Here is a 58,708-nt window from a genome sequence, read left to right as displayed (position 1 = left end):
TTCGATCAAATATACATTATTTCAAACAAGTGGACCCCTTCCCTTATCCACTTCAGTCCCCTTACCAGGGGCCAAAAAATTAAGCGTACCTCCACATGTCATAATTTTAGTTATCTTCCATACACAGAATTGCATTTAATTAGGTCAACGATTACAAACATAATATACATGTAAGTAGCTGATAGAAGGCGCTGTGGTATAGAGAAGGCGCTGTAGTGGTTATTGACCTTGGTTGCTGCACAGGCAACTGAGGTTCGATTTCCACTCCTAGTGGTTCACTTGGCAAGTGAATGAACCTTCGCCCGGGTCAACCCATGCCATGTGAGGGGGATTGGGTAGTCAGTCCAAGGTGCTGACGGGCCGCTAATTGAAAGCGTCTATAGTTGCGAAAATGGACCTTAAAGCCTCCTGTGACTCAACCAAATAGAAATAGAAAAAAGAAATACAGCTTGCAAATCCGTAATTTTTTCTAGGTGCATACTTTTTTTATCGAGTAGAGAACCTCTCGTCACTAGTTGAGAATATAGATACTGCTCAGAATATATAATGGTTGACTATGCTACATGTCAAATTAAATTATCATCAACGTAACTTTTAAGATATAAATAAAATGTTAAAAAGCTAATGGTTGTGAGTTGGTTTAGTGTGTGAAGTAGCTGATCTAAGAGTTAATAGAATGTTCATACCGGGTGTCCCATAAAAAAATTACCCTTCTCGAAAAAGTCGAAAAAGGTGAAAAGTCGGGGTATTAATTAAATTTATTGTAAGACAAAGACGCAAATATTTTTTATTCATCAGGAATTTTTTAGGACTTGAAAAGCTATCATGTCCCTTGATAATACCCATGATGGAGCTCGTCAAAGAAACCTTAAGGAAAAATTGAAAAAATTTCATCGTTGATAAATTGATAAAAGAATTGCTTTCTTTATGACGATTTAACACCCTCGTGATTGGTGTAAGTAATGTTTTTGCATTTACATTTAGGCTATAACTTTTGATCTAGTTGACCAAATTTGACAAATAACTTCTCAAGATTTAAGTTTATTCTTCCTCATTCCAATGCAAAAAGATTGATTCTTTTACAGTTCATAGAACTCATGAAATTTCACTTCAAAGAGAGGGACTTTTTTCTAGGACACCTGATAGATGGGTAAATTTAGGTAAAAGCAGACTCAAGATGTATTTAAACAAAAAGGAAACAAAGTGAGTAGAAATCTGTCTCTGTTTGTCACAATTTTGACAACGGGAAAGCGGGTTTTGGATGAAGGTGATGTGGGAAATTGGAAGGAAACTAGTTGGATTAATTTTGATGGACTCGTCTAAATTAAAAACAACCTAGTTTTCTTTTTAGATTTTAATCCCAATATCATGGTTGAACTAATATAATAAACTAATTATTGCACAACACTTACAATGAAGGAAATTGAATTGGAAATTAAGTCACAATCTTCCAGTTAGCTTTGAATAACCTACGTTGTTCTTTTGCCCTTTTCGGCAGATTTAAGATTGATAGTGTAAAGTTGAGCGACATTTACTACAATGACATGACTACAGAGTCGTGGTCTCAATTTGAACATATTGTACATTCCTGCAGGATTGCTTCAAACTTAAAAGCAGGCACATCAATGTTACATTTTTACATCAACGGAAGATGTAGCCACTGAAAATAAAAGACCACTCTCATTCTAGTCGTGTTTCGACAAAGAAACCGTTCTCCGTTTTGATTATTTCCATTACATCAAGGAAGTTTATAACGTCATGTTTGTTTTAGTGTTTCTATGGAAACATGAGTGAAAATATCGAAAGAAGAGTCTGTTATAATAATTCTATCTTTCATCGTCGAGCAAAAATAAACCAAAACATTGTGTTTAAGGAAGATTTGGTTGAATCTTATTTTGCTCTACATCAATAGCTTTATTTGTTATAAGAGTTTATAACCCTTCTAAAAACACCGGCCATAGACCAAATACCATGACTGAAACATTTGCGTCGAAAGTTCCCAACAAACCTCATGTTGAAATAGAAACACTTTGCAAAGAGTATTTGTTTCTACACATTGTAACTGCTGGTATTATAGCTTTTTTTGATCACGCAATCTAAATCAATTATCATTTGGCATCTAATTGTATCAAATACTCATAGAGAAGAGCTAACCATGTATTGCAAGATGGTTGTTTTTGAAGAAACTCACAGGGTAATAGTTACAATTGAGAATGCTTGCATAGTAAAATATTGAGCATGATTCTCGTGAAACCTTTAGAATTAAACTGATTAATCCTAAATCAGTGGTTTAATCGAGATTCCAAAATAAGATTCATCAACCCCAAATCCATTTCACTGATCAATGGTTGGAGCAACATTGTAACTGCTGGTATTTTTTTATTGTTTCTCTCTAATCATCAAAAAAAAATGGTATGATAAAAATAACTTACTGGTCATTGGGTTCATTGAAAAGCCCTTTTTACAATCCTTAATTTTAGTGTGCTGCTTTTATTGAATTTGTCTTTTAATGTGTATGTCGGATGGAAATGGTTATTATTATTAGTTTTGGGTTCAGTTGTTAAACTTTTTGGCCTTCATTAACAGCTCTGTATTGCTTTCTTCATGTTTAATTCAGATGTTGTGGTAGACAAAGAATTGATAAAACATCCTGAGCGTTTACATATTTTTTAGTAATCCAAAGGCAAATATGGCAAAGTACTGAACGATTTAATTGGCCATATTCAAAGTTGGTTAAAAAGTTTTGAAAGGGGGACGTCTAGACGATAAAGTTAATAATCTTTGACATATTTGATAGTTGGAAGACTACAATTTTCTAAAAACTATAATTGGTGTTTGATTTGATCCCATAATGAAATGATTGTTGGGAAATTTGTATTTTTATCTGGATAAAAGAAGACCGTCTGTCATTCACTAAAATTCATTTGATGAGATACAATTAAAATTCGTGCCTAATCACCAAACACATTGAATGGTTAATTGATGTATTGAATTGAACTTTCTTCCTGGATTATACTTGTTTTTATAAGAACATCCAAAATTTTTGAAACCTTCGGATGTTCTTAACTTTTTGAGTTTTAAGCCTAAAAATGTTCTTATTTTCGCCATTTTTTGAGTATTATCTGTCCATTTTCCTAAGAAATTCGGTGTTTTTTAGTCCGTAAAGCCTTAAAATGTTTTTAACTTGTTCTTAACATTTTGGCCATCGAAGCCTTATGTTTTATATAGTTTGTTCTTAAAAAAAATCGTGTAGGTTAGAATACTTTTCTGAAGGTTTCCGATGCTCGAAAAAAAAAGCATTACGCTGCTGAAAAATGCAAAATGATGACATAATACTGTGAGAATATTAGAATTGTTTTACTGTTAGTATTCACGGTGACTTGCAAGTCATTAATTGATTATAAGACCTCAGTACTTCGGTGTTGGTGACCCTTGAACTAAAAATGCACCGGCATAGCATTCTTGAAGTGTTACTCCAATGCACTAAATAACAAAGGAAGAAATGGCGACGACATATAACGGAATATGCAGGAAAAACTAATCATAAAATGGAAAAAAACTAATTTATGTTCATGTCAAAATAAAATCGGACGAAAATAGGAGAATGGAGACGACACATTGGCGCCCCATGTAGACCAATAACTTATAATGAATTTGACAAATTAATGATTTAAATTAATAGTTTTTTGGATGGATTTTTCATGAATGGGCAATCTGTTCATTTTTACAGAAGCAACCGCCCAATTTTTATTTGTTTTTCATATAATTAAGTAAGAGTGACTAGCAATTTTCTTTTGATTGATTCGACTGATTACTAACGATGTAAAGTAAAGTAGACTTTTAGAAAAATACTACATAGAAAAACAAGTTTATTTAGTTAGCAGCCATCAGCATAATCAAGCCTTAGGCTTTTTGTATCTTACCCTTTTTCTATGACATGTTTACCTGCTCAGGCTGCTCCCTTGCAAATTGATCTATTTAAGGTTTCTAAAACGTTTTGCAATTTTTCCCAGACTGGATTAATATATACAGAAACACGTTGTCCATCATAAATAGCCTTGGAGCTGCTTTAGAATATAGTAAGAAGAAAGAATCGAGACAGGGTATATGGTATCTGAAAGCTAGATGTAATGTGTGACAGACTAACAATTAGCCTTGTAATAAAGCCTTCAATTGAAAGTAGATCCAATATTCTTGATTCGAGTCCAGATTATCAAAAAGTCACCTGAAGATTATCTGATCATGTGCTTTAGATTTGACATCGAGTTTTGCAGCTTTAGAATATAATAGAAAATTAGAAAGTAAGACAGTTTAAAATGGAAGTATACAGGTCAAACAACTGAATAAATGGTTAAAAATTTGTTTTCAGAAATCTAATAGTGATATTAAACTGCAGCCTTTTAATGGCAACAACAACCTTTATTTCAGAAAACAAAACTCACTTCCAGAAGAATAAGTGACTGCACCTGCGTGAGGGCGCGTACACGTCATTAAACACAAGAATGAAAAGTTTGTTTTTAGAAAAAATACATTTAAAGGCGGGTCCGGTAAACTATTGCTTGCTATCAAAAAAAAAATTGCATTCATAGCCTCTTCCCGGATACCCAAGCATACAATAAGTCTAGCCGGAAGACGTTAACGATCAGAGACAGGCTACAGTCATTGAACTAACTATCCGGAAGCTATTTTTCAATCCAGTGATATATAGAAAAATAATAATTAAAGGGATTTTCATTAAAAAATATCACTATTGAATGCCCAGTGCCTTGTATCTGTTTAACTATAATTAACAGTGTTGCTTTTAATTGATTGTTTTTCTCTTTAAAACGTCGCGTCTCTGATATTTTGTCATTGTGTCCATAAGTGATTAATAATGGCTGGCTGCTGTTTGATTAGATGTCTTTCTACCGCAGTGGAGTAAGGTCGCGGTTTATATCACTGCAGTCAGTATTACGACTGTAACACATATTGGTTAGATTAGTTGGATGGTTAGCTTGTATAACAGTTTTCGTACCCAAATTATATGAGTGCAAACTGTCGATTCGAAGATTTCAAAGAGCAAGGGATATTTGGATCATTTGACTCGGTGGAGCTGGATGGTTATTGAGAATTGTTTGTGTTTAAAGCTCATAGAGATCTCATCAAGTACCCAAATCGATTACCGTTTATCAGAACGAGGCATTGATTGATCAATCTGTCAATTGGAGCCGAGAGACACTGTATCAAACTTGCATCTCAATACATAAACGGTTGTCAAAAAGATAAGATTACGTTTGGTTCATTTGGATTACATTTGAATCAGTTTTGGACGTAGCAGGTTTCCAATTATTGAGTGCTCATTACTCTTCTGATGCAAGTGAAGTGAGCCGAACTATCGCAAAATTGATACTTGAAAGTTATTTTTATAGAATTCAAAGATTTTTATAAAACACACTCACGTGACCTCCTTGAACGAACTTGATTGGACAATTTGTGTATTATATAAATCTAGATGAGAGTTGTTTAAAAACGAAGTAAAAGAATTGATCACGAACATTTTAAAAAGGTTGGCAATCGTGATGGAGTACCATGAAAATACTTTGATAGTATTCCTACTGATTACTATTTTAAGTTTTCATTTGGGAGAACCAAAGATTTATGAGACTGTTAAGCGCACAACGCAGAAGGGAAAATGTCGGACGATGAAGTATGAATATACTATACGAATAGAAGGATGTATACCTAAGACGATTAAGATGAAGATGTGTGGTGGAGCGTGCGAATCACGCGTGACTGGACAATCGACGTCATGTTCACGTTGTTATCCGAACTCTATGCGTGAAGCTGAAACGTGGCTAACTTGTGAGAACGGTAAAAAGCAGAAAGTAAAATATTTGAAATTGAAAAATTGTCATTGTCAGAAAATGGAGTGTAAACGATGGAAACCTGAGGACCGGTTGGGATTCACTCGGATTAAGTTTTATACGTAGGAATATTTAACACCAAATTTAACAATGGAAGAAGAGAGACAATCAATCATCTAGAAGACCGATTGGATCGAATTCATAATCTGCAAGTTTTCCGAAGATCTTCTGAAGGATGAATTATTCATCATTCAACAATCAACAATGCTGGACTGCAGTCGAGATAACGGGTTCGAAGTTCTGACGCAACGTCGTTGATGCTAATGGTGTAAGCACAACCTAAGTAACGTAAAACAGCCAATGTTTCCGTATTACACCTGTTAATAACACCAAGTAATATCGCAAGCAATGGTTTTCACGTACTACCTTTTAACTATGACTGAAGTTACAGAAACAGTATCAGGAAATTATACAAAATACAAGAAATGGAAGAATGTCCATCTGATAGAAGAAGTAGTGGCGGAAAACACAATATTTACATGCTCAAATTTGGCAAATTGTCAAACCAAATTTTTCCTCGACGTTACAACTCATTTGTAAATATATTTTAACATGAATTAATACTAGAATTGTAAAAAAATATTAGAGTTTTATAAATTATCTTGAAAATTGTGAATAGTATTTTTAGCAAATTTTAAATTATGAAAAATTATGGAAATCATAAAAAGAAGACAGAACTTCAAAATAAATCAAATCAAATCAACCTGACATAAATTTACTTCCATTTGATAGTTTAAAGACACAATGACAAATGTTAGGGTGGGAAACTAGCCTGTAACTTTGCGAATCAAATTATTCCCATGGCTATTGAGGGTACAGTTTTTAATCTACCTAAGAGTGAGAACCTCATTTAACTACAAAATTTCCGGCTTTCCGGACAAAAACTAATTTCACTGCCTTTTTGATGGGTTAATTGCTTCTTTTTATAATGATATAGTACAAGAAATGGAAAATTAATGTTTTTTGATATCAAAACCACACGTACGCAACAATTAATCTTGGGTGGGTCTAATGGAAAAAATGCGTAAATTTTTTTGTTTCTTTTTCAAACAAGGGTTTTGGTATACAACCTTTTTTAAATAATGGAAAAAAATTTTGCTCTGCCTGGGATATTTTTTCGATTTACGGTTGATTTTTACTCGTTAATCAGCGACTCCAAATCGTTTTATAAAAATACTTGTCAAGACGAATTGGAAAAAAGTCCATTGCCACCCAATGTTAATTCTTTCTTGTTGTGGTTGATATACAAAGAAAAAAGTTGCGGTGATTTCACCTGTTTGGGCAATCTAGCTGTCATGGCGAATGTCATGCCAGTTTTCCTTTAACAAATTCAGGAGGCGCCTTAAATGACATTGCTTTCTGGAAGAATGAAACACAAAATGAAAATCTCAAATGCTTCGAAAAAAAAATTCTCTCGTAACTTGGCAACGAAGGATGAAGAAAAGGGTTTGTAAATTGAAAAACATCACATTCTATAGGGTGACTAAAGGAAAAAATTCTGTTGGTTTATAATGTCTTGATCTAGACTTTTTCAAGTTTTGAAATTGAGAAAAAAATATATTTCATGTTTCTTTCGCCACTCAATAATTACTTTTTTGTTAAGTATTTTTTACAAGTGAATTTTGACTCAAATTTTAAGTTATCTTTTGAGGATATCTCTAAAGAAATTAGTTGTGGAGAGGTTTAAGCTACATAGATTTCAACAAATTTTTCATGGGTCGACCCGTAAACTACGTATGAAACGGATGTCGTCCGCAAGGGTGCATGTAACAAGATAAGAATGTCCGTTACTTCTTCATTTAATCAAATCTGAACAATTTTAGGCACTTCCAGGGTTCAAGAGAAAAAAGAACAAAACAAAACAAAATATTCGATTTTGATTGACGGTTTTATTGCCTGACAACCCCCATCGTAAGCGAGTCTGCCATGTACAAAAAAGGTCATTTCAATCAAAGCTATTAGTAGTCAGGACAAAGGCATGTCAACGATAGTCACGTTCTGCTAGTTTAACAATTTTTGAGCGAGACAGTTTGAAAAAAATTATCTAACCAGTTGAGAAAAAAATTTGTTCTGTAGGAAAATTGTATAAATAACACTTCAGCGGGTTGGGTTTTTAATACATCAATAAAAAATTATCAAAATGGTTTAATCAGTGTTTTATGATCAAAATTCATTGTTATATCATGGTACAAAAAAACTGGCAAATTATCTCAAGAAATTTTCTTATCTTTTTCTTACCCTTTCCAAGTATGTTTAAGAGAGGAACGAATTTTTGACACTAATTGAGTAGAAATAGCCGAAATTCGCCGTAAAGGTTTCTTCATGTAAAGATTTGCATGTTTACAGTAGATAAAAAAAAAAGCTAGAAAGTAAAAAATTCAAAATCAAATTTATATTTTCGAGAAAATGACATTAAAACATAGCGCAGTGACACGGAGATGAAAAAAAAACAAGATCATCATACCTTGGTTAATGACTTTTCAGTCTAGCCTTGATTGACCAGCCAAAGGTACTGTAAAATGGAGCTGATGGATGGTCGAAGTTTTCATTTCTTTTTCTGTACATTATTATTTTAGTTTTAAGATCTGAGAAAGAAATAAAAAATCAAACAAACACATATTATGAACGACAGAAAATTAGATTCCCTTTAAATTAAGTAGATTCGAATTTTTTAATTTTATTGCTCTTAAGTTCCTTTTGAAAAAGAGGACCGATCACTGGAGTTCTTCAGAAATCAAAAAAGTGGAAACTTCAGTTAATGTTGCAATGGCAGGAAAAAATTACGCCTCTTCAAAAATTTCAAGTCGATAATTTCGCAATAGCGATTATTGCAAAACCTGAATACAAAAGGATCACTGTACTATGGAATAACGAGGTAATTACCAGGTAGAATAGTATATTTCTTTCCTTTTCAAAAAGTATTCCTATATATACACAATGTTATCGGTTTAACACAGGAAAACTAAAAAATCACCACATTTACGATGTTATTACGAACTGAAACTATGCTTAGATGTGTTGATATCTAAAGCATTCTTCGCTGAGCTGGGTCCTCATTTACAATGTCAAGAAAGCATAACATTGGCCAAAATTTGCCTTTGAAAGGCAAACAAAAAGCGAGTAATAATTACTGAATAATTAGAAAAATTTATAACAAAAAATAAACCCATACACAAAAAGAAACGACATGATTAAAAAAAAAGAATTAAATAAAAATTTTAATTTAGAGGATCGGTTAAAAAAAGTTGACCTGTCAAATAAAGGGTCGAAAAGTAAACCCTCTTTACATCAAACCAATATATGAGATAAAAAAAAAAGTAAATACACCACAATGATTTATAAACATATAGCCTAATGACCCAAAAAAGTACTAAGCAGAAAATGTTCAAGTTGAATGTCAGAAAAGATAACTCCAAGTTCGGTCAGTTAAAAGACGACTAGTGCACTATTATTTAGATAACCTAGGTTTGAGTTAGAGGGTCTACTTTCCCGAACGATTATTCCAGTGTAGTAATCATGTGCAACTGTTTCAGAACTTTAGCTTGACTCGTCTCCCTGATTTCACCAGCTAAAAACATCTCATCCACCACTGAGTAGACCTGCAAATAAAATAGAAAGACATAGATAAAATAAACAGAGTTCTAGGTTAACGGTTTAGGTGCGACTTTCTCTGTATGCTAGGGACTCTTGATTTGAACCTCACATTAGTAAGGTCATAGCTCGTGAGATATCGATTTTTTTATATTAAGACATTTTATTCTGGACTTCCTGAAGAAAAGTGATACAGCACTAAGTCGTAGGAAAAGATCTCATATGAAAGTAGAATTTTTTTCAAGATCAGAAATCATGCGCTTGTTAGGAGGCCGATGTTTCGTATTATCCAGACAGAACTAATTTGTATATTTTTAGTTTTGTGGTGAAACTAGAATCGCTTTAATGTGGTTTATGTATCGTAAAGGATGACTCAATCGTGAAAATTTAGGTCCGCAATTAAAGCACCGGTATTTCTGAATTACTCCAATTAAAAGAAATACCCACACAACTGAATGTCATACGCAACCGACGTTTTCTTTGAAGAGGAGTCGATCAAATATTTGAATTGAAAGTGAAACCGAAAGAATGTTTATCTCTTTGCTTTCATTATGCAATAGAGAAGTTGCAAAACAACAAATTGAATATTTCATCAAATTCGAGAGCTTCAAGATGGGCTTCGCGTGGGCTATTGGTCGGTCTACTATACAGTTTTGTAGTTTTGTGGCTTTAGAAACATTCAGGCGCCAGTCTTTATGCGATATTAAACTCACAACCGTTAATAAGGCGCATCAACTAACTAATTAAAAGTAATTTCTCTATAATGACACTATTACTTAAAATTTAGCAATTGGAATGTATTTTGGACGCTAATATAAGAAATAAAATGGCAAAGTGAGCGAATTACGCAAACTCAATGGTGTGAGATCACACGAAGTTTCTCTTTAAAAACGAACTTGATCCTCTAGCTAAATAACTAAAGCTCCGTGTCGAGAATCATGAAAATAAATTGTTGATACGCGTACTAGCTGAAGTACAATATGCTCTAACAGGTGAGGGAGTGCACGTATCTTATATTGTACTTTATTTGTTGTAGAGAAGCAAACAAAACAAGACGCTACAGCATGTTGACAATATCCTGATTCGTTTGGGGTACTTAAGGTTTTATTTTTACATAAGCGACCCCATTTCATATCAGACACATATTTCATATCAGGACAGTGTCCACCTATTGTTATATTATGCTGATATAAACAAAAAAATGTTTTTCTTTTCCTTTTTTCTGACCAATCTTGCTCCACATCCATGTCAATCCAATGTGCAAAAGCTTGTGAATTAAAAGTGACGAGTAAGCAAACGATATCACTCTTATTTAAGTATGAAACAAGTACATACCTTATAAAAATTAAACACCAAATCTAATTCGCATACGTTGTGGAAGTATTCATTTAATACCTAAAGAAGCAGAAAGACTCGAATTATCAATCTCGATAAAAATAATGAAATTATGCTGTATGCAGTATGCATTCTGAAGATCAATGAAATCCTTCTGACAACCTAATTTGAATGTTTAGTGATAAGTTCAGGTTATAATTTACTGTGTGAAAAAGAAAGAATTTTAAGCAATCGAAATGAAGTAAAAGGGATGGATCATGTTTTAAAACATTCCTGATGCAAAAGTAAATTTTCAGAGAAGAATCTTTATTTACTGCTCTTTGTAAATTATCTTTACATCATCCTTGTAGTAGGGAAATTTAACCAGATTTAACAAAACTTGAAAAAAAGAAAAAGTAAGAAAACGAAGCAGATTCTGTCATACCTCTACGAAATTGTGGATAGCTTCTAAGTACATCAAGTTGTTATCAGCTACGTCGACACAGAAGCAGAAATATAAACCAGCATATCGTCTGTAAACAATCTTGAAACTACGGAACTACAAAAGAAAGGGAAGGAGCCTTATGGTTATACTAAATGATATTTTATGGATGAAAGTTGAGCCCTTTTAACTCTTACAGCAGAGAAAAGTTTTGCTACAACAGACAGACACAAATATCTTTAACGGTTTTTCCCTGACTGAAAAATTACTTTTTATAAAAAAATCCTTTTAGATAAATTTTGATATGCAAGCTAGGCTTGAAAGTCAAAATAAGAGCTTTTGGTTGCTCAATCACAACAACATTAAAATTATTCGCATCCCATTTTAAAACAGACCTCGACAAAATTTGTATGTTTAGCATCTCGCACGGTGACTGTAGCGTGAACTTCCTCGATTAACTTCTGCTTTTCATCATCATCTAAAGGAATATACCATTTGGCTAATCGAGTTTTACCAGCTCTGTTTTGAATCAAGATGAAACGAATCTGGAAGAAGAACAACAAGAGGAAATTTTGAATTTATTTCGACAGATGATCAATGAACACAGTTACAAAAGGTTTTATATCAATACAATAATTAAACTTTGTTCATATCATTGAAGCAATTGAGACGGATCATTTCTAAATTGTTAAAAAATTGAAAAAGCAAATGAAACAAAAGGATGCTTCTTCCAACTCCTTTTTCTCGAAGCATTGGAAAATTCTTACCATTTTAAAATATAAAGTTTCCAATAAATTCCAGGTATTTTCTATTCTAATCTTTTGCTATGTATTTTTTATCTAAAAATAAATAAATAAAAGTGAACATTAGCAGATGAACCGGAGAAATGTCAAAAAATATCAAAGCGAAAATTATAGCGAAAAACACTGGACCAACGAATTTTGTTATAAATCATTTTGTTAGGAATCATTTTCTATAACCAAAACTCCCTATTTTTACCTTGAGAAATATTTTTTGATATAAATTCTTTTTCACCTAATTCAATTTGTCACAATCTTAAAAATCTTTATTTCAAATTAAAGTGCGTTAAAATAATTCTATAAAACCCTATTAAGAAAAAAATTTTCTATTTTTAAACGATTCTATGAGTGCATGTCTATAGCTATAGGTTTCTGTCACAATTAAGTCAATAAAATCATTTCTAAAAATCATAAAATCTATAATCCTTAAGACTGCTTAAGACTAAATTATTATACTATAAAATTAACCTATCAGACCAGCCCTACAGTATAGTTGATAATAGATCACTATTTAAAAAAAGAAAGAGAAAAATATATGTCTTTTCAATGAAGAAATATAGCTTATGTCGAAGTAGTGAAATTATTATCGGGGACAAAAGAACGGAGGAATACTTCGAACTTTCCACAATTTTACCAATTGGTTGAGAACATTGTATAAAGTGTATGTTATCAAGACCGTAAAAGTAAAGTATAAAATTTGTAAAAAATATGAAATTATTTTGTTGCATTGTATTATAAGTATAAATAGTGAATGTAAGTATTAAAAAAGGTCAAAAAGAAATAAAGTTCAAACCATAGCTACAAAAGCTGATCCAAGCATATGAAGAATATCCTGAACTATTTCCCTCTTTAGATTATGTGATTTTTTTCTAAGAAAATAGACTGGATTAGACACTCTAAAATACAGATAAGTAACACTCTATAAAACAAAGAAATAGAAACACAAGTTAGTGAAAGTTTTAAAAAACGAAGAAAAAAATCTGAAAATTAGCCAGTCAAAAAGGGGAAACTTTTATCTACTGAGAAATACTTTCAGCCGTCTCAACCTTGTATTTTGATAATTTTACGTCGGATTTTGCCTAACAACATAACCATCGCAATCAATCCAACGATACAAAAACATAACATACTAGCTGAGAACTGTAAACGATGCTCAAAAGCTGCTGCAGCTATGATGGGTCCTAGAATCAATGAAACACGACTGATTGATGAATATACAGCTTGAGTGAATCCTTGAGTCTCTCTCGGTGTCAGTTTTGTGGTCAAGGATTTGCCAGCCACAAGGTTAAGCGGGATGGCCGAAAAAACAAATACACATATAATAACAAATACTGCCACTCGAGCATGTTTGGGTACAACGACTTCAACCATCAGTAGCAGAAGAGCCAGACTGGTCAAAATTAAGGAGATTATGATATAATGCTGGTCTTTGATTTTGGACTTTCCTGAAAATTTATACATTAGGAAAAAGACAAACATTAGCCAAACACCACCAACCATATAAACACCACTTGTTTCGGTTTCTTTCCAACCATAACCTTCTTGTGTAATCAAGGGCAAGAAAACTTCAAATTCAGTTTGAATTAACGACAAAATCAAATCAGAATAAAATATAGCAACAATCTCGATTGTGGTGATCAGCTCTAGAGCTTGTTGGAATGCGCTTTTCTTTTGAACAAGTTTGATTGAATCGCCATAGTCAGTTGTTGTCATTTGCGATTCATCGTCATTGTAAAATTCTTCATCATCCTCAGTTACAATATTATCATCAATGAAGGTTCGACCATTTGCTGCTTTATAACATTTGAAATGTTTACGATACTCCTTTGGTACTAATGGTTTCTCGTCACCATAGGTCACATCTAGTACAGATTCACATAATGAGGTTTCTCTGACCCTCTTGAAATCAATTTCATACTCTGTGGGAGGTACATTTCCTCTTCTGTCTAACTGCATGTTAGGCTGATACTTTGCACGTTCTTCAATTAATAATGAGAGGTTTGAGATGTAGAACACACTTATTAGTTGAGCTAGTAACCATAAAATAGCCATGAATAAACCAGGTGCTGTTCCATTGTCTATGGTCCATTTTCCCATAGTGAAATCAACCTTTACTAAAAAGAAGTTCAGAGCTGGCCCAAAAGTAAGACCTAAAACTCTACCCAGTTCCAGCAGAGCCAGTGCCCCTGTGCGACTTGATAAAGGATATGTATGAACAATTTCTGAAGTTGCACAAGCATAAAATCCATCGCCAAGTCCAGCAAAGAAACGACCAGCAAAGATGAGCCATTTTGAAAATGGTAATGCATAGATGATATTACCTACTATTTCAAAGGTATTCAAAACGATGATTAATTCTTTTGAGCGTTTTGTTTTGTCAAAAATTCGACCAACAACAGGTAAAGACAACACAGCTGAAGTAGGGTATATTGCAACCACAATACCCAAAAACCATGTTTTGACGTCAGGGTATCTCTTCAAATAAAGCCAAATTGAAGGTAATATGATCGCATATTCAGCTCCCAATAAGAACATACGAATGAAGAAACATATCAGTGTTGCTTTTCGTTTCCGCAAAAAAACTGGATCTTTTTCCAGGCCTTCAAAACGGTCATCAAAGTTTATTGGGTTTTTATCTGGCATTTTTTTGCATTTTTATTCATTACACTATTACAAACATGATCATTTTTATAAGCAAGTTATTTCTGTTAATAATACAGGCCAAATCAGGATCTAGATACTAAACCTTGGGGTATATTAGTAATCTGAGAATTTTCATCTTTAGTAGTAGAAGGCCAACCCTTAGGATCCAAATTAATAAAAATCAACGATTCTCAAAAGTTTAATTCAACCAAAATTATTGTTATCATTGGAAAGAGCATGAAATTCTGAGCAAAAAAGTATGCTACAGCAAAAATGGTCCTCAAACATACAAAAAGAGATATGGTCATTCAAAGTTTTCTGTGAAATCTGTATGTTTTAGACTAAATTTGATGTCAATCAAACTCATACGAGGCTTGTTGCAGTATATCTCAAAATCCTAACTACTTTTGAAGCGATCACATGTAGTTGCATCCAACAAAAGATGCTATAAATCCAGCAGGTTGGTATCTACTACTTAGTATGAATAACAATTTTAAGGTTGGTGGTGTGTACAATGAGAATCATCTGAGGCATGCGCACGTCTCCACACACATCTAAAATCTCTGAGAAGTGCAATCAACCACACATCATATATTTGTAGAAGTGGTAGATAGCACTCCATATCACATATCACATGTCTAAACTTAGTTTTAGGAATGCGATTGACCACACGTCTTGAGTCAAACAATACCCAGGCACTTCCACATCGAGCCCATACATATTCATTGCTGAAGGAGCATATAATTAGTAAATGCATGCATTTTCCCATCATTGTTTTGATGCTGTGGTCAGTGGAGTTTTTTTTAATTATATTCATTTTGATGTTGCATATCCTAAAAATGGTATTTTCCTGCTTTTTTCCTGGACTAACAAAAATAACATTTTTAAAGCCAACTGTTGTGTAAGGCACTGAAAAGCCATTGGCACCAACAATTAGGGCCAGAGTGGTAAGCCTTCATCATTATGTAAATTATGGAAGCACTCAGTAGAAGAGAACAATTTTGTTTTTATTGTAGTTTTCCAGAGTTTTCTATTATTAAACATTGCATGGGGAATATTTTTGTTAATGCATTTATGTGTCAACCAATGAAGCATTGTAAGTAAGTCTAGTCTAGCCTTATTGTTAGCCCTGAAGGGGTGTTAAGACACGATAGCTTATTTCACCACATACATATAGTGAAAAACAGGAATGAAAAAGCAATGGTTGGATACTTTGTTGGATTTATAATCTTTGTGTAAACATGCATAGTATGTTAAAAATAATCACAGGAAAAAATCCGCGAATCACATGCGTGTGAAAACCAATTTCCGAGCATGTGATCCTGCAAAAAGTCACATGCGTGTGAAAATGCAATTCACAAGCCATCTGTTCTCAACTTAAATGGAGTGTCTGACTAGATCTAAAATCACAAATAGGATTGTTTGTCTTTCTTAGAGAGAGAGGTTTAATACCCTAAAAGTAACTCACTTCTATTCTATTTAACAAGTGAGAAAAGATGGATTGTGAATTACATTTTCACACGCATGTGATTTTTTGCAGGATCACATGCTCGGAAATTGGTTTTCACACGCATGTGATTTGCGGATTTTTTCCTGTGAATAATGATCTTTCAATTAAAAATGAAGAGCAAGTTTTTGTAGACAATTAATATGTCAGCGAACATACCAACCTGAGTAGAAAACTATCTTGCCTTGAGTGCTGGTTTTCTCACTAGAAAAATGGCAGTCAGACTGAGAAGTAGAACCTTACCCAAAACAACAGTATGAAAAAAATATAGCCCAAATCACTTAACGGCCCATGGTATGGCCCAAACTAGGTGAACAATTTTGCATATACTTGAAAAAGTCCTGAACATGGCCCAAAATGCCCCTGACTGTTCAGTATTCTAAAGTAGAGCGGAGTATTTTAAAGTTTATTTGATTCAATTTGACAAATTTGAACATGGTCTAAACGGTCAAAACCATGGTTTGTCACCACTGTTTTGCAAATATACTAGGTAAAGACAATTAGGGAACCGTCCAGGATCCTGCCATTCTATCAGACAGCAAAAACTAAATGATAATTGTAAATGTAAGTAATATTTTATTAACACTTAACATTTTCCATCGAAAACAACCAAAAACATTGCTAGTTCCCAAACCTGGAGACCAAAACAAATTATCTTGCAAGATGAAGGCACCCTTTTGGATCTATATAAAGTCATCTAAAATGGTGAACGGAGCCCTACCCTACTTTGAGGGTGGTAACGTCAAAACGCCCCAAATGATCTTCTTATCTTTAGTTATCCCAGCACCATCCGGATCATATCACAGAATTTTCCAAATTGTGACAAAGCGACCGACAAAGAAACAGAAACTATGTCACATGAGACCTCACGAGACCACACTAGAGTAGAAGCACAGAGGTTGAACGATCAAAATACAGGCCTCACATACAAAACGCCAAATCAGAACATTACAACATCTCGGAAACCCATGCTTATGAGACAGACGCTCTAACCGCTTGAGCTAACCACGCTTGGAGAGTGTGAGGGAAAGCGTGAACTTATAAGAAAAAAAAAGGAAAGAAAGAAACGAGAAGAAAATTAGTTCCCGCTTTGATTTTATTATCGCAACAAAAGGATCAGTCACGCCGACACTCCTTTCCACACGTCAGCAATCTAGTTTTTATATATATATATAAAAACTAGATTGTAAGGAAGATTCTAAAAAAAAATAGCAGTTTTCTTAGACGACTACGTTTCATGTTATTAGATGTGGTTTTAGAGCTTTAGAACTAGTCTGTATAGTAATTAAGTATAGCATTTTCAGGTTTTCTCTGAAATCAAAAACTATGTTGTAGGTTACGTCGGGACAAAGTTAGCCAAGGTTTATAGACTATAGTAAAAACTTGTTGAACGGAGTCGGAGCTGGCTAGGACAAATTATCAATCACATCCCCAGACGGTGTCAATTGAACAACTTCGAATAAAAATCGTAATCGAACCAATCGAACGTAATCGAACACGATCAGATAATTGTGATTCGATTGTTGAACGTAATCGAACCTCAATCGAACGGCTGATTCCTAGGTAATATTCGATTGTTTTCGATTGCGTTCGAGTAAGGTTAGATTGGTTCAATTGATAGTTGACTTTATTCAATTGGTTCAATCATTGATTGTCAATTACATAGACCTTGTCGCCTTTCCATCCGCCATATTGAATTGTATGCAAAAATTATGGTGGCCGAATTGCCCTGGTGAAATTCCCTTAGAAAGTATGCAAAACATATGCAAAAAGAAAGTATTAAATAAAAACTTGCATGCATAATTTGCATTATATTAAAGTGTAATCTTGTAGAAAAAATATTAAATTTGCTTCTCTTGAAAACTAAAAACAATTATATTCACTCATCTCTTAGAACAAGCACTTCAAAAGACCATAACATTAGACAGAAACTCAAACTGAAAAATCACCCGCGAAGGTAAAAAACAATCCTTATTCGACTGACGGCAAATTAATCTCCTGGGAATAGAGCTGCCAAATGATCAAATCAAAACATTGATAAAGTGTGACGTCATAATTACTGCTTTCAGTTTGCGTGTTTTGAAAGTTTGATGTGTGTACTCCGTCTTCGTGGAATTTTTTAATGGCATGAAAACAGAATATGCAATGTCTTTAAGAACAAATTCCTAAAAGGCTTTTGTTGTTCTGTAAATATTTCCTTTTGGATTAAGAAATTGCATCTTTTATTGTTCTAATGATTATAATATTTATTTATAAGATGCTTTGTTGTCTTTTTAATCTTTGTGTAAACTTGCATATGTTTTGCATACATTTCAACCAAATCCAACCACGGCATTTTTGTTCCAGTATTTTTGCATACAATTCAAGATGGCGGACGGAAAGCCGAAAAGGTCTATTCGATTAATCTTTGATTTCGTTCGATTATGATTATGTTCAATGATAGTCGAGCACACTGTCATATTTTAAACGACAAAAAAATGAGTAATCACATCATTTAGCGCCACGCTAAACAAAAGAAAAAAAGAAAGATCAAAGGCTTAAAACAAAAAGTACTTAAAACGTTCAATAACACGTCGTGGTGAAAACAAAAATACGATATTCGTTTAGCGGCTCTTATAAGGAACACATTGATATATATTTCTGCTACCCCACAACTTGCAGTCGAAAAATTGAGCAAAATATTGAAAATATTTCTGCGGTGAAGTTTTTCAAATTTCCTTATAGAAATCTCATGTTTGGCACTCCTACACGGTAGAAAAAGTGAAGAGATGAGAAATATGACGTAAACACGATGCAAGTAGTAATTATATTCCCAAGTGATTACGAAAAGTTATTCTTTCAACAATGGTAAGTTTTTTATCACGTCTATTAGGATGACGTCTTTGCAGATTCCTGTGAGAGTTACTTTAAAGAAGGTCATTGACATGCGAATGAGTTCAAGGATATTATCTAAGGCCCTCTTTATATCACGATCAATAGGGGATAAAAGCTTGCTATTTTATGCTTTCTCAGAAGCATTAATGTATATTAAGGCAACGTAAAAAGCTCGGTAAAATAGTGGGAAGAAATATTATTTTATCAGACACGTATTATCCCTGTATCACGCGAGTGGTATTTTAGCTCTCCCGCCTCTCGCACCTCCCTGTGTCACAACAAAGGAAATATACCATATTACATCCCTGTCTCATGCGAGTGTGCGAGTGATGTTTTGCTTTCCTATCTCCCTGTCTCACAACGAAGGAAATACACATCATGTCCTTGTCGGAATACACATTACATCTCTGTCTTGTGCGAGTGGGATTTTTTACTTTCTCGTCACTTTTGTCTTAATGACGCGACTTAGAATACCGCTATTATTATCGATTAATTTTCGCATGTACTTTTTTTTTAGAGAATTGAGAATTATAAAGAACTAAGTTTTGCGAAAAGGGCCAAAACTCATGAAACTTACGAATTAACGTTAGAGGTCGATGCCATTTTCAATTACTCCACGCGAAGTTAGAGGTCGATGCCATTTTCAATTACTCCACGCGAAGTTTAATCCACCTAAAGCGGCAGATACGTAAGGTATTTGAGTACATAATTTCACCGGTTTGGGGACTGTAAAGATCTTCTAACGCCACACGATGGACATTAAAAAATGTTAGAAAGGTTTTGAAACGCTGTTGTGTGTCAACTGTTTCATATTTGATCGGTATTAAGATGTGGTTTTGCCAGTTGACGATTAAAATAATTTGAATATATTGCTTTTCTTTCTAGATATTCCAAATAGACTTGCCGAATAATGGTACAGCTATCAAGTATCCCGGATCGAGAAGTCAACGCATCGTCATATTGCACATACAACATTAATTAGGAAAAGGTATTTCGTTCTCGAATGTTTCACCTGGTTTTATCGTCATCCTTTATACCATTTTAATATGTATCTTTTCTTCTAGTAAAATAATTTTGTCATACACCCCTATTTAAGGTCGTTGACTTCTATCTAATAAGCTCAATAATCTAATGAAGCCCTGAATATACCGCAAAATTAGTTTCATGACAATTTTTTTTAATTCATTCGTTGCCTTTTATAGGGACCACTGGGTGAACCGATAATCGAGATCGTTCTCAGGTAGACCATGACTCTTAATTGTCAACTTGACTAAAACACGACAGAAAAATCGTTTGTTCGCCATCGAAGCGTGAAGAACTATGCACCCGATTGTATCCACGGAGATTATATATACAAATTCTTTTATTACACCCCTATATCAGTGACCCGGTCAGCTCCACTCAATGATGAACTACCCGGTGAAAGAAATTGCATAGAACCCAAATCAAAGATCTTATTTATGGTCTTACCGTCTTACCCCGGTCAAATTTTTTTTAAGAATTCTTGAATATTAGTTGAAAGTCAATTTTTCCCTACCAGAGGAAGTTAAAGGTTACTTAGTGAGCTTTGGAGATCCTATATTAAGACCCGGTGGGTTTCAAAACTTCACTGGGTCACTGAGAAAGGGGTGTTCTATTATATATGAAATATAGAAAATGTACGTCTATGCGTGTTAGTAAATGTCCCGGGACAATGCATATCATCCGTTTATGAATTGGGGAGAGAAAAACTCCATATTGAGTAATTAAGTCATTCTGAGGGGCTCAGATAGCCGATAGAACTTTCCAAAGGGGATAAACTTGAAAAATTTGGGGGGAAATGATGAAAATTTCGAAGAGTTAACAAAAGTAAACGCCGTCGCAATTTTTCCCCGACCATTTAAAACCCCAAATTTTCTTCCCCGTTAAGATATTTTGCAATAGAAATTTCCCGCTGTAGGTCCCCACCGGGTTCTGTGATACAAGAGTGTTGTGCAGATTATTATGTTCTTCTATTGCTCGCTTATCCTTCTGACATGTGATCTTCACAGCTTTGGTAAAAAAAAAAAAACGCAAAGCAAATGCTTGATGAGTTTTTTTGTTCTTACAAAAAGTCTTCGTTTCTTGCTCCATCTTGATTCCAAAGAAGACAGGCCCTAAAAATGAAATCGGAAAAATGATCAAATTATATCTAATCTCACTAATTATGCCAATTAACTAAGTGTTAATAACATTTTCAAATTTCAATTTATACCGTTGCAAAATCAATTTGCTTGCGTTCTCGAGTTTTTGGATATCGTGGGATTTGAAGATTTCTAGTGTTTAAATTGCTTTGATAGATTCAAAACACAAGTTACTCTGCGGTGGAACATTATGATGTTCTCATTCGATAGGTCTTTTTGCTTTTCTTTTTTGTATAGAGATGACTTGAAAAGATCGCTCAGTACTCGACTGAATGAGTTTGATTGCAATTAAATTGAATTGGATCACTCTGTTTAAGCGAGGGCGGCCGAGCGCTTAAGTACCGTACAAAAGCAAATAAAATCTAATATAAATACAATTGAATCAATCGAACGTAATCAAACATAATCGAATACAATCGAACATAATCCAAGAAACTGAACGGCAAATCCTGGGTAATATTCGATTACATTCGACAATCGAATTGCAATTATTCGATTGTGTTCAATTGCGTTCAAATTGATTCGGCGTTCAATTCGTTCAATCAGTGTAGACCTAACTCTTCATACAAAAATTACGGGAAACGCATATTTGGACTTTGTACCCTATGCTGCACTCAAGCACTTGGGACAAAAATCAGTTTTTTGAAGTTTGCAAAAAAACGCCACATAGAAGATCTTTCAAATTCAGTATGTGAATAGAGCAGTAAAAAATACAACTTTTCTATTTTTCCTTTTTTTTGCAAAAGTTCTAGTAATGAAAATAAAGGGATAATGATAATTGAATACTATCCATTGATGATCCGCGGCACTATCGTAAAGCTAGAATCGCTTCGCTTACTCTTCGCTTGAGAAAATGATTGACAGATTGAAGTTTTTCATCCCCGCGATGCGCGCCGTGCGGGAGCTCGGGCGCTCTGCGAGAGTTCTCGGCTCAATCCTCGGACCGCGCTAAAATGGTAGACTGAGCTGTGATAGATCATTTCGATGGAAGTTGTTGGAATGTTTACAAGGCTCTTGACAAAATATTGTTTGTTTTATTGTCAATGATGACAGTGCCGTTATAAATTTTGTTAGATCTGACAAATTGATGTTTGTAAGTGCACTTTATAGTTTTGATTCCCATTGAAGAATCTTATTCTGGTTTTCATGTTATTAGACAGGGGGGGGGCACGCAGTTACTACAAGACATGATGTGTAGTAAGTGCTTTTTCAACACTTTTTTTCAGGACCACCACCCTTTGCAGTTACTACACCTTGGTAGTAACTGTTTTCAGAAAAGATTTCCAGGTACCACCCCTGTTTTTGAGTGATATCATCAAAAACATGCTCGAAATTAACCTAAATTGCGATTATTTTTCAACCTAAAGCCATTTTTGTGCTAGATTTTCTTTTAATTTACTTGGTTAACAGCTGTTGAGAACATTTTAATGATAATTAGGGAAAGCATAATTTCAAAGTTGGGTCTGAGAAAAATTTCAAATTTTTTTTCGTCCATTTATAACAAAAATATTTTTTTTAACAAAGAAAAAAATTCATTTTTTGTGAAAAATTTTGAAAGTTCTTTAAAAGAATTAAAATATAAGCACTTACTACACCAAAAGTGTTAGTTTTAGTGTTTGGCACCACCCCCAAACAGCAGTTACTACACTGTGTAGTAACTGTTTTCATAACTTCTGAATACAGTACCACCACGGTAGTAAGTGTCATACTGTCTTGTAGTAACTGCGTGCCCCCCCTGTATTAAATGCTGTTTTAGAGCTTTAGAGCTACACTGTCAATTGACACCGTCTGGACATCCCAATCATTCAAGAGTCAATTGATCAATTAATCGATCAATTGATAGGCAGTCAAGCCTCTCTTAAAATGATTGATTGTCTACCAATCATTGCCCATTGGTCAGTTATATAACGTTATAATTATTGGTCAAAAAGTTATCGAGTGGCACAGAGTGGGGGAGTCTTTCTGGCAAACACCAGTCTGCAAAGGAGGGAAATGTTAGGCAAGAGCTGCATCAACTTAGCTGGGAAAAGTTGAAGGCAGCAGATCTCAAACCTCAAATCTACGCCGGAGAGGTATCCCGGTGCACAAGCTTCAATAATTTCCAGACTGGGGCAAACATCAAATTCCAAAAATAAAGCTGTTTCATCAATCCAAAATGTATACTATATGCATAAAGTGTTTTTCTTACTATAATACTTTAAAACACTTGAGAAGGGATGTTTAGTAACTCACCATCCAATTACTCAAAGTTAAAGCCAAACCTGCTGCTGGTCCCCTGTTTGGCCTGTTGAAATTCAACCTCCCCTTGTCCGTCTGAGTCATCAGTAAAGCTTTATTCTTTAACTGTGATACGTCTCTGAAACTAAGATACGTCTACGTTTTTGAGTCTTCCTAAAACTTTGATTGTTGGGCCGGTTCATTAAACAGACGTTACTCGATTTAATGACGGTGTTATATAGAAAAAAATAGTTACTGGCTTTATAGCCCTGAAAAAACAAAGTAGTCCGATCGGCTTTGTTTATCAAACCGTCTTCCGATCGGACTTCATAAAGCTTAATCTTTACACAGTTTTTAGTGGGAGATTCCTAGGACGTAGGAGCAGCCAACGGCGGAATTATATCTCATATATCTGTTCATTTTTTCCAGGAGAACTGGAATTTTGCATTTTGGAGTAAAATCCAGGAGCCAGCTACTTTCCAAGCACTTCTTCAAAAATATCCAGGAAGGAGCACGAAATATCTTAGTACATAGTAGGGGGAACTTTGTTCGATTTTTTGGAATCGCTTGACAACCGTGTTTTTCAGCCAGAAACAGCTATTTTGTCCAGTTTTTGCGCTTTTTGAAGCTTAATATCTCGAGTTAGGTACTGAAATCACCTATACTTGCAATATATCTCTAATCCCAATTTTTTGAGAGCTTTCCAAAAATATACAACAGGTCTCCGTTTTCTCGAGCTAAAATTTTCATTAATTTTTAACCCTATGATTTTTGCCTGAGACCGTCATATTTGTCCGAAAATCACACCAAAGTGTCCGAAAAAAAATTGGAAACAAAGTAATTTCGATTCCCCTACCTCTTAGCTTTCCAAAAATGTATAACAAGTGCTTCTAGCAAAACAGTCGAGCGATTTTACAAAATGCCCTTGGGGGGGGGGCTCCAATTGTTTTTCAAAGGTAGACAAAGAACATTTGAAATCTTGACCTTTTGTTCATGCCTCCTTTAGTCTTTCTTAGACCAAAATTTTAAAGAAAACTTTCTGTGAGTGTGACATGAAATTTACTTTTTGTGAGCTTTTTCTCGCTATACTTTGACCTTGCTTAGAACAAAACTTTTCGCATGCGGCGCGTAAGTTACGAGAAAAGGTCAATTGTTTTATTATCTCTTCCCCGAACCTACGCCTCTAGCATCTGCTATTATTGTAGCTTCAATCACCCGTTTTGAGAGGTCAAAGAACATTTTAAGTGGCCTATATTAGGAGGGGGAGTACCAAAAATATATTGACTGGTCAGGAGTTTTTGAGGATATCAAGGGAGAAGAGTGCGAATTTTTTTTGCTGGAATTTTTAAAAAACATCCTCCACCCCACCCCTAGATACTTTCTGACCACTCCCTAAGAACAGATGAATTTTTCGAGTAGTCATGATTCAAATTCAGATCAGATGAAACTTTCCAGGAAACTAATTTTTTTCAAGAACAAATAAGTTTATCCAGGAGTCTGGAATAGAAAAGAATAGAAACATTTTCCAAGGAAAATTACCATTCAGAACAGATAATTTATTACAATTTCTAGCCGTAGGCTGCTCTCGCTTTCCCCATACTTTTTTTAACAGAGTGATGATTCCGTTTTTATATGTCACGGGCTTACCCGAGAGTAGGTAGCCTAGTCTATTTTCTAAGGTCATTTATTTTCAATCACTTGCTATATATTTGGACTCACTCTTCTTGTGTTTTCTAGCCCACCAGCGATTCTAGCGTTCCCCTTTTGATATATTTATTTTATGTTAATATTTATTTTATTTTATCTAAAACATTGTTCTAGCATTTTATATTCCTAAATGAGACCGAATCTATATTCTATTTTACCGCAGCCATTCCACAATTTTTCCATCACAATATCTACAAATTTAACCGAATGATTTTAGTTTTGATGTTAATTCGATGTTGCGCTATTACGTCTAGTCTATTTTACATTCGAATTTTCTTCTCAGTTTGATCTCCTATGAATATATTAAAATATTATCATATAAGTAGTTTTTCTCCCTAATATTTAATATTTACTATTTCATTGCATAACTAGGACTTTGACAACCTACACAATTCGACCTATGTGATTTTTTATCTATATCATCTTATCCGACGAACCTATTTTTCAGCGTCTTCTATAATAGGTTGCCCATTGATTTACTATTTCTATACTATGTAGCCGACCAGCCCACTAAGCTTCCATTAATGATTTAGCTGTCCACTTCGTATCAGTTTGAAATCGTAGAATTTTATATACATTTATATACATAACATATACATAAAATATTTCAAGAAGAACCAATATACTTTTGGAGATCAAGAAATAGACGATATCGGCTTTCCGAATTCTCCCCGAATGATTACCCATGATGCATTGCGCAAAAAAAATTCACGGACAATATTGACTTACTGAATTTTTTTGCGCAATGCATCATGGGTAATCATTCGGGGAGAATTTCGTTAAGCCGATATCGTCTATTAATGATGAAAAAAAAAAAAAAAAAAAAAAAAAGGTAAATTCACGTTAAGTGACACATTCCATCTACCATCACATGTTTCTTTATGACATCCAAAATTTTTGAAGCCTTTGGATATTTTAAGCATTTTGAGTTTTAAGCCTACAAATGTTCTTAACATGTTCTTATTTTCACCATTTTGTGAGTATTTTTTTCCATTTCCATAAGAAACCAGGCAATTTATAGTCCCATTTTAGGAGTACATGATTGGAAGATGCAAGAATTGTAGTCAATAGAAACTATACTCATTTGTACATTAAGCTTAAAAATACTTTTATAAAAATTTAAACATTATCACATCTAAAATGCATTTAAGTTAAATAAATTTATAAAACAAATTCTTATTTACAACTCAACTCAGTGCGTCCATAGAAAAAGAAATAGCGATATTATGTATGTGAAATTGTGAGGACGGCGGAGTGATTGAAGTGATTTGGAAAAAGCTCGCAGTTCTGAACCGCAAATGGACGGTAAAAGTGCTTGTTTAGCGTGTCCTCAGTTGTTCAGGATCTAGTCAAATCGAAAGCTAACCATCTCCGGCGCAGACATACATAAAATCGCTGATATAATTTAATACGCAGTATAAAAAACAAGTCTCACGATTCAAATAATAATACAAATGAAACTTAAAAAGTTAATTCACAATACCTTATACGCCAAATGCGACTGTAACGAGTTTGAGAACTGTTAAAAATTCATAGGACTTCTCGAAAATTTTATATAGAATACACCTGCAAAGTTTAAAGTGAAAATTGCGGCCCATTTTACTGAAGATTCGAGCACACTAAATGGGACAAATGTTGAAAAAGGGCCAAATTTTGGGAAATTTTGAATATTTTTTAACAATTCTTATTTTGTGTTTGAGATTATAAATTGTGAACTTTTTTCGCTCAATTTCAAAAATGAATATTTTAGCGTTTTTATTGAGGAACAATAAAAGGTAAAAACAATGCATAACAAAAAGATATATAGATATAAAATATCAATTCATGAAGCACCCATTAGGTAACCAGCCTAATAAGGGAGAAGAGAGAACTGGAATTGTACAAGTTTCAACGAACGAAGAAACGACCCCCTCTTTCACCAGTAGTATCTATAAGAAGCAAGAATCCGTCAGTGGATACAAGCAGTTAAGTTTGCCGGGGGATCGAAATAATAAATATTGAATGATATTGAATGAAAATAGACAGGGGTACCGTGAATATAATGAGATACTGATCTTGTACAAAAACTTTAGAATACCATAAGAACAATATTATTTGGGAGTGCTTTTCAAACCATCGAAATAAATTTTTGACAAACAGAATCTTGCACTAGTCTACAAATTTAGAGCACCTCCCCCCCAGCATCATACAAGCACTGCAGAAAAAGGTTACCAAATCACCAATAACAAATCTTGGTCGTATTTGAGGCGGTAGTCGTTAAATCGTTTCTTTTCAAGCACCAACACTCCATTGAATCTTTATACATCGCACCAATATAATTTGACGCCTGAAAAGGCTGATAATGTCGACACAAAACATAACAGATATAGCCGGAATATACGCTATTTTTTTGTTCACCGACGTTAGGATCGGAGGGTACATTGACTTCAACGTAGTAAAGCCAGTTCAAACAATCTATAAACAAAATTCATAAAAAAATTAATTCTAATTCATCTATGACTACTTATTAAAGGTATAGAGGTTTTTCATGTTATATTAACTTGCGTAATTTTCGCCATTGTGGAAGCAAACTTTCGAATTTGTAGAGGCGCTCCCTCACACATATTGAACATTTGCTTCCATAATGGCAGAAGTTACGTGCAGGTTTTTTTAAGAAACTAGTTTTACCAAGCAGCCTCAATGTTTCTTAAGAAATCGGCCTTTTGAGCCTTAAATGTGACTTACATGTTTCTAAACTTTTTGACATAATCAGCCTCATGGAAAGCTGGATTGGAAGGTTCTTAAAAAAGCCGAATTAAAAAATGTTATTTTCTCATTCTCATTCTCAGCATGTTTCTTAGATTTTAGTTTTTAGGCATTCTGAGCCTCATGTTTCTTAAAAGTGTGTTTCTTAAAAAAAACGTGTAACTTGATAAAAGATGAAGAATCTCTACATTGAACGGACTCAAGTATGTTGAACATTGTGTATAGTAAGCCCATTCGCTTTCATTGTGCGCTAATTTTTAGTTGTCACCGATCAAACGAACCTTGATAAGCGGTATGGAGCTCCAAAGAAGCTCAAAACTGCCAAACTATCCCCCAGACAATTACCCCAGGAAAACTAACTACTCAACTAAAGCCCAGTCACCATATGTCAAACAGTTTTTGTGATCTATTTCTTTGAGACATTTCTTTTCCATAAAGCAGAATCACTATTTTTTTTTTGTAGAATGAAGGCGAGAGGTTGCAACACGACGCGAAACAACGAGCTTACCTTTGTACGGTTCTGATCTTACATGATCGCCTGAAAAAAAAACACACCAAAATTTCTTGTAAATAAGTAATTCTTTAAATGTTCTTTGACATCAAATGTATTCATTATATGCACCATTGCAATGTCTTCTATGTACCTAACAGCTGATTGGTTGAAAGTGACGTATTGACTGATTTTACGTCACTTACAACCAATCAGCTATTGGGTCCGTGATGTAATGTCAGAAGACATTGCAGTGGTGCATATCATAAATTGCAAAAGGCAATTTTAGTTTAATAATGAGGAGGAGGTATTTTCAAAATATTTTTTGAGCATATTCCTTTCGAAATTCGCCGAGGCTGAAATACTTAAAATTCTAAGCAAGCAACATGAGAAGATTGTGGACATCTTTTTTGATTTTTTTCATACATATTCTTTTTATAAGCAATTCCGATTTTCGGGTCAAGGCTGGGGTTGCTTAGCATTCTAGCTCATTTTTTGAAAAAATTGCGTTGATCAACCCTGATATTATACCATATTTATGCTTATTGGGTCAAGGGCTATCGTTCTGACATGCTTAGATTATCTAAAAAGCTTTTACTTTAAGAGATAGTTAAAAAATTGGCTAATTTCAGGGCTCGAGCCTTTGTGTTTATAAAAAAATGTGTCAGTGTCTACATACAGACGACGATAAATGATATAAAGTTAGCATAAAGATGTACATAGGAAGTACCTACATTAATAACTTGGGTCGCTTATAAAATAACGCGTACGAGACAGTAATCGTAATTAAAAAATAATTTTTCCAACCAGTTCGTACGAACATTTCGTAGTCAAATACCTGTAATGGAATCGACATGATGTGGTTCTCTGAAGAAGGCAGTTCTGTATTCTGATGAGTAGTGAGTTATGTAAGCGCTGTTTGCACACCAACATCTTTCTAAAATAAAAATTCAAACCTTATGTAATTTTGTAACTAGTCCAAAAAAACTCTTAAAGGTGATGTTCAGACGTTTGCGGTTTTTTATCGCTCCCAAACGAAACGGTCCATAAACACTGTGTGAACGTCAAAATTCAAAATGTCAAAAAATAAGACGTTAAAAAGCAAAACAGATCGAAAAAGTTTCGCTCCACTATTTTTATCGAAATGGAACTGCTACGTTTCGTTGCTCCAAAACGTTCCGAAATCAGTGTGAACACTTCTTATCCATAACAAATACCAAACAGGAGCGATACGAAACCGTAACGTCTGAGCATGGTCTCAGTGAAAAAATCTAATCTCCCGTGAAAAATTAAGAGGAAGGATTCAAAATGAATAAGGACATACTATTTGATGCGCCCCATGTTACAGCATTGTAGATTTGTCTTTTTAACACAGCATTCCAAAGGCAATAATCGAGGCAATCTTTATAAGTCCATACATTGTTTCCATAAGATGCTGTGATTTCGTCCTCATCATTTCCTGACATACCATACGAAACGCCGACCAACACAGTAGGCGGATCTATGGTTAAAAAAATGTTTAATAATGAACGCCCTGGTCTTGGAGAAGTAATTTTTGTCATTTCTTTCTTTGTGAACAAGAAAAGTTTCAAATGAATTTGTTCGATTTCTGATCACTTTACTCACTCCTTCCTGGGTTTTTTTGATTTTTATATCAAAATCATTGCAAAATAGTTTTTTATTTGTTTTGCTTTGATTCTATTCAAGCTTCAGCCCTTAAATGAAATTTACCATAATAGCTTGGCGCGTATTTAAATATGGTGGTGTTATAAAGCTCCTTCCCAGGACGTTCATCAATAAGTAGGGCATTACTTTCGCACCAACATCTCACTGAAATGATACAGAAAAATAAAATATTATTACAGTTGACAGACGTGGGAAAAACGCAGAGGAAAGTATTATACTCTTTGTGGAGACTGGCTTAAGGGGCAATTTTTGACTGAAAGGGACAGAACATCTGTTTCAGTTAATGATATTATTTCATCGTATGCCATGTCAATGATACCATTAAAATCTGAAATAGTTAGTGTGTAAACATTTACACCCGGGGTTGCATCTAAGCACAGAAATCACTGCAGAGTCGCAAAAAACGCAAAAATTGCAATTGTCGAAAAGTTTTGGAAAAAAGTAGAAATTTCGGTGAAAATGGGTCAAAGTTTTAGGGAATTTTTTTTTTCAAAACAGGAGTCCCCCGTGGGGTTTATTTTACGACCATCTGCAAGGGGGTTTACACCACAATAAAACTTACATTTTCCATTGTGATACGATGCTCCATTGTAAGAAGGGTTGGTCGATAGACTTGCCGCAAGACAGAACCTATAACACGCATCCCAACTGTCCATTGTGCCTATCAACATCTTTGACCAGCCAACACCACCGTACGCATCTCCAACCTCGGGTGGATCTGAATAATTTCAAGAAAATAAAAGCAGAAAGGTGAATATATTGGTATACAGTGTAGATGGTGGAGTTCGATCAGCAAAGTGGCGGAAAATTTGATTAATTTAAAAACAGGGGAAAGAGAACTCAGGGGAAGCCGAGATAAATGCAGGGTATATTTGTTAGAGTAAGTTTTTTTGCTCAGAATTTCGTTCTATCCGCTGGTATTGATCATATCTTTTGAATCTGGTTTTTGAAAATCGTTGATTTTTAACCAACTCTTATAGTTTTGCATGAAAAAAGTTTTTTGGTCATAAAAATTGTTATAGGGCGTTATTCATGTACCCTGCCTCAAAAAACTCATCTATTGCCCTCAAATACATTCTTGTTTCGTAAAAAGCGAGAAAAAAATTATTCCAAAAATCGTTATCACGGGTACACAGGAATATGGTCCCTTACTAAATGTGCTTTAAGTTTGGTCAGTAAAAATACATAGGGTCTATAGGTACCCCAAAATTATTAGAATTTTAAAGTAGCCCCCCAACTTTGATTTACCCCCTTTTTATAAAGTCTTCTGAATGAAATGGTTCGATTCAAAATTTGAAAATTTGGTTAGTTATGGAAAATACTATACAAAAACAGCCCCTACCTGAACTAATGAAAATGCAGATGTCCCCAAACATATCAGGTACCCCCTAAATTTAAGAATACTTCCAGGTAACTGGCTTTTTTAAACCTTTTTTTTTTAGGTACCCCCAAATTACTGGGGGGTGGACCTTATGAAATAGCGAGGGTAAGATGAAAATCATAAGAACTTTTTCTACAGAGCTCCAGTTGGTTAAAGTATAAGCTATAAACTTACCTATAATATACGACCCTGTCTCCTTTGGTTTTTTAAAGATGCAAACACTGTAGGAGGATGCTTCATCTGAGCCAACAACCAGTATATTCTTGCTGCATAAACAATTTCCATTGTTTCTATCAACAAGCGCCGCATTTATTGATTGATCACTTGTTAAGAACTTATTGTAACATATTTCAGAACAATTCTCCATCCCCGTATTTCCACTATACACTAATACAGGCTGTGATTGGACTACAGCGTGAACGTTTCCAATGATAACATTTGAACCATTTGACGAACAATCTAAAACAACAAAACAATAATTTTAAACAAATGATTACGAAAAATATTACGATTTTTGACTTTTAGTAGGAGTGGGCTATAGGGTGATTTTTCAAAAAATGTCAAACTAAATTTTTTTGAGGTCTAAATTATAAGTGTAGACAGGATCAAATAGAATTTTTGAACAAAAATGAAGAAAAAAAATGTGGGAAGCCTTTTTGTAGACTAAGGTTTGTGCCCTCAAATTAATCTTTTTCCATCTACCCAACTACCCAAATTATGTTGGAAATGAGACACACAGTCAAATTTGGCACATTCACTTCTCAGGGACAGAAATAAAGTATATCAAAACATTTATTCGAGAAATATAATTTTGGACATTTTGGGCGTAGCCCAAAGGCTTTACGCAGGCAAAAAAGAGGAAGGCTTGACTATAAAGGCGAGAAAACATTCTTTCCTGCTTAAATTTGGCACATTACCTCTTCAGGTGAAGAATTGTCAGTGTAAATTGTGAAATCTTAAAATTTTTATTTTTCCTACCTAGGATTCGTCCTAAATATATGAAAACTTGACAACCTTTTATTTCTATGATCTTGAACAACAGAAAATCCATCAAAATTTGTGTTTGTGAATTGTAAGCACTTCTTTTTATATCTGAAATAATGTAAATTCTCGTAGAACTGCCGAAAATTTGCTATGTGAAAAAAACACTTAATTTAACACTACCTCAGTGAAGTTCAGAAGACGTAAAAAGGGATCTGAAAGTGGAAAATTGAAACTTTTACATGAATTTTGACTCTGAAAGGCTTCAAAACTGTTCTTGAATCAAGAATACTAATTATTCTAGAGGGAAATTCAATTGAATTACACGATTTATGAATGAGCCCTAGCCCGTCTATATTTCCCCTTTTTTTGCGGACATCGAAACAATTATTTACGAAATAACGAACTTACTTTGGGAAATATTCTCAGGATTCGTCAAGATAGATAACTGAGGGTAGGTATGTTAAACTTTAGGGCAAAAATATCATTCGAAAGTTTTCTAGAGCTACCCAATCCTTTTTGCCCTTTTTGGGGTTTGGCCACGCCCTAAAACGTCCGATAATGAAAATTTTTAAATAATACTGACAAAATGTTATTATTGTTATTCAAGGAGGACTTGTACCAAATTGCAGCAAAATTGAATGATTTTTAAGGTTTCCAGGTCAAATTGGTAATTTTTTTGTCATACTTTATATGAGTCTAATAGGGGGCCAGAAAAGGGGCTCCCACATTTTTTATATTTAAAATATCTCAAATATTCTTTTTGATCCTGCCTTATAGATATGCCATACGGCTGCATACGGAGCTAAAGAAAATTTAGTTTGACATGATTTGTCGAAAAAAATGAAAATGACCCTATATAACCCACTCCTACTTTTAGATGCTTTTCATGGTAAAAAGAATAACTTTTAAATAATTTCAAAAACTGAATTTATAACGTAAGAGCCATCATTTTTAGAAATTTGAAATTTTCATATCTCAATTTTGAAAAGATGGTAGGCCATAGTATTTGGAGGTTATATTCGAGACTACAGATAATTTCTTTGAGACAAAAACTCTGCAACTATCTGATAAACATTTGGAATTATTAGTAGATTATTATTGGTCTTACCGATCAACTAATATGAATCTGATTTCGTTTCGAAAGAAAGGGGCTTATTTCTCAAGCAAAGTAAAACAGAAGAAATCCAATCCTGATATTCTTACCGGGTTTAAAGTCAGGTGGCGAACGAAAAATTGTGGAGACATAGGATGAACTACCCGTAGTTGAATATGCATTAGATTCACAATAGCAGTTCACTAAAATAACAAGTGATACTTTTATGGACCTACCTGGTTATGCATTTAACACATATAATTGATATCTACATAAGCGTGACCATTAAACAATCATTCAGAACACAAATAGTGACGATCTATTAAAATTAGTCGTTTTTTTCTTATAAAAAAAACACGTTTAGAAACCAAAATTTCATGCTCTTGAAATATATTCTTTCATATTCAAGACTTCGAGAGCAAAAAAAACATATCTCATAAAAAAATTCAGTAATTTTAAGAACATCGATGTATGCTTATTAATAGTGGGTCTTATAAATAAATATGCGTTTTTTGAGCTGAAAAATTCTTTTTTTACAAAAATTTGCTTGAGCCATCTTTTACCTACTTTCATGCAAAAAGTCAGAAAATAACAAGTCCAAAAAACCCTATTCTAGCCGTTTTTTAGCTGAAATTTACCCCAAAATCTTTTTTCCAAAAATCGAGCTCCGCCACATTCGAAGGTTTATAGTTATGCATCTTTGTGCAAAAAATCATAAAGAATAAAGGAGCCAATCTCGAGAAAAGCTAATACCTAAGTAATTGATAATGTGCTTATAAAAAAATATCGAATTTGGCCAGTTTTTCTATAAAAACAAGCCAAGCAACCAAAATTTCATGTCTAAACACATATATTCTTTAAAAGTAAGCCCTAATGAGCAAAAAAAAACATCTATCTCATAAGAAAAATTGAGTAATTTGACTAAGAACATTGATGTATGCTTATTAATAGTGATTCTTATAGATGAACATGCGTTATTTGAGCCAACAAAATTTTTTTGCAAAAATCTGCTTGAACCATCTTTTACCTATGATGGTACCTTACTTTCCTGCAAAAAAATCAGAAAAAATTAATGATCCAATTTTTCACAAAGTCCAAAAAAACCATTTTTTAGCCGTTTTTTGGCCCAAATTTGTCCAAAATTTTTTTTTTTTGGAAATCAGGCTCCGTCACATTCGAGGGTTTATAGTTATGCATCTTTGTTCAAAAAATGTAAGGAATGAAAGAGCCAATCTCGAGAAAAGCTAAGACCTAAGCAATTGATAATGTGCTTATAAAAAAATATCGAATTTAGCCAGTTTTTCTATAAAAACACGCCAAGCAACCAAAATTTCATGTCGAAACACACATATTCTTTAAAAGTAAGCCCTCCTGAGCAAAAAATACATCTATCTCATAAAAAAATTGAGTAATTTGACTAAGAACATTGATGTATGCTTATTAATAGTGATTCTTACAGATAAACATGCGTTTTTTGAGCCAACAAAATTTTTTTGCAAAAATTTGCTTAAACCATCTTTTACCTACGATGGTACCCTGCTTTCATGCAAAAAATCAGAAAAAATTAACGACCTGATTTTTCACAAAGCCCGAAAAACCCGTTTTTTAGCCGTTTTTTGGCCCAAATTTGCCCAAAAAATTTTTTTTTTGAAAATCGGGCTCCGTCACATTCGAGGGTTTATAGTTATGCATCTTTGTGCAAAAAATTAGAAAAAACTAACGAGCCAATCATGAGGAAAGCTAATAACGAACGAACGAACGAACGAACGAACGAACAGACGAACGGACAAAGGTTAATTTATAGGACCTCCACCGGGGTAGGTCCAAAAAAGAACACAAACATTGTTAGGATTTAACGGTAGTAAATTACAAACATTGTAAAACAATATCTCCTGCAGTGCCGAAAAAATAGGATTTATTGCGTCAAAACACTTGAAAGGCGTCTTTCTTCGAAAATCCTTTAAGGGATAATCAGATGGTTTTAATATTTGGCATGTGGGATCCTTCTATTGTCCTGAGCAAAATCTCAAAATATCATGCCTAACTATTTTCCGAAGTCGAGATACTTAAGTTACAAATTTTTGACTTTTAGGATGAAAGCAATAGAATTTCAACGTAAGAACCGTGATTGAACGAAATGAATGAAAAAAATTTCAAATTTCGATATCTCGATTTTGGAAAATTACACAAAAATTTAAATTCTAACCAAAAATTTTGATTTCTTATTATTTTTTGAAATAACCTCTATTTTTTGTCTAAAAAATACCATTTTACCATGAAGGTAATAAAGATATAGATTGAGAGAAAACGTCTCGGTAATGATCTAAATGGTCGTTGATATCTTTTATAAATCTATTCAAAGCGGCTTTTCTTTGATGTACCATCAATGGAAGCAAAAAATATAAATTTATAACTTTATAAGAACAGAAAGAGACTGTTTGGTTGATTTTGAAAAACTTAATTTTGCCGAAAATCCTTGTTAAAATGCGATTTGAAATAGTTTCAACTGATTGTAAGACTAAAAGAGTATATTAATTTCATAGGGACACATTTTTGGGCTGGCATTTTGTTAACATCACATTATCATTGAAAGTTTCTTATCTTAAAATCTTCACGTCTAAGTGGGCAGCGGTTTTCATACTCTGACAAAATGATCGATACAAGGTTCCTAATCGTAACACGTAATTCTTTTTTAAATCTATCGATGGCTTTATGGGCAGCTTCCCCTAGAAGTTTGGAGTATTGTGCTTGTTAGGGCTTATTATGTGAAGTTTTCTTCAATTTTTCATGACAAGGCTATTATATTTCAATATACTTGTTAAAAATGTAATGTCTTTTCATTCATCTTAAATATTCCCACGAGTATACCCAAAATTAATCATCTTATTCCCAAAGCAACCAAACAGCTGTTTGCTTCCGATGATAAATCAGAATAGAACAAAAGGCATTGACTCTCCATCTATATTTATTACCTTCATGATTTTACCAACCGCTTGCAAAAATTACCAATAGTTCTCTTCTCAATCAACGGATGTAACACACGCTATTTTGTTTTGAATGTTTGCAATGTTATTTTTTGCAGACTAAGAATTTGTTTCAAAGGCAATATAAACCTCACATCTGACTTTAAAAAGTTTTTTTGTGTACTTACAATTGGAAAGTCTATAGGTTGCGCCATTATATTTTGGATGAGTTGTGAGACTTTTTACTATACAATAATCGCGACATTCTTCCCAAGAAGATTTTTTGCCAATCAAATCCTCAGACCCATCTATGCCATAGCCATCTCCACTCCTGATTGTAGCATCTGAAAATTTTGAGAAAAAAAGCTATATCATGAAACAAGACAGCAGCGAAGGGGGTAAATATGAAACCTTCTTTATCTGGTCAAGAGCTCCTATTTTTCCGTATTTTCGATCTTTCAATCGGAGAAATTTTCCCAATTTGTATTTTTTCTCCATTTTCTAGGCAATTTTATTCAAAATTAGATAACGGTTTTGTGCTCTTTACTACTGTATAATAATAAATCAGTTAAATTTACAGTTTAATGGTGGCACGTGAAAAACTAACTTACTTTCATAGAACAACCCTGTGTCTTCTGCTTCTTTAAAGATACATGTACTGTATAATATTGTATTGGAATCAACAATAATGACATTCTGCTGACATAAACAACTTCCATTTTCCTTGATGAGTATAGCTGCATTAATTCGTGAGTTATTTGCGGACATGGACAGATTTTTACATAAAATTGAGCATTCAGGCAACGTATTGCTCCCGACACCTATCAATACTGTTTGCGATCCAGTGGCAGATAAACCCGTTCCATTGACCAGATATGGACTATTTTCAATGCAATCTGTTAGATAAAAGTTATAAATAGTTATTTCAATATAAGTCTCACCTAATGCCAAATATTTTTACTTTACTAATACTGTTTCTATTTAGATATTCCTTGTATTGTATAAATTTTGATTTTGCGTGTAAATAGTTATTTGTTAGTGCAGCCTAGTGAGTAAGACAGGAAGTCAAATTGGATTTAAAGGTTTTTGATTAATATATTTTAAAAACTGGGGATATGATCAAAAGATTTTATCAGATAACATTGAGCCGACAACTTAAACCATTTTATTTTGACTATACCGCGTGGTCCAAAAATAAACTTCGGATGTTTGGTAAGGCCTTTGAGCAAAATGGATCAACATGAATGATGAGAAAGAGATAAAATGGAGCTGAAATAGAAATATCTTAAACACAATTTCAGTTTTTGTTTATGAAAAAAATATATTTATAAGGCTATAAATCAATTGTCCAAATGTAAAAAGTAACACATCAAAATTTAAGTTAGACCAGCCCTAATTTTAATAAATCAACCTTACAGATCACTTTGATAGCTTTAAAGCCATTTGAAATACTTAGGATAACATCCTAAGTTTTTTTTTACCACCCGGCATATTTCAGACTAAAAATATCATCTCCAGCTCTAAAAGAAATGACGTTAAAACATTCAAAACAGTCAAAATCCATATCTACAAAAATCATTCTCATACACACTCATAAACAAATGCGTACAGCTCCTCTCTAAAATTAAGTTTTAAAAATGAAACAGTATCAAAGCTTGAGAAAACAACTCTGTTCTACTTTTTTCAGACAAACTGTATAGATGACAAAAAAAGATGATAGCAAAGAATTGTTCAATTCAATGATACATCATTACCGTGTGGTGAATAGGTGATTATAACAGTTGTCTGGGGCTGGGTGGTTGTTGTTGTGGTTGTTGTTGTTGTTGTTGTTGTTGGAGGCTTGGTGGTCGTTGTTGTGTGCTTTCCCGTTGTAGTATGCGTTGTAACTGTAAAGGGGTTTTCAATTCTAGGTGTTACTGTTATTGGTATTGGTGTAAAAGGATTACGTACTTCAAGTAGTTTAAGAGTTGGAGTAGCCTCAGCAGCATCCTGAAAATCAAAACACATATCAGGCTAGTCCATTTTAATTGTGATTTTTAGCAGCTACCCTTTGCTGGAAATATTTATATCCCAAATATCTTAAATATTATTGATTAGAGGTAATTCTAAATAAAAAAGACACCTAAATCAACTCCAAAAAAAGTTTTTGTTACCTGAGAAAATCACCACACTTAGCACACATACAACATCCATCACTTAGCAAGTATACTACCATGTAATCCGAGTCAAATATCTTAGTGTAATAAGAGGTTGTAGTATACTCTGTGGTCTAAATATGCCACAGTTAGACCTGACTGAATGGAATATTATTTTGTTTCTTTGCAGCAACAAATCAATAAACCTTTTGCTAATCAGGTCATGTTGAAAAATCACTGTAACTTTGTGTAATGCCAACATACTTCGTCTTTTAAATGTCTATAAATAACCTTCTGAGTAAGCTGTTTAAAAGAATCACTCTAACTACTTTGTACTTTTTAGACAAGATAGCTGCTATGACGGAATTAGACAAGGTATGTCGGCATTACACAAAGTTACCATAAAAACTCCAGGATTAAAACCACGACACATTATTACATAATTATTTTAAGTGCACATTAACTTAACTTCCCACTTTATTTTGATGTTGGAGTTTTTAATTATTCAACATGACATCCTGATTAGCAAAAAGTCTATTTATTAGAGCAGACTCTCCCACTCAATCCAATCGTTAACTTTTTCAAATAGATGACCAATCGATAATCAGTCTATATGTATCGGATATCGAGTAGTTCTGAAAATCTATAGACAATCAATAATCAGGATTTTAAGGGAGGAGATTGATTATTCATCGATTGACTCTAAGAAGATTAATTGACCACAGTCAATAGCCAATTGATGAAAAAACAATCGATGATCAATCGGTACTCAATATTTTAGAGTACGCTGGATTACCTATCAATTATCAACATCAATCAATATCCAATTAGTTGATTGGTTGTCAATAAGTCATCGATTGGAAAAAGTTATCAATTGTATCGAGTGGAAGAGTCTGGCTTAGATGACATTATCATTAAAAAAATTATGCTACGCTGTAGTAGTTGTCGCCAATTAAGGGTTACTTTTATAAGCCTGGGAGTAACTTTCATCACTTCCAAACAGCAGACTGCTCTAGTCTGAAATTTGTCAATTTGGTTAGAATTTGAATAAGTCATGACTTTTGAGTTTTATAAATTGAGGACCAGAAAATGTTGTGGTCTGTGCATGTGACAATAGTTACCCCTCACTTATGAAAGTGACACCAATTATTCAATAGACCATTGTGCTCCCTGACCTAAAGGACTATCAAAACCTACAATGTACCGTGGGATCGGCTTACTTGCTTCAGTGGAGGCTAACATACATAGTCCTCAAATGAATGACTTAGCTGTTCATTAAAAGAGAATAGTAAAATCAAAACAAACCTGATTTACAAAATCAGCAGGTTGTAAAATGTATATCTCCTAATCATAAGTGATGTCACATATAATTATGTCTAGTATCATTATTAAATTTGAGATTACACGGCAAACAGTCATCAAGAAACATCTGAATTCTCGCCATCTTAAAATTTATGTTCTCGCATGATTTTTTATTATCCAACCATGCTGTTTTATTTACCCTCAATTCTGTCTGCGAGTAACATGCCAATACTCGCGCGGCAAATATGAGATTCTAAAAATGTAGAGTAGAGCTGCAAGCAGAAAAGATGTGTTTTGAAATTTTACTGCTTTGATTGGTCAGGCATTTGATGGCTATGCAAGTTTCCCACCATTGATGCAAGTTACCCGATTTCACGGTACAATTTTGACTATGACCCACATTATGGCCCAAACATACTCCAAACATTTTCGAGTCATGTTCAGGTCATGTTGGCCACTCAATTTTAGGCAATAAAATCGATTTTTCCCCCTTTGCAAACTTAGTGGGACATGCCCAACACTTTTTTCAGCCAAAACCGCCCATAACTTTTGATCTAGAAAACTTTGAAATATATTTGGTTTGCCTAAATTATTTTTGTCAATGTGTTGTGTGTGTGATTATCCATATTATTTGTGTCATGTCGACTAGGCTGAGAAAAATTGTGAACCCCTTAGCATCTAGCTACTGTCAGCTTAATAAAATCTGTGTGTTTCCATTTCAAGGAATTTTGCGCAAGTCATCAATGACGCAAGAAATCAACAAATAAAAACCAATATATACCAATATGTTTTCCTGTGGTATATATATATGAAGACTCCCCGGATTGGCGAACATCAACAAAATACAGAAGAAAAACTAAAAATTCACCCCCTGGGATTATTTAAAAAGAAGTATCCAATCAAATGAAGGTAAAGCGCTTTCATCCAATCGGAAAGGGGCCGTCCATATAGTACGCACGCAAAGATTTTCCAAATATTTGACACCCCCTCCCCCCTTGTACGCAGAGAACAATAGAAATGACTTCATTTAAACAATAGATGTACGCTTTTGCTAAACCCCCCTCTCCCCCCTTCACTGCGTACGTACTATATGGATGGCCCCAAAGGATTCTTTGAAAAATAACATTCCAATCAAATTCCCGCTTTTGTTTGAGAACTAAAGATAAGAAAAAATTCATCCTTTAGAATCAACGATTGAAAGAAATAAAGTTAAATGACTACTCGTTATCCAAGGTGTGGAAAAGCCATTAGCGCCAAAAAGTAGGGCTAGTCATTAACCGTCATCATACATGGCAATCTCATTGGTTGAAATTTTAGAAAGACTTTCCGATGGAGCGAATTACGGAAGCAACTGAGAAGAAGAGACCACTTTTGCTTTAATTGCAGATTTCAATATAAAAATTGCATGGGGAATACCGTCAACTGCTCTAACTTGGGACTATCTGACAAAACATGGAACGGCAATTCGACCACCATTTCACCGAACCTCCAAAGTCATTTGATTTGAGTTAATGAACGGCGTATTAAAAAATACACGATTTCACTTTCGCACCGAGTAGGCTTTTAAATCGAAATATGAAAAAAATCCATAGAGTGGAACACAGGCGAATGTCTGGAACAAAGAAGACCAAATTAGTGGCAAAACGATGGAGCGTTTGACGTCACTCGGGCGGCAAGTTACTTGTTAATCCCAATAGGCGGCGTCTTCTCTGATTCTCCAATCGGCGTCCTCCCATCATTTTGAAGGAAAACAAAAAAGTTAAAAAAGGCGCGCTATCAGTGAAAGTTATCGTGACATGCTATGACAGAAAGTATGATTGATAAACTTGGAAGAGTTTATATCAAAACAAATTTGTTGTCAAAGAGATTTAACAGTAACTAAAAATACAGGCCAGATATCTAACAGTCCCATGTTTCGACCAATCATCCCAAGTTAGAGCAGTTGACGGTACTTCTTTCAATGTGTATTATGTGTCAACAATGTAAGCATTTTATTGTTGGGATAGAAAGAGAAAAGAGGTAAGTCTATCCTAGCCTAATTGTCAGCTGTCAGGGGGCGTAAAAAGAATGTGAGAGCTTATTTGTATCAAAAGCAAAACACACGATATTTATTACCAAGCTGACTGTAGAGTTTTTAGCACAGTACAAGAGCAGCCACCGGCTAAGAAGTATGAAATATCTGTTCTTGAGGTCCCTTTCTCCTGGAAAAAAACTATCTGTTCTGTATCCTGGGCTCTCCTGGATTACCGTGAGATCGGGTAACTTGCATCAGTGGAGGCTAACATGCATAGCCCTCAAATGAACAACCTGGCTGGTCATTAAAATACAAAGTTAAATCAAAACAAAAATAGTAGAGTAGAGCTGCGAGCGGAGCTGCATAGTTGTATTTTAATGACCAGTCAGGTCTTTCATTTGAGGGCTATGCATGTTAGCCTCCACTTAGCCACACCACCAATCTCACGGTATATATATCATCTGTCCTGGGAAAAATGGGACTCCTGAAAAATGTATATCTGTTCTCTAGAAATATTATGCTCCTGGAAAAATATAATAGCGCTATTCTCTAAGAAAGTTAATGCGCCTAGAAAATGAGACCTTTTAAGAAAATTATGAAGCTCCCTGGAAAAAAAATCTGGCATCTGGTTGTGTTTTTCACAATTTAGCTCCTGGAATTTTTGAACAAACTGTTCGCTGGAAAATTGTATTGATTTTAAGAACAGATGTCTTTAAGGCGACCCCTTAATTTTACCTGGGTGTTTTGAGGAAAGTCTCTCCTAGATTTATCCATAAAATTTACCGTCAACTGCTCTAACTTGGAACTATTGGTCGAAACATGGGACTGTTGCATATCTGGTCTGGTTGGCAAACAATATCATCCACCAGGATGCATCCCCTCTTATTTTCTCCCTATTTTCTACTTTTCTATCTTCTATCCTGATTTTCTGACTTTCTCAAGTGTTTCTAACTGTTTTCTAAGTATTTTTCTAAAATTTTCCCGTACCGGTGAAATAGGTCTCTGAGCCCGGCTCGAACCACCAAATGCAAGCAACCTTGGTTTACAAACCCAATGCCTAGCCGCTTGCGCCAACGAGACACGACAGAAAACCGTCATTCACAAATACTTATAACGTGTAATTTACCGACCTTTATTAAGAAAGCCTACCCAGAGGTGCCAACTCTAACGCATTGAGAGTGAGACTCACGCATTTCCAGACTGTCTCGCTCAATTTTTGAAAAGTTTGATTTCTCACGCATTTTTAAATTTAGAGAAGAATTTCCTCGTTTTTCCGATTTTTTGAAAAAAATTTCCCCGATATTCCGAAAATATTTTCCCCGATTTTCCGATTTTTGAAAAAATGTCCCCGATTTTCCAACTTTCGGGACAAAGTTTCCCGAATTTCCGATTTTTTGGAAAAATTTCCCATTTTCCGATATCGGAAAACCGGAAAAACTGGGTTATGAATTTGAACTTTGCTTTGAAATTTTTATCTCACGCAAAATGAACCTCTCAAGTTGGCAGGTCTGCCTACCAGTGCCCCTACAAAGATCCCTACGGGATCCTAAGTTAGGTCTCAGGGTGCAGATGCCCCTAAGAAGGCCTTCAGCCTTATATTGTGACTGAACAGATATTTCAAAAGATTCTGCCGGCGGCTGCTCTTGACAGTATATACCGTGAGTGGTCCTAAATCCGACAGCCCTGCCTAAATCCGATGGGGTCTTTCAAAGATACAAAAACGTAGTCGTCTAAGAAAACAGCTATTTTTTTTTAGAATCTTCCTTACAATCTAGTTTTTATATTTATAAAATAGTCGAACGTGCGCAACGCACTGGGCTCAACTTCAGTGGCTTCAAATTATTCATAGGCCCAATTGTAGACCCCCAGATATTCACCCAAGGAACAAGTGTGCCAAATTTCAGCCAAATCGGACCGTTTTTAAAGTCTCCAAGCTGCCAGCCTCGTTTTGGTGAAAAACTCGTCCCCAGGCCCCAAAAATCAAAATTTTCGAAATATGAAAAAAACACCCCCAGATATTCACCCAAGGAACAAGTGTGCCAAATTTCAGCCAAATCCGACCTTTTTTGAAGTGTCCAGGCTGCGAGCCTCGTTTTGGTGAAAAACTCGTCCCCAGGCCCCAAAAAACAAAATTTTCGAAAAATGAAAAAAACACCCCCAGATATTCACCCAAGGAACAAGTGTGCCAAATTTCAGCCAAATCTGACCTTTTTTGAAGTGTCCAGGCTGCGAGCCTTGTTTTGGTGAAAAACTCGTCCCCAGGCCCCAAAAATCAAAATTTTCGAAAAATGAAAAAAACACTCCCAGATATTCACCCAAGGAACAAGTGTGCCAAATTTCAGTCAAATCCGACCTTTTTTGAAGTGTCCAGGCTGCCCCAAGTTTTTAGCCTCGTTTTGGGCGAAAAACTCGTCCTCAGGCCCCAAAAATCAAAATTTTCAAAAAATGAAAAAAACACCCCCAGATATTCACCCAAGAAACAAGTGTGCCAAATTTCAGCCAAATCCGACCTTTTTTGAAGTGTCCAGGCTGCCCCAAAGTTTTAGCCTCGTTTTGGCGAAAAACTCGTCCCCAGGCCCCAAAAAACAAAATTTTCAAAAAATGAAAAAAACACCCCCAGATATTCACCCAAGGAACAAGTGTGCCAAATTTCTGCCAAATCCGACCTTTTTTGAAGTGTCCAGGCTGCCCCAAAGTTTTCGGACGGACATACAGACATACAGACATTGTCAGATTATAGCTCAACTGAAGTTGAGAAAAAAGATTGCTGACGTGTGGAAAGGAATTTTGGTATGACTGATCCTTTTGTTTCGATAATAACATCAAAGCAGTATTAATTTTCTTCTCGTTACTTTCTTTCCTTTTCCTTTCTTATAAGTTCACCCTTTCCCTCGCCACTCTCAAAGCGTGGTTAGCTCAAGCGGTTAGATCGTCTGTCTCATATGCACAGGGCTCCGAGTTCGATTCCGATGGGTGTTCAATTTTGCATTTCTTCAATTTTCTTTTTTTAATTCTCTTTCTTTTATAATGAAGGTCAATCAAACAAGTAACTAGCATATATTACCTCCGCTCTCTGTCTAAGGTTTAGATAAGCTATGATAGCATCACTTAATAAGAACTTTTTTAAGTTTTTTTTTCTTCAATCTTTTTTTTTGCCACAAGGCGTTTGCGCCTGCGTTTGCTGACTGACAGTTTCACTTTCACTTTCACTTTCACTTTCAGCCAGCGAGTGAGCGAGCGATTCTTTGTAAGAGAATCATCAAATAACTTCTTTCAGAATCGTCAAATAACTTCTTTCAGAATCATTGAACTTCTCGTTTTATAGTATACTTTAAAGGCAGAATAATAATTGAATTCCGGGTCAAAATGTTTGGCACTTGATCCAATCGTTTGCTTATCTTTCTTGCGTGGTCGTTATTTGAATTTCAGTATTCAATGCTTATAAAATACGGTTGTTATAAGAGTATTAAACTCCTCACTAGGAGGGAACAGATCATAGATTCGAATTGAACGCGTAATTACTAATAGAAATTAACATTACATAACGCGTCGATATCTCTTCACTCTAATGAAAATGTGATACAAAATTAAAGTGATGAGAGAATCACAAAAAAAATCAAGAATTGAAAAAATTGGACATGCATTGGAATCGAACTTGGAGCCCCTTGCATATGAGACAGACGATCTAACCGCTTGAGCTAACAACGCTTTGAAAATAGTGAGAGAAAGCGTGAACTGATAAGAAAGAAAAAGGAAAGAAAGAATCGAGAAGAAATATTAATTCCTGCTTTGATGTTATTATCGAAACAAAAGGATCAGTCATGCAGAAATTTCTTTCCACACGTAAGCAATCTACTTTTTATACTAAATAGAAAAACTAGATTGTAAGGAAGATTCTAAAAAAAATAGCTAAAATAAAAACAAACCTTTCGTTGTGACGCAACGAAGATACGTCAAAGTGTCAACTAAACTGAGAGATTTGATACATTGAACCAAATAAACCAAATAGAAATAAGAACAATTACTTCTTATACAAAACATTATTTTTTATTGCAATATGTACAACGTCATAAATGACAACAGCAGTAATAGCTAGGAGACCCGTCTACTCTCGGGTACCTAATAGCCGGGGGGTTTGGAATAAGAATGTCCTGGGTGGAAAATTTTCGAAAAATTAATTAGCGGCCCCCCCCCCGGCTATTAGGTACCCGAGAGTACTCTGTTCGTGTGATTTCGGAGTATCAACATTCAGTTAGGGAAACCATCCAGGATCCTGCGATTCTATAAGCCAGCAAAAACTACCTTAAGTCTCTTACCATTTTCCATCGAAAACAACCAAAAACATTGCTACTTCCCAAAGCCGGAGACCGAAACAAATTATTTTCCAAGATTATGGCGCCCTTTTGGATCTATTGTTAAGGCCATCTAAAATGGTGGAAAGAGTTGCGGAAAGACAAAGGTGCCCGCTACTTTGAGGGTGGTAACGCCAAAACGCCCAATATGATCTTCCAACAGAAGGCGAGTTAGTTGCCGCGCGAGTTACGTCATGCACTCCACCGCAGCGCACAACGAAGCGTGTTTCAATGAATATCATTAATTATAAGAATATCTTATGTGCTTACCTTCAGTAAACTTCGAGTGCTTCATTGAAAATGAAGAAGGTAAGAAGATAAAAAATGCGCTGGATAATTTTCATTGTAACAGTTTGGTCAAACGTTGCTGAAAGTTTGAAAAAGATTTTCCGACGCAAAAAAAGTTTCAGCTAATTAAAAACACAGTGTGCTTAGACTTACTTAGCCTGGATATCCAGACCGTAAACTATTTCACCGTCTAGTTTTTTATAATCTTGTCTCTGGTTTACGGTCTGGTCCAAGTAACTCCTCTGGCAGGGATATCTGTCCCTGCATATGCGAGTGTCTCTAATTGGTCAGTACGCGCCCAGTCACTGAGTAGAATTTTCGCGGGTTTTTTGATATTTTTTGATGTGCGCGCATAATTTATGGAAAAAGCTGACATTGCAAAAAAAGATAAACAAATGAAAATGAAAACACAGGTTCATTTCTAAACAAAATGGCTGATGGAAAGGAGCCCTTATGAATGTGGCTGACGGTTGGATGTGGTTTGAATTAGTTTTGAAAGGCTTTTGAGTTTGTAAAAGAGGTTTTATGGTAAGTAATTATGTGTGTCGAATTGAATTGAATTGAATTGAATATATTTTCGCTGCAACACAGCAGGATAACCCCTTACAAAAAAAAAAAAAGATTTCTCTAATACAATGGGGAACCTAGAAGAAACTGAAAAATTATTACAGAACTAAAGAACAAATGAATAAACGATTATCATAATATTAATAGTGACACAAAATAATGAATATAAGAAATATTTTTACTTTTATTTTATGAAAATTTCTTTGAGTAGTTTTATCTATAAAGTTCTTCCTGTTACACGACCCACCCCCTTCCACCCTGGGAAAACACACTAAGCTCATGCACACACAATTACGCACACACACACACACACACACACACACACACACACACACACACACACACACACACACACACACACACACACACACACAAAGATTATTCGTTTTCAGCTTTGTATTTGTCTAAATAGAATTTTGTAGCTAAAGATTTTAGTTCATCAGTATCAAGGTTGTGAAAATCAGTGTCAGGATGATTTATTAGTAACTCATTCCATTGTTTTGACGAAAGACGAGAGAAAGAGTTAAGTCCAAAATTTGTGGTTTTGACCGTTGAAAGTTTTAGTAGTTTAATAGCTTTGCCCCTGGTGCCAGTTTTGTGATCAATTTCATCAAAATTAAGTGTTGATAGGACATCAGATGGAAGATTACCCTGGAGGTATTTTTGAATAAATAAGATATTCATTACTTTCACCTGATCAAAGATTTTGAGTAATTTAAGTTCAGCAAACAGGGGAGTGGCAGAAGTTCTTGGTTCACTAAAGGTCATGAGTCTTAGTGCAGTGTTTTGAAGAGTAAGAATTCTATGTGTGACAGTATTGTCACACAGTCCCCAGAGTTGACTAGCATAGCGAACATGAGAAGCAAAAATTGCATGATAAATGTTTAGAAGGATGTGAACATAGTGACGAAGTTTGGATATTGCCCCATTTGCCCTTCTCAATGTAGCAGCAACGAAAGAAGTATGAACCTTCCAGTTTAGATGATTGTCAAGGTGAACACCCAAATACTTCACACTCTTACTTGGTGATAGAATTTTCCCGCAAAGCTTAATTCTTGGAATACAGTCCATCTGTCTCCAAGGGGAACGAAAAATAACAAACTCAGTTTTGCTAGCATTCAAAGAAATTTTGTTGGCATTAAGCCAGCTGACTAAAACTCTGAGATCAGCATTAACCCTCCCACAAAGACTCCATACAGTTTTTGAAAAATTTAGTAAATGAGTATCATCAGCAAAATGATATGTTTCAGAGGTTCTTATACAGCGGTGAAGATCGTTTATATACAACAAGAACAGCAGAGGACCCAAGACTGAACCCTGAGGAACTCCATGATTAATAGATTTTAAAAGGGAATTTGAGCCTGAAAGAGAAACATACTGGGAGCGGTTAGTGAGGTAAGATCGGAACCAGTCATTAACAATGCCTCTGACTCCGTAGTGATCAAGTTTTTCAAGTAAGATTTCGTGATCAACTGTGTCGAAAGCCTTTTGTAGATCGACAAATACACCACAGGCAAACCCACCATTGTCAAGATAGTTTCGGATACGTTCGACAATATTAATGAGTGTATGCTCAGTAGAGTGAGCCTTACGAAAACCAAATTGTCGAGAGTAGATTTGATTATGGTTTTCAAGAAAATCAGAAAGACGTGAGTACATCACTTTCTCAAAAATTTTTTCAATGTTAGATAAGAGTGAAATTGGCCTATAATTAGAGACTTCAAGGGGAGAACCTTTGTGTTTGAAGACAGGCACAACTTTGGATATTTTGAGAGTAGAGGGAAAAATACCACTGAGAAAGGAGTAGTTTATCAGCGCCGATATTGGCACAGAAATATCAAGTCTTAAAAGTTTAAGGATTTTTATAGGAATACTATGAGGACCACTTGCTTTATTTAATGAGAAAGAGCCAATCACCTTCGCAATTTCTTGATTAGTGGTTGGTGCTAAGAGGATGGAATGCAGATTTGGATCTTTCATGAAACTGCTGAAGTGATTGTAAGAAGGCGGCATTTTTTCACGAATAGAATCAGCTATAGTAGTGAAGAAATCATTGAAGGAATTGGCTACTTTCTCAGGATCTGATGTCAAAGAGTCACCTGTGATGATTGAAATGGGTGATTCTGAGTTAGCCCTTGTTGAGATTATATCGCGAACACCAGACCAGACTGTCTGCCTGGGTTTCCAAAGTTTTGAGATTCTGTCAACAAGGGTTCACTCACAGACTGTGTCATTCAAAACTGTATCAGACTTTTTTAGTTGCACCAGACTCTAAAATTTTAGAATCTTTGTATGTTGAGGTAAGAGTTTTTTTTTCTAAAATTTTGAGTCTGGATACCCAGGCTAAGACTTACTATGTTTGCTACATTGTCTAGACTAAAAAAAGTGCGAAAAGACACGAACGCCATTTTTTAATGAGTGATGTTATGATTTTTTTTATTGCGGCCACGTACAGGAACTTGCCAAATGTTCCTAACTGACATTTAGTTAAAACGAATAATAATTTAGAAATAACAAGAGTAGCCGGGTATTTTTGTAGATGCCAAATCTGGTCGCAGAATTCTATTGGCTGTTAAACAATTGTTGAAATCATGTGATATTATTGTTTTGATTGGAAGTGCGCGAACCTGATTGGCAATTGGCTAACCTTATCAACGGCTTTTTTGGCACAAAATTCAAACCAAATGTAAACAAATTCAAACTGGGTCAAAAATACCATACTCTCAATGAGTGGCTTCTGATGGGATTTTTGCTTATGTGGTGTAAGTTTGAATAGAGAGTATGGATCTCCAGACTACAGCAGTAACCAGTCAGGACCTCATTTCACTTTATCGATATTACGCAAACGGCAGTGTGCGCTAAATAATCTTGGTTTCGCTTTCGATTTCAAGCAAAGGTCTTAGCAACAGGGCGCGCGTACATAGCAACGGGGCTGGGTAGAAAAATCTAAACATAGAATTCAAAAAAAATACCGATCGTCGTATAAAGCACTAAAAAATACTCCCTTTCTATGTTTAGTTTGTTCTACCTTGGATTATAACTGAAAATATGTTCAAAAAAACCTTCGTCCGCTATCAGCCGCGCGGTAATCTTTGCCCACTTCAATTCTTAGATAATGAATAAGAGAGGTGCACTTAGCTAAGCCGTGCTCGCGGGCGATAAATTTATGTTTACTTATCTTGTATATTTTAGTGGTATTTATCCAATGAAAAGGATGTTGACAAAATATGCACGGCGCTGACAAAATATGCACGGCATTGGTTATGACATCATTAAACATGTCAATGTCGATTCAACGCCCGTTAATAATAATAATTTGTAGATAGTTCTTTTTATCTTGAAATTTATAGAAATACGAGAAAAAAAAGATCAAATTTAATATTTGTTTCCTATCTAGATTATATTAGCGTTAGAATACGGTAAATTTTCACGAAAAATATTTCGCGATGGCGGTACGCCCAATCGCGCCCACGGGAAAGTTCCAATTTTTAATTATCGGGAAATCGGGGAGACCGGTTCGCAACGTGGATAAAAAACGTACGGAATGAAACCTGACAAAAGGTTTTCAACCAGATTTATTCAGATAAAGCTATAAGAGGTTCATTACTTGTGGATTTTAAAACCTACATAACCAAAAACGAAAGTTGTTGGGAAGGAAAGAGTAAACGCAAGACAGAAGGTTTGGTTGTGTTGATCAGGTATGTTTTTATTCTATCCGAACTAATGTTAAAAAAGACCAAAGAGGTCCTGACTGGCAGTAACAGCATCATAAAAAGTAATAGACCTTTTTTCAAAGAGGCAACCCTGTTGAATAATTATGTAGTCCAGCCATACAAACAATGATACAACAATGCATAATTACTGTTAGCGACTCCAGAAGTCACGCAACTATCGTTGACGTCAAACCAAATGTTTCATTTTTCCGTGAACTTTGAACCCTTCTAACTTTTCTTCTATGTATGCTAAAGCGTTCCGGTTTTTACTAAAAGAAAGCCCGTGATCTTAGCTTTCCAGCGGTATATAACACTGTGGACACGGGCTAGACGGCAAATTGGTAAAATGCCGAACGTTTTGCAACATTTTGAAAATTGTTTGCCGACGGGAGAAAAGAAATTTGCAACTTTCGAAGAATAAATGTGTCTGGAAACGGAGGAAAAAGTAATTGGAGGCTGAAACTTTGTATGTTTATCAGAAAAAGGGTGAGGAATTCAAAAATCACATTCGCTAATTCTAGTTCTTTCATTTTCATGTAGTTTTTTTAACTTTTTTGCTTCTTTAGCATGGGAATGTCACAAAAAAAAGTTTTTATTTCTGCCGAAATGGATTTTCTTTTCATTTGGGGTTTCTACTTTCAGAAAAACTTATTCTCTACTCATAAGTTTTTGTTCCTCCATTTCCAGAGGCCCTTGAAAATGGGTCCTACCACCTTTTTTGACTCATTTCAACCTTTTCCAAGCTATTTTCTTCAAAAACAAAAATAAAACAATGCAATGTCTTCATTTTTCAAAAAAAGATATATCTTTCGTTATTTTGATAAATATACTAAATATTTTACAAATATTTTTATATAATAATATTTTAACACCATCAAAGAATTCTCCCTCCAAATTTGAGGTCTCTAGCTACACTAGAAAAAGAGATATGCAAAATTTAAGAAGCATGACTGGAAAATTTCTTTTTTTTCTTTTTTGACACATTTTTCGAATTTTTCCAAACTATTTTCCTAACCTTTTTTTGACATTTTTAGTCAAAATTTTGACACTAAAATTTGAATATCTTTACAACCACTTATCCTCTGGAGGCCTATGACCCCTCATTTTCTTTCTTTTTCAAAGCTCTACAAGATAGGATAGATTTTGAAAAAAAAATTAAAACTTGAAAAATCTTCTGGAGTTGCTATTACTGTTTCATGCATATTGTAATAATTATACATGGGTGTATCATTGTTTTTCTGCTGGACTACATAATTACAGTGAGGATCTTATCGCGATTCTCAGATTTACGGAAAACACCAGCTTTTTGCTGATTTTTGCCTCGATTGCCCAAAACCCGTAACCTTTTTAGCTTGAGGGAAGAAAAAAATTAGAGTTTTTGGCTTTGCCAAAAAAACCCCTAGTCAAAATTTTTTCATCTTCGCAGGATCCATTCCCAACCTCAAAATACATCTTTTTGTCTAGGGGTTTGTTTGGCAAATTCTTCCTTCGAAGAATATCGATCACTTTCGTTTTCCCCTGAAGACCGTGAGAGAAAAAATATTAGGGCCCGCGCTCTAGGCGAGCGGCCTAGACCCTAGACTCGCTTTCGTTTTGTATAATTTTATAATGACGTATAAGGTAGCGTAATTCATGCAAAAATAATATGATAATCTTTTTGTTTTTATTTTCAGGTATGCCGCCAAACATTGACGTCATCGTGTATGGATTTAGCATGAACAATAGGACCGACAGACTCGACAAAAGGAACAAACAATAAGACGACCCGAGAATCTTACGACGAGGGCGTTTTGTCTCCGCCTGATATCACGCCCACAGAAGACGCTGTTTAAAAAGCGGGGGTAGAAATAGTAAGTAAAAGCTTTGTAAGTGTTTATTTTGGGAAATATATAACCATTTTCTAATATGGTCTACAAACTAGCATTTATAGAATTTTGATAATGGAAACTTAAATATATAATGAAGAAAAAAACAAACCATTTCAATTTTGTTTATACGTTTAACCCCCGGAAAAATTATGTATTACCTATTACATAACTTTACATTTCCCGACTCGCTAACTCCCAGAGGAATTCCGATTGTAAACCCGATTGGTTAATTTCGGAACATATTCATAATGGCAGATAATTTAGAAGTGTCTAGTGGAAAGGTTGTGTGAATTTTTTGATGTCAGTATTAATTTTGTTGGTTGATGGCTTGTTGAATCTGGCAAGAAAAAAGTAAACAGGTATAGCTTTTTCTAACCAAGGATCTGAGAGATTCGAGCCACACTGAATTATTCAACAGGGTGGCCTCTTTGAAAAAAGGCAGTCAGGCACATCCTGGCAAATGAACGGGGTGAGCATTTGCATGGGGTATTCGTCACCCAGTGTAAATGAGATAGGACGTCTCAGGCTAAAAGCGTGAAAATGAATAAAAATGAACTTCAAATTAAAAATGGGAAAAAAGGAAGAAAACTGGGAACTTTATTTTTTCGTTAAAAGTTTCTTCAATCTTCGAAGACAAAATTGACCCATGGAAAAAAAATTTCATCTATGCAGTTCTTTGAAATGAAGCAAAATATTTCCTACCCGGTTCAATTGCGTGGGGTATTCAGTGCTATTACATCACTTTTGTTTTCGACCCCTTGCATTTGCCACCAATCGCAAGTGAAAAATACCCCGTTCATTTGCCAGGATGTGCCTGACTGAAAGGTCTATTATTTTTTACAATTCACACTTTTTAAATTATATACATTAATTGGCATCTTGACATTATAGCCATCTTGTTAAATGCTTCGTTTCGAGAGTTCTTGCAATAGTTTATCGTTCAACTTGGAGAGGGAATGTTTGTAAACATAGAATTTTTTTCATAAATAACAGTTTATTTGGGGGGTCGGAATTAGGACCACTCACGGTTAATCCTAGAAAACTTTCCTAATTGAACAAAAGATAAAACCTCACCTTTTTTAAACTATTTGTATATGTTATGATTGTTGCAGTTAACCCAGCAACACCAAAAAGAATGAGAAAAACATCTAAATTCTTAACAAAGAAAATCATTATCCTTGACGGAGAAGACATCTTTACTCCTTCGTTCGTTAAACCAACATGCTTGCTCGTTAGCTCATTTGACCGCTAGTGGATAAATCTTTGAGGATTAATTAATGGATCGCGGTCATTTTACTGGTTTGACTACGCCATCTTTACAAGCCAATTGTTATTGCTCCACACTTGCATCTATATTTTTCTTTTCAGTATATAATAAGCCGAGAAATCTTTTTTCTGTCTGTCTGTGGTGGTATCGTTTAGGCTGAAGATCCATGTTATGGCTTCTTCTTTTTATTATATACTGATGGCAAAATGAATAGCCCAGTCTTCCCTTAATTTCTCAAAAAAGCAGAATTCTTATTTTTTTATTTATGAAATCTAACTAATCTGCATCCAATTACGCTTTTTTTTAATGAAATGAAATGGTCATGCCCAAAGAAAGTTTCTCGCACCAAACTAATATGACATTTTAGGATCATGCCATAAGTTAGACGTACACTAACGAACAATTATAACGACAATCTACTGACGCCAGAGGGAGCTAGCTATGCTATGATGCCTTTTAAGGAGGACAACACCTTGACTATCTGGAACATAAAAAACATTACACTGGTTGTCTCAAAAATTCATAAATTGCTTTCTTAAAGGTTTTAATGGAAGGTAAGATTTCTCACATCATCATCCAGAATATTCCACTGAGATATGCAGTAGGGGAAGAAAGTGTTTCGGGAACGCTCAGCTCTCGTATATCAAGATGAGGATAAATCGGATTTCTTGTTCTTAGACCAATGGGCACTGTAAGCCTTGCTGGCATTGTTAAGGTAGTTGTTGCAGGTAGTTAAGTAAGATCGAGTTAAGTCGTTTATAATTTTATAGAGGAAAATCATTCTTCTTGCAAAACGTCTGGCCTTGCCCAGAATGATCTTAATTTTTCCCCTTATAAAATTCCAAACATTAAACATGAACACTTTCTCTTGGAGACAATTAGATTATCTTTGTAACGCGAGGCCCGTACTGTACAATGAGTACTTAATTACAATAGTTAATAAAACAAAGACAAATATAAATCATATATAAACCGTAAATGACAAATTTAGACGGTCATAATATACTAAATAAATAAAGAACATGTATTTAACTGATTCTTCGGTGATATATTCTGTACGTTTTACAATAGATTGATAAGTTCTTCGTTAAGCCAATGAATCATTCAATCTGTTCAACAATTTCACTTGTTACGTTTGAATCATTCGATAAAAACCTACCTCCTTCGAGCTACGGGGGTCAGTCTGGTTCGCCAAAAAAAAGGTAGGACAAAAAACCTTGGTTCGTTAATCAAAAAATGAATCTGCTATTGTCCTCTTCCGCTCTGTTCGGTTCTCCACCATTACTTGATTGATAATTTGGTCCCTATACTATCTGCAATCATTTCGTAAGTTCATATGAATGAAAAGGAATGTAATCAATTAATAAAAGTTTAAGTACACGACATTGCGTTGCAAATGAGATGTCAAGTCTACTCCGTTCCTCCCTTTTATAGCGCATGCTCAAGAATTTGCTTGCCGGTACAGGCCGGTACTTTCTTCCGAAATCGTATAAAATATTCGAATTTCTGGATATGTCTTCAAAATATAGTGGAATTCACATGTTTCGAGTTTCTGCACAAAAAAGGGATTTCCTGGATGGTCATAATACGATATCAACAAACAGAAGCACTTTTGTTGCCCTTAACACGCACTCGGAGAACAGGAAAAGAGGTCCTGGATTGTTATAGTTATAAACTTCGATTATCGGGCAAGGATTAACAACTTAGCAAAACAGGGCTCACAAAATAATGTATTGCTTTATTTTCAGGGGTAATGAAAACCTGACAAGCTATTGGATGCGGGGTTTATTGTATTAACGGTGTCTTCACTGCGGTGTACTTTTTATTAATGTATTTTCTTACCCAAGGATTTACTTGCCATTTGGATAAATCACTCGGAATGCACTACTCAATTTGACGCCGGCTACTTTCATGATTCTAGCAGTGGACTCTCTTCTTGACACTATTTAGGCCCTCGACCGAGTTTCACTTTCAAGCAAGCTGCTTTGGGAAGCTTTAAGGCCATTCTCCACTTGTGCGCGCTGCGATTGCACCTTTTGGCTCCAATCCTTTCCAGTGCTTCATACGAATGTCGAAGTAAAGTTTTTTTACAGTATCATCGGTGTCAAGTAAGGTGACATTCTGTGAGTCCTCTGGGTCTTCTTCTGCACACTTTTTATTTTATTACGTATGATTTCGTGGCGAATCGCTCGCCCAAGGGAAGACAAATATGCATCTTATGTACCAAAATGGATGGCATTCTAGCTCAAGGGGGTGGAGGCACTCAATCTGAAAACTATCGTATTTTCGGTCCAAAATTAGGCCTTTAAAATTTACCAAATTTGAGAAACTTTTGGGCGAGACATCGACCCTTATACGCTTGCGTTTTCTTGGAAGTTTTTGTTAATTTTAGGTAAAAAAAAGATTAACAAAATTTTACCCAAGCAGCTTATCGTTGATCTCACTTTTTACACCCTTATAGGGCACTTTCTTGCACTTTCTCTTATTTCGACCCTTAGAGTGCACTTTGGGAAAAAGGTACCCCTTAGGGCCGCACCTACGGTAGGTCGTTTACCTTGAGTGCCCCAGGTATTTTAGTTGGCCAAAAACCTTCGAGCAACATTTGTAAACAATTTGATCTGATTCAGAGTACGCCAATGAAACCAGAATCTTTTTTGCATCTTATAGATCCGTTGAAATATATTCACTGTTATTAATCTTTTTGAAATTTGGTCTTCTTGAAGCACAGTTTGAGATTTGAAATACTATTCGTCTCCGGCTCCTCTAATCGTGTTTATCCTAACCAAGAATCATTTTGGACATGGATCTAACTACCGTGATAATTATAATTACATTCCGAAATCATATTCTGACCTGTGCTGACCAAATTGTTTCATCCCCATTCGACATTCAATTTTTAAAAATTGTATTCTAAAACCATCCCTACTGGATTTTTAACCTTGGAACAACAAATTTCTATTCCCATTGGGATTTCAATAGAAATTTTATCCCCATCCAGTATATTTATTGTCGGTGAATCATTGATGCAAACCATGAATAGTTTTTGTTGTTTTGGAATCGATCCTTATTACTACCGACTATGGAGCCTACAAATACTACACTGTGAAGAAAGATAGCGATTCTATCCAGCCTGCATTCTTTGAGAACAAAAAGTCATCCATGATTTTGAGAATGAAGTCCGAACAAATCAAATAACAATTAACAAACGCGTTTTCATGTAGATTGTAATATGAAAAATATGTACGACATTTTCAAAAAAGAGGGAAAATTTTGTCTAAAATTGACACGATGTTTTTTATACATCTTAAATTTGATAAATCTCGATATATCCAATCCTTCAGAGGGGACAATTGTCATTGTGGTTTTTGGGAATTTTTGGCAATTACGATAAAACGTCGCACGATCGAGAATACGAATTATTTTCTCAAATTTTTTCACGAACCGGATTGAGTACCCATCGTCAAACGTCAAAACGAATTCTTGAAAACTGTCAATATTTTGCCCAAAGGACCCCCTCCACACTGTGCGTGATTTTGAGAGTCAGCCAGTGCCCTCCTAGCCTGTTAGACCAAAACCGCTTTTTTTTATCGCGATTTAACGTCTATTTACTTTTTGCCGCGGAATCGGCAAAAAATAAAATTTGGTTTGTGTGAACATGAAGGTATAAAGAAAAGGAGGAATTGTGGGAGTTGAATGTGTCGGTAATTGGTCGTTAAAGTCTTTTGATTTATTTTATGAAACATATCAAAACATAAGAAAATACTAAGCTCGCCCGACAAAATACGACTTTTTAGTAGAACTCAAGATTTCTCTGAACATTCTTACTATCAATATTTAAGATTTCTAGCCTTCTAATATACGAAAATTAAATAAAACTTCGTCCACGAAACAAGTTTATGTTCAATTTCGTTATCTGTTCAATTTTGTTTTGAAAAGATATTTTCTCAATAAGCTAGAAAATGAAAAGCTCTTTATAAGCACACACGATATCAGATTCAATTTGTAGACATGAAGTTGCTAGTCTGATTCGCACACCTATACTTCCTATAGGTCTGTTTGATAGTACATGGATTGGTTTCCCGCTACGGTGATCGACTCGTGCTATTTGGCGAGTTGCTAATTTTTTTTGGGAACTCGAATGCGAGTTAAAAGATAAACAAAAGAAATCAAAGTGACTGATTTTGTATGAAACACAACGTATTGGGTGTAAACATACCAAATATAGTGACAAAAATAGTAATTAAGGGTAACAAATAAGTATTTTCGATTTTCGACCTACTTTGAAAATTTTTCGCGTTTATTTAATTTTGCGATTTTGTATTTTTGAAAAATTTAAACGGTATTAAATTTTGCGAAATTTGGCCTAAAAAATCGCGAAATTAAGTACTCGCGAAATTTAATACACGCGAAATATAATACCAATAAGGTAAAGCCACAAAATAATATTACTATTAGATACTTACAACAACAATCTTTCCCTATCATAAGCTTCTAAAATAACCACATACCTGTCAAGACCTGTTACTGTATCTTTTCTACATTTGTTCAAAACGAACAAAATGTCCACCAAAACAAAATTCCACATTATAAGCTTGATAACAAATGTTCTAGACGGTAATTTTTTTCTTGGTACTCTAAAAAATATCAGCGTTTTGATTGGTCGAGAGCATCGAGATATTTGCGATATTTCATATTTCTCT

General features: G+C 34.7%; 3 protein-coding genes across 4 annotated transcripts; all 3 read right to left on the bottom strand.

Moving 5' to 3' along the window:
- Positions 1–8,782: 8,782 nt before the first annotated feature.
- Positions 8,783–12,095, bottom strand: LOC136799127 (AP-2 complex subunit sigma). Its single transcript, XM_067055815.1, has 5 exons — positions 12,018–12,095; positions 11,646–11,795; positions 11,254–11,367; positions 10,830–10,889; positions 8,783–9,502 (listed from the first exon to the last, which is right to left on the bottom strand). The coding sequence occupies exons 1-5, from the start codon at positions 12,018–12,020 to the stop codon at positions 9,401–9,403; spliced, it is 429 nt and encodes a 142-aa protein (XP_066911916.1). The 5' UTR covers positions 12,021–12,095; the 3' UTR covers positions 8,783–9,400.
- A 194-nt stretch (positions 12,096–12,289) lies between these two features.
- LOC136799126 (uncharacterized) lies at positions 12,290–14,838 on the bottom strand. The gene has a single exon (XM_067055814.1). The coding sequence runs from the start codon at positions 14,691–14,693 to the stop codon at positions 13,092–13,094; it is 1,602 nt and encodes a 533-aa protein (XP_066911915.1). The 5' UTR covers positions 14,694–14,838; the 3' UTR covers positions 12,290–13,091.
- A 12,359-nt stretch (positions 14,839–27,197) lies between these two features.
- Positions 27,198–53,978, bottom strand: LOC136799125 (uncharacterized). Of its 2 annotated transcripts, XM_067055813.1 has the most exons (13): positions 53,816–53,977; positions 38,257–38,491; positions 37,114–37,398; positions 36,691–36,846; positions 33,650–33,742; positions 31,637–31,921; positions 30,644–30,799; positions 30,127–30,225; positions 29,720–29,896; positions 29,234–29,332; positions 28,414–28,443; positions 27,885–27,939; positions 27,198–27,614 (listed from the first exon to the last, which is right to left on the bottom strand). In XM_067055813.1, exons 1-13 carry the CDS (start codon positions 53,933–53,935, stop codon positions 27,587–27,589), a joined length of 1,818 nt encoding a protein of 605 aa, XP_066911914.1. In that variant the 5' UTR covers positions 53,936–53,977; the 3' UTR covers positions 27,198–27,586. The 2 variants fall into 2 exon arrangements, with proteins under 2 accessions (XP_066911914.1, XP_066911912.1); XM_067055811.1 differs by lacking the exon at positions 27,885–27,939 and having other exon boundaries at positions 53,816–53,978.
- Between the last annotated feature and the right edge of the window lie 4,730 nt (positions 53,979–58,708).

The sequence above is a fragment of the Clytia hemisphaerica genome, unplaced genomic scaffold, assembly GCF_902728285.1.
Source record: "Clytia hemisphaerica strain Z4C2 unplaced genomic scaffold, Clytia hemisphaerica genome assembly, whole genome shotgun sequence".
Lineage (NCBI taxonomy): Eukaryota > Metazoa > Cnidaria > Hydrozoa > Leptothecata > Clytiidae > Clytia > Clytia hemisphaerica.
This window is presented reverse-complemented; position numbering and strand designations above follow the sequence as displayed.

Coding starts and splice junctions, on each gene's coding strand:
- LOC136799127 (XM_067055815.1), bottom strand. Junction 10,890..11,253: donor CTATCCACAATTTCGTAGAG/GTATGACAGAAT, acceptor CTGCTTCTTTAG/GTATTAAATGAATACTTCCA. Junction 9,503..10,829: donor TGGTGTTTAATTTTTATAAG/GTATGTACTTGT, acceptor TTTTATTTGCAG/GTCTACTCAGTGGTGGATGA.
- LOC136799126 (XM_067055814.1), bottom strand. CDS start 14,693: ATGCCAGATAAAAACCCAATAAACTTTGATGACCGTTTTGAAGGCCTG.
- LOC136799125 (XM_067055811.1), bottom strand. CDS start 53,935: ATGTCTTCTCCGTCAAGGATAATGATTTTCTTTGTTAAGAATTTAGAT. Junction 33,743..36,690: donor AACCTATAGACTTTCCAATT/GTAAGTACACAA, acceptor TTGTTATTTTAG/TGAACTGCTATTGTGAATCT. Junction 28,444..29,233: donor TCATGTCGATTCCATTACAG/GTATTTGACTAC, acceptor TTTTTTTTTCAG/GCGATCATGTAAGATCAGAA.